Genomic DNA, 72,089 nt, shown 5'->3' with positions numbered 1-72,089 from the left:
AATGTCCTGAGCTAAGACAAAAACCAACCTCTTGACTTTCCCATTAACATCATTTAAACTTTGGCAAATTACCCACCTACATGCATATGAATTACTAACTCTTGTGGTTAATAGAAAAATTGCATTCGAGGGGCGCCTGGGTGGCTCCGTTGGTTGAGAGTCTGACTTTGGCTCTGGTCATGATCTCACGGCTTGTGAGTTCGAGTCTTGCATCGGGCTCTGTGCTGACAGCTCAGAGCCTGGAGCCTGCTTCAGATTGTGTCTCCCTTCCTCTCTGCCCCTCCCCCGCTTGTGCTCTGTCTCTTTCTCTGTTTCTCTCTCAAAAAGAAATAAACATTAAAAAAATTTTTTTAAAAAGAAAAATTGCATTCAGTTTTCTGACAAACAGTTATTGAACATCTAATTCAATGCCAGTGCTTTGCTAGGCCTTGGGGAGACTGCAGAAAAGAATAAATGCTCTGACCTGCTCTAGTAAACCGTTCCCTCAGGTGAAGGAGAGAGACACTTAGCAAGCATTGGTCGTAGAGTGTGGCAGCTGTTATGATGAGGGAAGGGCCACACGTTGCTACTCACTAGGTATTTACAAAGTGTCTACTATGTGCAAGGTGCTGCCACATACACTGAGGATACAGCCATGAGACTACTGATCCCTGCTTTTGTAGGGCTTACGTTCTAGTGAAAAAGAGAGAAAATTAAAAGAAAAAAAATAACAATGTAGGTAAGATGGTGGGAAGTTGTAAAGAAAACATAAAGCAGGAAAAAATGTGGGGGAGCAATTGTCATTAGATAAAGAATAAAGGGAACCTGCCAGAGAAAATAATATTTGACTGAAGACCCAATGGTGGAAGGAATGAGCCATGTGAATATTTAGGGTAGGATCATTTTGGAAGAGGGAAAGGAAGAGGAAGGAGAGTCAAGTAGAAGCTGAGGGTCCCCAGCAAGGGCAAAGGCTCTGAAGAGAGAGCAGGGTGGTGCTTTCTGAGAACTCTAAGTTGTGCGTGTGGTTGGAGGTACTGAGAGAGGAGAGAATATAGTAGACGATGTCAGATAGGTAAGGGTGGTAATCTAGACCCTACATGGCCTTGGAGACAAATGCAGAGGTCCTTACCTTTTCCTGTCAAGTCACTGCAGTGTATTGAGCATAGGAAGGGCCCCACCCCCCATAGGTCATGCCCTGTATGTCGTTAAAAAAAAAATGACATCGACAGAGGATCACTCTGTTGTTTTCTTACGACAGCAAGGATACCAATTATGAGTATTTTGCAATAATTTAAGTAAGGATGGAAGTAGCTTGGAGCAGACTGGAGGCAAGGGATAAGGTGAGAAGTTGCTGGATTCTGGATATATTTTGAAAGCTGAGTCACCAGAATTTGCTGATGGATTGGAAATAGGGTATCACAGGAAGAAGGAAGTTAAAAGTGATTATTATTTTTTTAAAACATGAGCAAGGAAAGAATGGAGTTGCCATTAAATAAAATGAAGAAGATGATAGGAGGAGCAACTTTTGAGGGTGGCAGATAAGGAGTTCAGTGCTTAGCATTGAAGGCTGAGATGCCTGCAAGCCATCTAAATAGAGATGTCAGGGAGGCAGAGGAATAGGAGTTCAGGGAAGAGATTAGGGCTGGGGTACACACGTGAGCATTATCAGCATTTAGATGGTGTTCAAAGTGAATGAGATAGGACAGTGTTCAGAAGACTGGGTGTAGACAGAGATGAGAAGCGGTTCAGACTCTGATGTTAAGAGACTGGGAATATGAGGTGGAGTCACCAAAGGAGGGTAGGAAGGAGCAGCCCTTGGGATAGAAGGAAAACATCCCAGAGGCCAGGAGAAGAAAATGCTTAAAGAGATGGGATAGATCAACTGTCAAATGCTGCTGGGAGGTCAAGTATTGGTAGGACTAAGAAGTGGCCACCGGATTTGGAAACATGGAAGTCATAGGTGACCATAAACTGTAACAAATACAATTTTAGAGAAGAGCTGGGTACAGAAACATCAAGGGGGTGGGCCCACGAAAGGGTAGAAGGTGAGGAGTTAGATGCAACTGTTCCAAGAGTTCTGTGGTTTAAAAAAATAGCAAAAGGGAAAAAAGGGAGGTAAAATGAAGCATATGGAGTAAGAAACGGTGTCCAGATGGCATCCAGATTTTTATTTTTATTAAGAGAGAGAAATAACATTGGTCTGGATCCTAATTTCAGGAATCCAGAATAGAGAGAAAAATCGATGATGCCCGCAGGAGAGGAGAAATTACTGCCTCCCTTGAGGAGGCAAGAGAAAAGCCCTAGTGTCTCAGTGTGGTTCTCTAGAACAACAATGCTTCATACGTTAACATTTCGATTGGGAAGGTAAAATCACAAGGAGGCAGAAATGAAGGTAAAGGGAGAGTGGTGGGGAAGGAAAGTAAGCAAACCTAGGAGAATATTACCGATCTGACCACAGCTTGGTGGCAAACTGATTGCCCAGTCCTGCAGGACATCTTCTGAGACGCCATACCAGAGAAATTAGCGAGGTTCCCAAACAGTGCAGAATTTGTTCAACAGTTCACACCTCCCTTCTGAAAACCCAGCGTACGAGGCAAGAGACTTAGGTTGCTCGTGGCAGAGAAGCGCTGGTCAGTGCACTGATCTGAGGTGATGCAGACACTGGCAATAGAACAGAAGGCTCGGACTTAGGACTGGAGAACTGACAGCTCGTCCAAAATAACAAGAAAGACAGGAAGTTATTTGAGCATAGATGCATATAGGTGGGTGGTGAGGGAGTTTGTGAAAATTCTCTTCCGTTTGCTTCTATTTTCTCAGTAAAATCAGCTGAGTGAGGACAGGGGATTGATGAAGTCGGAGAGGCTCTTGGAGAGGGGAGGCTAAAATGATTATTTAGGAGAGTGGAAGGAGTAAAAAGACGGGGGAGTCTGAAAGCACTCATCTTGTCTAGCAAGTCTGCAAAAGCTTCCTGGAGAAAGGGATCTGGGAGCTGAGACCTTAAGAATGAGCTGGAGTTAGTCAAATGGACAGGGGACTTACCTTCTGGAAAAGGGAATATAGTATGTGATAAGACCTAGGGACTAGAAAAAGCATAACACATGTAAATATTGCCGATCGCAGTGCACAACGAGCAAAGTGTAGGACTTGAATTTGTAAAAAAACAGATGGGTGGAGATTTGCTTTTCAGGTCTTTTATTTCATAGGGGTTTGGTCTTCTTAACAGCGATAATAAAATACTTGATGAATTGGGGTGCCTGGGTGGCTCAGTCGGTTAAGCGTCTGACTTCAGCTCAGGTCATGATCTTGCGGTTCCTGAGTTCGAGATCTGCATTGGGCTCTGTGCTGACAGCTCGGAGCCTGGAGCCTGCTTCAAATTCTGTGTCTCCCTCTCTCTCTGTCCCTCCCCTGCTCTCTCTCTCTCTCTCATACACACACACACACACACACACTCTCTCTCTCACACACACAAATAGACATCAAAAAATTTTTAAAAAGAACTTGGTGAATTAAGATTATTGAAGTGCAAGTCAAGTGTTAAGAAATTTATACATACTTGTGAAATTCAGATACACTGGGAATTCCTGGTGTCTCTAATGAAAGTCACAGTTAGTCCCACGAGCAGAAAAGTAAGCATAGCTGCAATTCTCAAATACGAAAAGTATTAATCATTTTGCAAATAATAGACTACATTATCTTCAACTCCTCTGTAATATCTTTGTAGCTATTACATCAGAGAGGAATTTAATGATATACTTATGATACTTAGTATCCTTAGTAAAAGTGTCCTAAGATCACACTCAGAATTACACAAACACACATCTATGCACATACATAGATATTCATAACTTTGGCAGAGAAGCTAGATAAAATGTGAAATGGAAGAATGTAAAAATAAAACCAATTACCATCTTGGCAATAAGAGTTCTTTCACTCTGCTTGGAATTTCTCTGAAAATAAGAGGATGCATTAGCATCAATTCAGAGAGTAATATGTTCCAATACTTACATCTCTAGGAGGTTTTACCCTTCCCACAAATAATCAAAAGACACTTGGACATGATGACATCTTAAACTATAGAGAATTAAGACCAAATACGACACAGTAATGAGACTCCATTTTTTTAAAAGTCTCACTTGGGGTTTATTCAAAATTTAAGTCTTCAATTAAACATACTAATAGTGTCCTACTTACCTTGTGTGTTCTGAGATCAGGCATCACTGAGGACACCCCTTTGATTTTATTCATTCTTCACTGTCGTGTGGACGTGTCTACAGTGTTCTCAGAGTTATGTTAAAAGCTATGGAGAATACTCAAAGAAGTACCTGCCCTTGGGAAGACTCCCAGAGAAAACTCACGAGAACCACAGTTCTCCTTTCATCCCTCACTCAAATAAGGTAATTGGCTCAAGTCCATGAGGCTTCTCCAAGCAAAAGAAGGGTCTGGTAGAACCACATGAATCATGAATGCTTCCATCATCAGCCATTAAAATACAGTGGAAAATTTAAGTCACCACATGCACGGCATGCTGTGGTCCACAGAGGGGGAGAAGTGGTGTGCCTCCTTTAATTACTCCCACAGAACTGAGCACATGTCTAGCCATGGTCTTTTCTTTTACTATTTTCCAAATAATGAGTACTCTAATTGCTTCAGTTCGAGCAGCCCTTGCTCATTTTAATGGTTGGCTGCCAGTGTTCTTTCTCTTTCTTTCTTCCCTCTATTCTCTACACACACACACACACACACACACACACACACACACACACAGAGTCTCCACTCCCTCCCCCGTTTTTGGTCTGAATTTGATGAAAGTCTGGTTTCTACTCCCTGAAAGTTTAAGTGGTTAAATTAAATCACAACTTGCTTTGGTCAATCATCTAGGGAGCTCTTTAGGAATTGGGGAAACATTTTATTTACGACTCAGCTTTCCACCTGTGCTGACATGGCACGGGATTTACAACTATATTGAAAGCATTATAACCTCAGAAATTCCACATTCTCCTGAGCTGTATTATTATGGAACATTTGTCAGGAAGCCAATTGCTGTGTCAGCCCCTAATTGATTTATATTAGCATCTGTAGGAACGAGGTGCAGTGAGGATGGGGGTGAGCCCGGGCCGACTTCAGACTACCCCATTGCTGGGTCTCCTATGGACACGAGAGATTTGCAAACAGAATTGAACAGAGATACTGTGTTTTCCTTTTGTTTTTAGGCAAGATGTTTAACATTACAGATGTTAACACAGCCAGTATAAACTTTTACTACCTTGGGAAAGGTTCGGGGAGCCTAGCGTCTCCCTGCCAGGCTGTCACTTAACTATAAAGAACACGCAGCCCTAAAAGGTGAGCTGCATGTTTCCCTGGAGGGCAGGGGTTGAGGGTTGTGGGTAAAGAAACCCAGAAACAACTTCAAAATGTTTTCCTCTGTCAGCCTTCATTTACAAAAATAGTAGTTAGCTCTCATAGCTCTTTTTTACACTTAGATTCCCCACCTCCTGGATTAGAAACCTACATCTACCTATATTGTTCATTCAGAAACACCTGGACTGAGGTTGGGTCCAAGCTGAGGGACCCTGGAGAAATCAGCAAAAGGGACCGTGGTGAAAAGGCCCAAGACGCTCGTTCACTACAACATGGGTTCTTGGAGACAAATGGTTTGCACAAGAGCTTTCAAACAATGGTGCTCCCGGAGTGTCTTGGCCAACATGATTTTAGATGTTAGCATCCTTGATGGACGTCACAGTCCCTGCCACTCCCTAACGTATCATGTCTGGTTCACAGCACACATTTAGATCACGGGCCTGGTCTCTGATGTACGTGAATCTGCAATGATTCACACACTGTCATCATGAAGCTTCTGCAGGAGATACAGGGCAGGGATGAAGGATGATGGGAAATGGGCAGGGTGTGAGTGTGGGGAATGCAAAGCTTTCTCACGGAAGAAAGGAATTCCTTAGGTTTGTCTAGGCTTCGGGCTATGGGGCAACCACAGCTGAGAGTAACTTTAGGAAAGGCCTGCCTCTTTCTACTGCCCGCAGAGAACTACTGGCTGGTCAGCAGAGGTCCTGGTGGCAGGTGCTGGACATGGTGTGCCTGGCTGACAGAGCTCCTAGGCCACAGCAGACCTGGGTTACAGTATGCCTTCATCTCCCCGTGCCTGGATTATAGTATACTTTGTTTGTAGCATGCTTGTGTCACGTGCTGGTCGGGCACCATGTGCCTTGATCACAACTTGCTTCAGTTACACTCCCTAGACTTGACACACCTTGGTCAGAATGCACCTTGGTCACACCAGGCTTGTGCCATAGTGCTCCTTGGTTCCCAAATGCCTTGGTCCCAAAATATTGGCCATAGAGACCCTCTAACATGGTATACCTTTGTTGTGGCACTAGTGTGCTTTGGTCATAGTATATCTTGGCCACAAGTATGCTTGCTGTCTTGTGCCTTTGTCTATGTAGATGTGTCACAGTAGCCCTTGGTCATTGTGGGCTTCTGTCTCTATGTTCTTGGCTCACAAAGTGCCTAGCGTGCCCAGGCCACTACACAATGATGGTCACTCACCACTGGGTATCTGGGTGCCTGAGTCATGGCTCTTGTGGGTCACAGCACTGATGCGGTTATAATGTGACTTCTGTTTACAAAGTAACGGTAACTGTAAATAACCCCCTGGCGTGAAGTGTTCTCACTGGAGGTGGAGAGACAAGTGGGATTCCAGAAGCCAAGTAACAGAGGCGTCAGAGAGCCAGTAAGATAGGCAGGTACTCAAAATCAGTATACCTATGGTATACATAGTAACAGACTTTGTGTCGCAGAATGTTGAAGTGAATACTTTAAAAACTATCTCTATGCTAATGAATCCTGAATTTATCAATTCTTCCCAGCCCCATATGTTCATCTACCTGCTCGACATTACCACTTTGAATTGATGCCTGTGTCCCAAACTGAGCTGACATTCTCTTCTAACCTGACCTTCCTGCCTTCTTCCCCAATGGAGATTACACAACTCCAGGGCTCAGGTTGCTCAGACCAAAACTGATGGTCACCCTGACTCTACTTTTTCTCTCCTACCCCACACCCAACCCATCATCAAACCCTGCAGACTCTATAGTCAAAATATATAAACAATATAATCCTCACCACCTCCATTGCTATAGCTCTAGTCCAAATGACATCTTTCCTGGATTATTAAAATCATCACATAATTAATCTCTTCGCTTCCAAACTTGTCCTCTTTACTCTGTTATCAACATAGGCACTAGATGAACCTGTTAACATGTAAGTCTTTTCTCTGGTGAAAACTCTTCGAAGTCTGTGTCCACTCCCCTGGGAAAGACCGAAGTGTCTGCAGTGACTCCGAAGGACCCACAGTCTGACCCTGTGTGTTACCTCTCTGGTGTTATCCCCCCACTCTTTTCTCTCCAGGCCGCCCCCTTCTGGCTGCATGCCCCTGCTTCAGTGCCTTTGCACTTGGAGTTTCTTGACTCCATGTGGAGAGCTCTGTCCCCAGACTTCAACAATGCTGAATCCCTCACTTTTTTTCAGCGCTTCGCTCAAATGATCCTGAATTTTGCCTTACTGCAAAGCACATTTCTTTGCTTTGTTTTTCTTAGCATTTGCCACTCTGTAACATACCCTGTATTTTAACTCATTCATTTTGCGTATTGTCTGTCTTGCACAGTGAGTTCAATGAGGGCAGCAACTTTTATTTAGTCTTTGTATTCCCTACAAGTGGAACAATGCTTGACATGCAAACGGTGCTCAAGACATGTTTGCCAAATGATTGAATATTAGGCAGTTACTACATTTTAAATGTCCCTTTTGCTCTCTGTTTTTTCTTTAACCTTTCTGAAAACTCTTTTGAGGTTTCATTGTCCTGTACACTTTTGACTCTTTTATCTATTCACTGTACAAACTCATCTCATACCTCTCAGGACTTAGACTAACGTGCTAATCACTCACATCTCTTCATCAAGAGCATTTTTCACTCTCCTGACCTTTCTACTCTCTGACAGCCCACTGAAATTTCCTCTTGGTTTTCTAATATGGTCCTCAAATTGTATGAAATAAAATTCATTGCTTTCTTTCTCCAAATTTGTCATGTTCTAGATCTCAGTTAATGGTGCTAGAGTCTAATCACAAAAATTAGAATTTTTGGTATCTTCTTCAGTTTCTCCATGATAGTTACTTCTTTTTTTTTTTTAAAAAAAACCACATTTTTTAAATGTTTATTTATTTTTGAGAGAGAGAGAGTGTGTGTGAGTGGGAGAGGGGCAGAGAGAGAGAAAGACACAGAATCCGAAACAGGCTCCAGGCTCTGAGCTGTCAGCACAGACCCCAACGTGGGGCTCGAACCTGAAAACCAGACCATGACCTGAGCCGAAGTCGGATGCCCATCCGACTGAGCCTCCCAGTCGCCCCTCCATGATAGTTACCTCCAATTTCTATTCAAAGACCTCTTTTTGGTCAGGATGACAAATTTTGATTTCTTATTTCAATCTTTACCTAGTAAATATAACATCCATGTATGCATCTATGGATGTATGTACATAAGACACACACATGCACACAGCATACAGCAATATGAGAAACTAAAGTCACAGTCCTATTAAGTTCTAATTCAAAAACCTGATGGAACCAGAAGTTTGACCAACAGCCAAAAGTTCCTCAGGCATCAAAGGGAATGAAGCCAGGCTTACCGCATGAGATTGGGCACTGCAAGAGGCTCTCTACCTGTGGAATGCAGTGCAAAAAGCAGTGGCTACTGACCAGGGTGAAGGTTTTCAATCTGTCCACCTGCAGCACTTAAGACAGGCTGGACTTGAACCACGCTGTCTGCTACTCCTCTGACTGAATGGGACAAGTGCTGCATATCATCCGTAGTTTCTACTATGAAACCTACTTCTTGGCGAGCGGTCTAGCTATGCCCCCAAGGCTATCATAAAAAACACTATAGAGAAAAACAAAAGTGGTCCTATAGGGAGAAAAGAAAAATGATCAACCTGCAAGCCAAAATTCCAAAGCACACAACTAAAAGAGACAGTCAATAATATTGACAAGTGGGAGATGGTGTCAGTCTTGAAAAAAATACAAATAATGGAACAATCTATACATGATTTTGAAACCTTTTTATTTAAGATTCTCAGAGACACACAAAAGCTATGACCCAGGGAAAAGTTGTGAAATACCAACTAGAAGATATAATTCAGAAATGGTTAAAAACAGATACAGCTAGCAATTGTGTGTATATAGACAGCGTCCTTGACTTTAAAAAAAGGAGGACCTTCTACAATGTAGTCAAAGAATTAGAGAATTCAGACACTACTGGGCATTTGCCTACAACAAACACAGAAGGAGAGTAAATTAAAAATGTAAAAGATAATTTGAGGTTCCAAATTACATCTTAAAAGGGATGTGAGACTTCAAAAACAAATCAACCCTTCTCTAGAAAATAATCTTCCAGACTTCAGGTTATGAGTTTTCATATCAAAAGTGCATCCTTAGTTGCAGGTATGGTCAATAAAAATAAACCCACATTCACACCCATCGCAGTGAAATTGAAAGGCATAAAAGATAGAGTAAAAGTCTCAAAAGTTATGAGAGAAAAGGTGGATTAGCAACAAAAGAATGACGATTATACTTAAAACTGATTTCAACTAATGATTCTGGAAGACAACAGAGTAGTATCTCTGAAATGCCAAGAGAAAACTACCATCGTTTTAACACTTTATATCAAGCTAAACCATGATTCAAGAGTGAGGAACTGATGAAGACTCACAAAGGCCATGAAAATGTACTTTTCCACAAGTTAAAATAACTCTTAAGGGATAGAGTTCATCAATAAGAAAAATGAACCAAATGAAATTAAATAGGAAAACAAAAATGATCAAAGTAATGGTAAAATATGTTGGCAATCTATAAAGCCATCTGCAAGAAAATTCTAGAAACATCATTGGAGAGAGTGGAGGTGGTAGGAAGTGGTAGGAACTCAGGAAGAATGTGTTAAAGTCATTCATTAAGAGAAGGACAGAGAAGATTTCCCTCTTGCTAGAAAAAAAACAAAAACAAAACAGAAAAATGCATGTTAACATTTTAGTAGTAAATTCCTAAAGAATAAAAATGCAAACAACAGGTTCCAAACTAGCAAGGTAAAAGAAGAGTGAACAAGAAAATTTTCAGCAATCTAACAGAAGTCAGGAAAGGGAAAAAAATGGGTACCTGGGTGGTCAGTTGGTTGAGAGTGAGACTTGGGCTCAGGTCATGATCTCACAGTTTGTGGGTTCAAGCCTTGCTCTGTGCTGACAGCTTGGAGCCTGTAGCCGGCTTCAGATCCTCTTTCTCTTCCTGCCCCTCCCCACTCTTGCTCTGTGTGTGTGTGTCTCTCTCTCCCTCAAAAATAAACATTAAAAGAATTAAAAATGAATAAAAAATTAAAAAAGGAAAGGGGAAAATGAAGAAAGCATAGAAAAAGGATGGGAAACAGAAGAAAACAAAATGGTAAAATCCAAATATATTAGCAAAGTCAAATGGTAATAGCTTGAACTCCTCTATTAAAAACTAAAAACCACATTGGGGGAAATTTTCAGGTACATTCTGATTATAAAGGACATTTTTTTTTATTGTGGTAAAAAAGACAACACAATTTAGCATCTTAACCATTTTTAAGGGCACTGCTCAATAGGGTTAAGTGCATTCACATTGTTATGGAACAGATCTCCAGAGCTTTTTCATCTTGTAAATCTGAAACTCTCCATAATAGAGTCCCCCTTTCCCCTAGCCCTGGTAACCATCATTCCACTTTCTGTTTCTATGAATTTGATTACTTTAGATACTTCAGATAAGTGAAATTATACTTTTTATTTTTATTTAACAAATTGTTTTAATGTTTATCTTTGGGAGAGAGAGAGAGAGAGAGAGAGAGAGAGAATATGAATCTAAAGCAGGCTCCAGGCTCTGAGCTGTCAGCACAGAGCCCTATGCAGGGCTCGAACTCACGAAATGTGAGATCATGACCTGAGCTGAAGTCGGACACTGAACCGACTGAGCCACCCCAGGCTCCCTGGACTTATACTTTATAAATCACACAAAAAGATGGAAAATAACAGGATTGGAAAAGAGACATAAAGCAAATAGAAAATTAATTGGTGTAGAATAAACATTAGCCACTCCAATCAGTTTATGCTCAGAGCAACACTGCTTTTTAAGGAGTGGGGCGTAGAAGAAGAATCAATGGAGGAGACCAAGAAAAAAAATGAATGGGAGAATCATGAGCAGAATAAGAAGAATGTAGAGATTCAGATAGTAAAGATTATGCAACAATATATTAGTTCAGTCAAATAAGGACCTAAACACATGAGCAAATGTAGAAGTTCAGAGTACTGATTATCTCTATTGGTGATCTTGGCCAAAGCAATTTCAGTTGAATTTGAGCAAATTCCTGTCTCTCAGATTGAAGAGGAATTGTGCTTTTGAGAAGTTTGAGAAAAAATGTGTGAGAAGATAACGTACAGGTGAGGCTAAGGGAATATAAATATTGCTTTACAGGACACATATAACCATTTTTATATATTGAGAGCAAAGAGATTAAGCCAGAGGGGTGGCAACATCTCTCTCCAGCTACATCTCACATACATTTCCTTTAACACAGGGCCACTCACTGGTCCCTGAACAGCCCTATACCTTCACCTGTACTTTGATATCAGTACTGTTTCCAGGGACTAAAATTTCCTTTCCCTTTTTTGCCACTTCTTACTCATCCCTTTAGATTTAGCTCAAATATGCCCTCCTTTGTTAAATCCTCTCTGACTCTCCCAGGAGAACCAAACCCTCGATCCACTGTATTCATTGGGTTTGTAAATAAGTCTGTTCTTCTGTAACAAGATAAATGTTATTTATACATGGAATTATCTATGCCATTTCTAGGTATGAGTCTAGCCATGGATTTCTCCTCCTTAGTATAAGTCATATTTTCCTGCTTCTTTACAGACCTGGTAATTTTTTTATTATTGTATCAAATATTATGAATTTAAACTTGAGTGCTGTGTGTTTTGGTATTTCTATAAATATTCTTGAGCTTTGTTTTCAAAGACAGATAAGTAACTTTGAAATAGCTTGACTCTTTTGAGTCTTCATAGTTTTTAGGTGGGACCAGAGCAGTCTTTAGGGCTAATTTTGCCCCTAAGGGCAATTTGCCCCCAAGGGCATTACTAAGGCAATGTCCTGGGTAGTCTACCTGATACCCACTGAATTATGAAGTTTTACACTCCAGTTAGTAGGACCAACTACTGCCCCTGTGGGAACTTCGGAAATGTTCCTTCTAATTCTTTTCCTGGCCTTGGGTTGTTGCCTCACACACATGTGCTAATGGGTATCCAACTAAAGACTCAAGGGGAACCTGTGCAGATCTCTGAAATTGTCTGTGTAGTTTTCTCCTATGTAGTACCCTACACTCCCAACTCTCTTTCACTCAGATAGATGGTTGGACTCCAGTTGGTCCCCTCTTCCAATGCCATAGCCTGGTATTAGAGGGCTCACCTTATTAATTTTTATTTCCTTGGGGATCATTGCCTTGTGATTCCCAATGTCTAATGTCTGAAAATGACTGAACAATCATTATGTTTCAATGAGGAAAAGAATGGGAAGCTAGGAGCTGGGAGATTTCAGATTAAAAAAATAAATATCAACAGTGAAGTTTTTAAAGTTATACATGCATAGCCATAAAATTTAGTCATTACTGATTAAATTCTAACTTTTTATCACCATGATATTTTGCATAGATTTAATGGCTTCTCCTTCCCTATATAGCTGTTATTATTCGCATAGAGCTTCTTGGGTATTAGCATCCATGTAATATGATATGTGAATTATAAAGCCATTCAAAAGGAGCTACACTGTGTAGGCAACAGGTTTTTTCTTCTTCTCCTGGTTGTGATAAGCTTATAACTACTTGTGTTCCGAGAAAGGCAAATCACATCCACTATTGATTATATTAATATCTACTTTTATTGAGAATTTTACCATAAGAAAATCATCACTGTTTTATCAGGGTGTGACCTCCTGAAAAGAAGAATCCTTCAGTGATCCAGGCCATGCCTCATTGACTTTTGATATCCCAAGAGTCTATCACATTGCTGGTACTCATGTGTTAAGAGACCTTGAAACACAGTTGCAAAAATCTGTATGACCAAATACACTCAATAAGCCTCCTTTAAAAGTATATCCATGGTTGAGGTGGAAAGAGAGGACATTGTAACAGCGGTGGGATGTACCACTGCAAGAGGATGCTCAGTAAATGCTAGCAGGGTCGAGGACTTAGTGACCTGCCACAACAGAACCTAAGTCCTGGCATCTATGTTAGGGCTGGTCATTGAGGCCAAGCTGTTCATTTTTAAAAGGGAGCTTGATAAATTAATGAAGAACAAAGTCAATGAGCATCTTGGGCTGTTCTTCATATTAAAATATGATTTTAAGCAGGGGCAGGACAAGCTGTTATAAATACACCCCAAATGCCATGTTCAAGTGCAATAAGCACTTTTTTCCTCACTTATGTTGCTAGTCTTCAAAGCAAATATCCCAGGTTGGTGGGGAGACCATATTCCATTCAGCCATTCAGAGACCCAGTCTCTCCTACAGGTGAAGTCAAGGAAGAGCAGCTCTCGGCTATGGCTTTCCAATCAGACAGCTGCAGGAAAAGGACATGGATGGGTGCTTGTTAAGTAAAGGTTGTGTGTCCAGGCTTTCTACTTCTGTTCACATTCCACTGGGGGGAAAAGTCACACAGCGATAGACACACCTAAATGCAAGGTGACTGAGAAATATATAGTAGCTGGGCAGCCATATGTGCAGTTCCTACCCAAATAAAAATCTGTTGACACACCTGGCCACCTGTTTACTTTTAGTAAACTGAACAGGAAATTATTTTCCTGCTGACTGCTGGACCAAATCATCTGGTGATTGTTTGAAAAAGAAACAAAGATCTTTTGACTTCCTTTAGTTCTTTCTAGAAGGCGTCTTACTGACACACAGGTTAACTGTTCTTAGTATTTTTCATACAATGACATCACAGCTGGCTTTGTAACTAACAGCTTCCTGTGTTACTCTCATGACAGTTCATATGAAGTTCTATGGGAAAACATTGCTACGTGTGGGGCAAAAAGAAAAAGCCTGCTTTTCAAGGAGCCTCTGGATTCTAACAGAAGAAAAATAAACATCTCAGGACAATAATTTTTTCGTATGTCTAGGAGTTTCTTTGGGGAAAAATATGAGTATTTAAAATATTTAATATTTAATAGCCCAAGCATCTAAGATAGCACCTACGAGTACTCAAAAAAAAAGTTTGCAAAAAAAATGAGAAAATACACACAAGGACAAGAGTGTTGTTGCCAAATTTCAACTTTAGGCTGTACATGTGTCAATATAAACCACAGAGGTGCATAGGGGCTGGTCAGGGGTACTGTACTGTTCTCTGAAAAGCTGGGAGTAGGGGGTTGCAAAGCGGGTACGGTTTGAAGGGTGGGCTGGATCTATGAGTGAAAGATTTACACCATAAATGGGATTTAAAGCTTAGCCATCAATGGTTTTTAAACAGGAAAGTGACTGATTCAGATCTAGTTTAGAAAACTAATTTTGTGAAACAATGAATCAGGTAGGAGAGAGACAAAGGACAAAAGACAGATGAGGGTCTGAACGTGGCAGTGGCAATGGGCTAAGAGGGAAGGCATAAACCATCTTGAGGACATTCAGGTGCAAAATCAATAGGAGTGGTGATTACTGATGATTAAACATGGAAAGGAGTACCAGAAATGAAATTGTTCTGGGATGCAGGTGGGAAACCTGGATAATCAACTTGTTCTAGGACACGCTGAGTGAAGTGCATTTAACACTTGTAGATAGTTCCATTAAAATTACAAAGTTAGTTAAAAAATAGCTACAGGGGCCAAAGCTATTTAATGCAAGGTATTATAAGTATTTATGAACCTGCTTCCTGTCCCTCTAATTAGGACAAGGATCATTTTACTCATTTCTCTATCACTGATTCAAAATATACATACAACTAAGTATATAAGAAATGTCTGACAGCTGAGAGTGTGTTATCAAATTTCCACTCTGAGCTGTAGATAGATCAAAACAAAACCATACGCAGAAATATCACAGTAACTACCAAAACAATGACAATCTCATGAAGGCATTAGGTGTTATGTTTAAACAGGATTAAAAAAAAAGTTTACTTGTTAAAAGCTAAAATCAACCATAAAACCCAACAGAGATACATGAAAATTATAGAAATCCGAGAGTGAAATTGTAACAATTGTGGATTGCTTTGCCTTATTAAGATGTATTCTTAAAAATTCTTTAAAACATGTAATTCTAATAAAAGGCTACATGCAAATACTGATTATAATTTCTTATGCTCATGGGTATCAATCAACATATGGGAGGACACAGAATTCGGACCCTAGACACTAAAACTGGTAGAAATGATAATTATCTTGAAATTTTTACAATAGAGAGATTTGGGGAAACTGTATACATTTCAATCTATAATATAGATTTTCATGTTTTTTAATCTCAGTAATACATCTCAAGTTAAATCAAACATCTTTATTAAAAGACACCAATTATCAGATTTCTCAAAAAAAACAAAAACAAAAACAAACCAAATGGTCCCAAATATTGGGATCAATATTTCTCTGTTAAAAGACTCTTTTTATACATTAGTTTAAAAAGTGCCTCATGGAAAAGGTAAGTTCTGGTAACTGGATATTTCTCAAATATTGAAATAATTCCAATTCATGAAGAAACCGTACCCCTCTTTGAAGACTCTAATAGTTTTTTTGGCAGGACGCTGAGCTATTCAATGTGTTCATGGAATGCCGTCTTAAAAAATAGTGAGTTCTAAATTATCCTATTACACAAGTCCAACCACTGCAGATTCCGAGAGTGGGAGGCACATAGCAGGCTCTCTGTGGTGACATTTGGTTCTCCTTCTTGAAAAATACCCCTGTAGCACATCTATTGTAATGTTGGTTATAACTTACTTCCTATCACATTAAATCAAAAGGACTAACACCCTTCAGGTGTGTACAAATAGCAATTCACTTTCCTTTTTGACATCAAGTTTTTAAAAATAGTACCACTGGCTTTATTCTGAGAAGTAATTTCTGGCTTCTGTTAAGAGGACTGTGAAAGTGAGTTGTAAACGTTCCACAGACTAGACATTACGAAATATTGCTGGGGCACCTGGGTGGCTGTTGGGTAAGTGTCCGACTTTGGCTCAGGTCATGATCTCACGGTTCCTGGGTTCGAGCCCTGAGTCGGGCTCTGTGGTGACAGCTCAGGGCCTGGAGCCTGCTTCGGATTCTGTGTCTCCCTCTCTCTCTGCTCCTCCCCTGCTCATACTCGGTCTCTCACAAAAATAAACATTAAAAATTTTTTTTTAATGTTGCCTGCCACAGTTATATAACCTTTATCTCCGAATATCTTAAAAAACAGGTTGAGATTACACACAGTAACGATGTTATCATTAGCACTGGTAATGAAGAAAACACTATGAAAGTGGCGTGAACATCTATTAAGACATGTTGTATGTGAATTAGTCTTTATCAGAAAGCACAGAAAAGATTAAATTGAAAAATTTTAGGCATTATTTTTCATAAACTAAATGATTTGGTATTTATCTTTTTCTGAAGTCTGTATTATTCTAGGATATATTAATACTTACTAGATTCATTTTGTGATTATATACGTTCTTTTCCTGCAAATGTCAAAGAGAAATTGAGCTCCTGTTTTTCCACACAGCTAAAATTATCTGTAATCCATATATACACACAGAGTAAAAGGGAAAAATCATATTAAAGTAGAGTGAATATAATTTTTGAATTTCAAGTGTTAATGATTTAAACCTTTGTGGCTAAGTCCGGAAAAATGAAATCCGTTAAAAGAAGTTCTTAATCATTGAATAGGCCCCCATCAATGCTTGCAACACATCTGGCAATAATGAAGACAAGTTAATAAGATTTTGAAAGTCTGGCAATATGATAAAGCCAAAGCATACAAAATCACTTCTCTGCACATAGTCACTGGTGTTCCAAGGAAGGATCAACTTCCTGTCCTAGACTCTGGTGTCTACATTAAAGGAAGAAAATCTTACTACAGTCTGGGGTCGTTTCTGGCTCACAGACAGCAAAACTGGACACTCCCTAAGCAGGAAAACGTCACCCCCCCAACATATCCTCCGAGAAGAATCTGCTTTTCTAACAACTGCTTTCACTTTAGTTCAAAGGACTGACAATGGCATAAATTCACACCTTCATCAGGTTGGATTTTAAAGCTTAATGTGCTATGCATTAACTCTTCCCATATATATTTAACTATTCTTGGGCAAGAGGATTGGTCTTTAAACTATAGACGTAAACAAGAATTGCCTTTAAAAAATCCAATTTCATCACCTGAATTAGTAGACTTAAGTTTACTTCAAGTAATTGAAATAATGTCAATTTTAAAGATGACTATATTCATGTTTTGTGTGTATATACGCACCATGTAATGACATTTTCACTTAAATACTATTTAAAACAAATATTTTAAATAGTTTAAGTAACAGATTTGATACTCAGTTTTTACCAAAAGCAGGATAACCAAATTAGGAAAATATTTTAATTCTTTAGACTAGCTTAAAAGTACCTTTTTTATAAGAACTGCTCATCCAACACAAAATCAGTAAAAAATAGCCAAGATTTCTATCAGCATCCCACTATAACCTGGAACAGTAAATGAAAATCACCTCTGTTATAGCCACTTTAACTACAGAAATGTGCAGTAAACCATGCTCTTGTTATAATTAAAGGGATGGTAAATGTGAAACTATTTGGAAAAGCACAAGGCATCAGGCCACGTAAGGCATTATTATAATTAAAGAAACATGGCTTGAGCAGTGATTTAAGCAATAGTGGTTGCACTACATTATACCAGACTATACCAACAAATGTTTGTTTGTAAAGTTAGAAATAAATTAATACACCTCGAATCTTTGTAGCTCTTTTTCGTTTACAATGTGCTTTTATATACACTAATCTGATTTGAGTTTGCATTACCTCAACTCTGTGTGATAGGCAGAATGGTCAGTTTTTGCTCATATTTTAATGTGCTAAGTAGAATTTCCTTCAATTTGGACGTGATAATATGAAATTATTAAGCCTAAAATGTGTTGAGAACAACAAAAACTGTAATTGTATAGATGGGGCTTAGGATCAAAAGGACACATTTTATTAAATGCAATGTGCAAAATAAAATGAAGTGACCTCTATTCAAAAAAGGTACAAGACAGGTATTAATTAAAATGTTTTAGTACTCATTTTCAATAAAAAGAAATCTGGCATTATAAAAATACATAAAATAGTCATGGATTCATACCATTAATTTACATTAAGATTTTTTTTTTCACATAAAACAAAGTTAAAATAGTTTAAAAAGGTATCCTTATATGAAAGTTACTCCCAGTATAAAATTTTTTATAACTTTTTGTAATTTTGGTCCATCTGTATAAATAAGACATTTTATCCTTTTAAAATTCATAACTCCATTTAAAGACATAGGATTCTCTCTCTTTTAAATAAAAGTCTGCTTGAGGTAGTATGTTAGGGCTCTTTGCTCCTACTCAGTCTAGGTGTCCAAGTCATAAGACTGAAAATTTGGAGTCCTATGGTTTTCTAAGGTCTGTTGATAGGTACACGTGTGATTTTCTTGCTGAAAATCTGTCCTTTCTTTCCCATATTCCTCTGACTCAGAGTCCAAGTCTGGGGAAGAACGAGCTTTTAGGTGAAATGCTCTTGGCTGACAATCTGATGGCTGTCCAAAGCTTGAAAAAGCATCCAGGTGAGCTCTCTTCAGAGGCTTTCCAAATGTTCCTGAAAGAAAACAAAAAACAAACAAAACAAAACAAAAAAGACCCCTTAACATATGGGTCCTTTGGCTAGTATGGATATTAAAACACATTTTAAATGAAGGAGCATCTTACCCCGTGAGCACAAATAAGTGTTTTGTACAAGTCACTTATGGTTTCAGGTATATGTGCATCTGTGTTATGGAGAGAGAACTTACAGAACGGAGCTGAGGAATGAACACATATGTCAAATCATTGCATTTCATAACCTACAGTAATATTAATCACTGTGCAATGAAGTTCCCCAATATAAGTTCTTCCAAATCCTAGCTTTGTTACTGAAGGGTCCACAATTTTCCATGAAGGAGATATGGATTGTTGGTTACAAGTAAATTGTGCCTAGATACAGAAACTTTCTCTCAAAATCATCCTTATGTCTTGCCCTTTCTTCTTCACTAACAAAATATTATTTGACTCAAATTCTTGTCGCAATCATATACAAGATATTTTCATTGTTAAAAGAAGGAATATAAGTAGTTACACTGTGACAAAACAAAATTTCTTAAAAGCTGGTAAACGGTTTTAAAATTCCATTTTTTAAAAACAAGATAATTTGTGGTTCATTTTCCCATATCCTCACTCAGTGAAAAGATGGCCTCAGTTCTATCCGTTGCTTGTCTGAAGCACTAGACCAAAAAACTCACAAATGAGTCTTGGCACTAGCCAGTGTCTACCACCACCAACTTGGGCTTTAAGGCTCTGACGGGCTCCTCCACCAAAGCAGTCCGGCTTGGCAGACGGGCAGATGTTGCCAAGCAGGACGCTGTCCACCCTCCGACCGTGGTCCAAGTGTGAGCACCACCAGACAGCCCAAACCACAATCATGCAGCGCACACAACTCCACCCCAAAAGCTGCCGTAGCCCAAAACCACTTTTTCCACATGGCTGACAAATGGAGCTCCTAAGTCACTCCCCAAATTCTTGTCTTCTAGATGATGCCACACACAGTGTTAACCAGAAAGCTCCTAGGGCTTACTTACGGATTACATATATAATCAAGGAAAATCCCCCGTGGCTGACTCCGCCTTTAGAAACACGTGTACTAACTCACAGGATGTCATGACACCATTTCAACAACAACAACGACAAAACACTCTTCACAAGTTTGGCATCTGAGGCGCTCACTGCTCTCCCACATACAACATGGAATGTGAGTCCTGAGTTAAGGGGTCTACTAAGTTAATAAACTCACCCATGAAAGAATTACTTGAAGCAACTGATGCTGGCTCTGGACTTAGACTGAAATCTAAAGAGGACTTGTTTAGACACAAACTTTTCATTCCGGGTCCTTCATTCTGAGAGTAAGTGGAGTTGATTAATTTCCTCACATGTGAAGGCCATCCTACATCACTGCCATTCTGTTCACAGGATTCTTCTGAAGGATAAGGACATGGGTAGCACTCCTTTTTCTTTATGTGACTGGGCTCACAGTGGTCCATTAAAGCTGTTCTCAGGTCAGGGCCACAGCCTTTCGAATTTGGGGACATTATCAGAAAGAGCCAGAGTTAGTGCTTCTGAAAATCTCTCCAGGAAACAGAACTCAGATAAGAAAACCACATACCTGTATGATAGGCTTCAAAAGGATCGGAGCCACATACATTCCCCTTCAAATACACAGGGCCTGAGGATCCCAAAAAGGGACAAAGGAATGGATCCGTGGAAACTTCCACATCGGCTTCACTGCTATTGTCGATATTGCACGTTCCTTTAAAACAGACATCTCGGTCACCAAATGAATTTGATTCAAGTATCCTTCAACACTGTCTCCACTTTTGGTATTTTTCCATTATTTAGAGATAAAAATTTTGGATAGAATGACATATAAAAGAAATAAATTGCAGAAATTTATAGCAGGAAACTTACTGAGGCCTATGGATTAGTAACTAACTAAATCTGTGCCATCTTACAGAAAGAGTCACTTGATTAACCATCATACGGACGTGTTCACCTGGGTGAGCCTCCCTGCCTGGCTTACGAGAGAAACTGATCCGTGTATCTGCGTACAGCACCTAAAGCAGCCATGGTCTGAAACACATGATGGCATCAGCACTGCCCCCTTCCTCCATAATGTCATAGGTGAGCAGGATGAGGAAGGGGCCTTCAGCAAATGATCTCTGAATACCCAGCTCAAAGATGAGCTCGGCCAAAAAAAAAAAAAAATCCCTACTGTGAGTATCTGAGCCAAAAAACCCAGAAATGATATGCCAGTTAGCAGTGGCCACAGTAGAAGGAGGACAAGAGATGTGGTGCAGGTGAGAGATGCCATGATAGGCCATGTGCCTGAGAAGTAGGAACCGGGCAGTCTTCGAGAGAAGAGACTGTGCAGAATGTGATCAGTGATACTGGTGGCCTCTGGAGCTGCTGACAGCACCAATCTCCAGCCCCAGCGCCCACGTGACACAGCATTATTGCGTTCCAGTTCTGTTGCTTTAAACTTTCATAAATGTCTCCGGTAAACCCTGCTACATTTGAACAAGCTTGGGCTTCTGCCCTTTGCAACCAAATGAGCCCAACCAGAACACCCACTTGGGTGTGCAAATCTTCTATCTCTAGACCGCTGCCTTGCCAAGCACTTTGTGATTATTTGTTGAAATTTTTGTCTCATCACTGACTACACTATGAGACTGAAAACAAGTATCTTCCCTCTTGACTACAGAGCCCACCATAGAGCAGATATTCAATAAATGCTTGTGGGACAAGATGGTAAAATGTTTGAAAAGAATGTCAATAGCTTTCACTTTTTGAGCCCTTTAGTATGTGCCAAGCACTATGCAGTTTTCCAGTATCATTTTAATTTCACAACAACCTAATAAGTACTATAGAAATGCCCAAGGATACACAGGGAGTAAGTGTCAGAAGTGGGTCTTGAACCAAGCCTGCGTGCTTGTCTTATGCTGCCTCCATGGTTATTCTTAAAACCACACAGTTCTTTTTTTAATGCTTATTTTTGAAAGAAAGACAGAATGTGAGTGGGGAAGGGGCAGAGAGAGAGGAGACACAGAATCCAAAGCAGGTTCCAAGCTCTGAGCTGTCACCACAGAACCCAATGCAGGGCTCGAACCCAGGAACTGTGAGATCATGACCTGAGCTGAAGTTGGAAGCCGAAGTTGGAAGCCGATTGAGCCACCCAGGTGCCCCAAAACCATACAGTTCTTAAAGAGTCAGAATTTGATTCCTCTCATTTGACTTTTAAGACCATACATGAAACCAGTTAATGTCATTTAAAAAAGGAGAACGTTCGGGGCCAAAGAGCATTTACGGTGTAAAGAAAATACTGTGTTGCATGGGGAAATTAAACTTTAGTTCTTCCATTGGTCTTCTATTATTATCAGAAACAAAGATTTTTCCAGTATTTAAGAGAACAGCATAAAAGTATTTAGTTTCAAGCTTTGCTAGTGATGCTAGGCCAGTTCCTGAATATATGAGTGTATTGATTTCTTGAACTGTACTTCAGCCTTCCATCAAATTATTTCAAAACAACTACAGCCCGTGTTCATTTTAAACACTTACCGTTACTGTCGTGTTGTGGTAAGAAAAATCCGCCTCCTGAAGAAGTGACGAACTGGTGGTGGCTTCCACTTTCTGAGGAGATGTACCCATCCTGCCTGTCGGCTAAGGTTCCCTGAGATGACAAATAACTAGGGATATCTGCTGGCAAGTTGGTCTCATCTACAATCCAACAACAGCACTCTGTTAACCCAGGATGACCGTACATATCCCACAGGCTTCCTTGATGAACAGTAAATACTGTTTGGGTTTCTGTACAAATCAAGTAAACCTCCTCCTGAAAACCCATCTTGATTGTATAGTATTTAGGTAAGGAAGATTAGGGCTTTCTGTCTGCTGCTTGGCAAGCACAAGCCCATTTTCTACTGATCTTCTACAGAATACCCCTCCCAAATTTCAAAAAATAAAGGCTTAGGAATTTTCATGGGATGTATCTAAGCTCTTGAATTAAGCTTGATTTCTGCCATTTTTCCAACTTAATATGTACCAGCAGAGGAGTCTGCACGTTATTAGTCAAGTGACAGCCCCCTCCCACTAATAACAGGATCCTCCCCAGATGGCTGCACGCACATGACAAGACAAAGAACTATGTCAGTGTGTAAAGCTCACAGCTGAAGGGCTGCTCCTGTTCTCCATCACCACCGTGTGAAAAGAGTGAGTCTGTTTTACTCTGTGATTTGGGCTGTATCTCACAGCCAACAGGATATTCTGATGAGGTTTTAACAAAAAGGATTAATCTTTAAACGTCAGCTTTCTTTGGGGCTGAGGTGTTATTTTTAGCTAACCGTATTTCTGCAGCTTGCAACAAGTGAGTCACCCCTCTGCCATGGCCTCAGGATGTGAGACACACATTCTAGACGAAAATTACCATGGGACCACAAACACACATGACGACGGCCCCCTGTGCCAAGCTTCTGTTTACACACCTGTGTTGGTAATGCTGCAATCTTCGTTCCTCCGCCTTGTGTGGTATATGATGACCACCCACACGAGCGACGTGCCCACCACACAGCAAACCACTGCTATGATCACGACGCCCACGGTGGCCCATCCGTCGTCGTCTAACGACGAAGCGGTCATCTGAGGGGAGTCGCAGGTGGGAGTGGGGATCACACTGAGGCGCACGTTGCCTCTCTCAGTGCCAAGGGTATTTGACATTTCACATGTGTACTTCCCAGCATCGCTGACATCAGAGTCCACAATGATCAGCAGCTGATTGCCTGCTGCAAAAAAGTGCCTTTCGGTGACCACCAAGGGGCTGTCATCCTTGGTCCAGTTCAGTCTGGGAGGAGGGCTACCTCCAGCAATGCACTGCAGGACGGCCGTTTCTCCCTTGGTTACAGTTCGGTCCAACAGGGGCCGCAGAAAGGATGGTGTCTCTGAAATGACAAGTTATGCTTTTAATCTAAATGAAATTAGGTTCTGCATATCATAAGACCCACTAGTTCAATTTACTAAAACTGGCACCTAACAATGTATTCTTCCACGTCTTAATGTGTACACTTCTTTAAGAGCCTAAATGTGTATACAACATTTGGGATTTCATTTCATTATTTGGCTGTCATTTATTGTGACACCTGTTAAGGATAATATTTACTATTTTTCAAATCTCAGCCTCTCTCACTCTTGGCAAGATTGGGAATTGTGGAAGAGGGGCAATGTGAAACATTTTAGACATTTCTTAGAAACAGAAGATATATAAAAATAATTTTAAGCAGGGGGATGTGTTGATGGAAGAAAGATTTCAGAATGTTTAAATGTTTTAAAGGGAAACTTTCTAGTGCTAGATGTCCAAACCTATATTTAAATTATGAAAGTATTTTTATTTTCTGGTATTCATAGGTTACTTTGCTCAACTCTTTCAAAGATATGCAGATGATTAACATATTCAAATGCTTAAAAAGCTCCCGCTTAGGCAAAAGGTAAAAGAGAAACTCCTGATTTCCAGAATGGCAGGGCAGGCATTGGCAGGTCCTTCCCAATCTGCTCACATGTTTTTTTTTTCCTTACATAGTTTTTATAGTGTTAGGATTATTGGTAGAGACTGGGCAATGGGAAGAGGAGGGCAGAGGAAAAGGTGACTCCAAAAAGGGGAAGCTTCAAAGCATTTACTTTTCCCCTGCCCTCGGAACAGAAGAAGCAGATTCATCTCACTGGCCTCAGGCTAGAAGATGTAACGCACTCCCCACATCGAGCTCCCAAGAAGCCATCTGCCCTCTCTAAGGGAAGGCAGTGTCTTATGGATTACCTCTCACCCTCACAACTTGGGACACTTAGGGCCTCTGGGGGAGCTAGTTATCTTTAAGATTAACTTACATCACGGAACCTGACAACAGCCACTTACCTAGGACAGTCAGAGTCGCATTTGCAGAAATGCTTCCTGCACTGTTCTGAGCTGTGCAGCTATAAACCCCGATGTCCTCTATCTTCACATCCACAATAAAGAACACATCGTCCTCAGGCATAACATGCATGCGTCTCTCCCTCGCAGCAGGGAAGTCTGTGCCCCCGTCCTTCTGCCAGGCTATCTGTGGGGCTGGATGCCCCAGGGCGGCACACTCCAGACGCGCCATTGCCCCAGCTCGGATGGTAAGGTCCATGGGGGTCTTGGTGAAGGAAGGAAGCACTGAAATCAGATAAAGAATATGGGCATCAGTGCTATGGAGTTTTAGCGGTTCATTTCCATCCTGGTTTTTTTTTTTTAAGTACATACCTACCAATGCCCCTGACATAGTTAAGGCTGGTGTTATTTCTGATTGCGAGATAAGGAATGTAAAGCTGAGACGAAGAGATGCCCTCAAGGTTACACAGACACAGAAATGATGAAGTCAGGCTGAAACAACACAGGTCACCTGATGTTCAGAATGAAGGTCTTTCTGCTATTTTCAAGATACTTCTCAGTTCCCTCAGTAATCATCTGTGAGATCTTGGGCAAATCAATTAATCTCTTTGTACGCTGACCACTCTCTCCTGGCTCCAACATTCTATGACTTTAGATATGTGTTTTGTCCTACAATTTTAAACTCAAAATTGTTGTATGTGTCAGGCCTCAGCAACCATTTGTAGAATGGATACATTAATGTATCATACAAGAAAATCTCCTACCACGGAAAGTACAAATGATTAAAGATAAAGTGGTAAGACTCCAGTCATAAAAATGTATACCAGCCACACAAAGTAATTACATATTTTTACTAACACTAGCTAATACTTACTGCCTTCAGTGAGCATTCACTGTATTCTAGGTATTCTGCTAAGTTCTCTGTACCAATTATTTTATTTAATGAAGATCACACCTCTCTGTAAGGTAGGTACCATTATTCCTAATTGAAAGATGTGGGGGGGAAAAAGATGTGGAAATGGAGGCACAGAAAGGTTAAGTAACTTGCTAAGGGTTACACAGCTATAAGCACGAGTTGCAGGATTCCAACCCAGACCTCAGAATTAAAGGCGGTGTGCTCTAACAGCATACATCATGGCCTCCCCGCATCAGACTAATACATTGTTGGGGTGTCTGAGTGGCTCAGGTGGTTGAGTGTCTGACTCTTGATTTTGGCTCAGGCCATGATTCCAGGGTCATAGGATTGAGATCCACATCAGGCTCAGCATGGAGCCTGCTTGGGATTCTCTCTCTCCCTCTGCCCCTCCTCTGCTTGCACGCACACTCTCCAAAAATTAAAAATGAAAAAAAATGGGGTGCCTGGGTGGCTCAGTTAAGCATCGAACTTTGGCTCAGGCCATGATCTCATGGTTTGTGAGTTCAGGCCCTGTATTGGGCTCTGTGCTAACAGCTCAGAGCCTGGAGCCTGCTTCGGATTCTGTGTCTCCCTCTCTCCCTGCCCCCCCCCCCCCCCCCACCGCCCGCACTCTGTGTCTCTCTCTCTTTCAAAAATAAATAAACATTGCAAAAAATTAAAAAAAAAAAAAGACTAATACATTGTGAACTCCCAGGAGAGCAAAGAGTGTCTGATTCACTCCTGTGTTACCCACCACGATGGGGTCCTCGACACAATAACTGCTTGTGTAGATGCCAAGACTCTTAATTTTGTAGAGAGGCAGAGAAGGGAAGGGTTAGGTGGGAAACTGAGCAGAAGACAGGGTCAGGAGTAAGAGAAAACCAAATCTAAAAGGCGTCTTTAAATGCAAAAGGAAAAGTCAGATCACATACTATTTACTGTGAGCTTGGCTTTGACAGAGTAGGATGAGCCAAAGTGATTGGAGATGACACACTGATATCTCCCCTCACTGGTGAATTCCACGCTGCGCAGCCGGAGAATGGTGGTGTACTCCATCACCTCACCGCCTTGGGCCCGCAGGTGTGCGTAATTTTCCATTTCAGCATCATGCAGTAGTTCATTGTCTTTTTTCCAAGCAAAAGTCATCGGGGAATCACTGCTGCTGGCAGCCGAGCAGATAAAACTCAAATTGGAACCTTTTATTGCCGACTGTGTTTCTGGCTGAACCGTGATCTGGGGTTTAGGAAAATCATCTGTTCAAAATGGAGAGGAGAAAACAAAACAATTTTAAGGCTTGAGAGTCCAAAAGCTACTCACTTTTTAATACCAAGAAACCCAAAACAAATGAGGGCTTAGGTTTTACCCTTTGTGTATGTTTCACAGATGGACTAACAGTCCTAGTGTTGAAATGATGGCCTGGGAGAGTGTTTATCAACTAATTTGTTCACTTCAAAGAGAGACAAACTTATTTATCAGTCACTAACTGAGAGGAGACTGCTATTTTGGAAGATAGGTTATCCTAGGCCCCTTATGCTTTTTTCATACAGATACAAGAAGAAATCAGTTATGGAACTTCCAGGCTCAGAGATCATACTTAAATGGTACTTGTTTTGGGGAAGTGCAATTTTTTTCCATGTTACCCATGAGTAAGCAGCAGGGAAATTAAGAAATCACTATCACTAAAGAGCAATTAACACCCCATTTACCAAAGACAGAACCCATATTAAAAAGCAGTAATTTTTAGATACAGCAGAAAAAGATAATCCTGCAGTGAAAGAAAAAGCATCTTTCAAACTTCCTGTGAGACCCTGGCTTCAGCCTGGGGTTTCGGGTGGACAATCAATCAGGCTACACTGCTGGAGCTACATTATAATTAGAGCTGAGCAACTCTTTCATTCCAAACAGCTATTTTTAGTTCTCTGTTACTTTTTGGAAAAGTTACCTTCTTGAACTGCAGTTTCTTGGAGATGGTCTAAACCCAGAAGGAAAACAGCTTAGAAATACTGAAATGTATTATTTGGGTGCTCTAGAAAAACAACTCGTGTGAGTGTGTGTGAGTGTGTGTGAAAGTGTGTGTGTGTGTGTGTGTGTGAGTGAGTGAGAGAGAGAGAGAGAGAGAGAGAATGATTATGTGTGCCTCTGTGTCTGCACGTGAGTGAATGGGGCGTGAGAATGTTCTGATAACTCCAATGCTGCACACTTTCAATACCATGCTGTAATCAGGATGGTTTCTTCTTCTGTGGAATTATTCTAAAATTCTCATCTGGTATATCAATGTTTAGATCCACAATGGAAGGAGTGACAGAAAAATCTAAGGACACCATATGTACGTCTCAAAGTAATCGTGTTCCTATCTTGAGACTAGAGAACTGTGAAATAAGCACCATGGGAAAGGCATGGCTCAGGCCCTTCTAGATGAGTGCCAAAAGCTTATTTAGACCCAAAAGCTACATCAGACATTTTATTTCCAGAAACCGTTGGCACTGTTTAATGCTGCAACCTAAAAAAATATATTTTTCTTGTACTTGACTAAACAATCATAGGCAAAGCAGTTTCAAATAAATTTTTAAAGGCCAATGTAAAATTAGGTTCTGTAATATCTTAACACACACGCTAAAATTTAAGCACAAGTCGATTTCGTGTTCTATGTGCACATTTATTTTTACAAAGGTCTCCATGGTGGTGAATAGTAAACAGCAGTGTGGTGTGGTAGACAGAAGCCTGCACCAGGGAGATGAGAACCTGGGTTTTGATCCGATCTGCTGACTAGCAATGTGAAGTGTGAGATTTCTGACACTGAGATTCTTAGATGCTATGACAATGGACCTTACATTTATTTATAATCAATTCAAACTTTCTACTCCTTATAGTGCTTTACCCACCGGGAGCAAAATTGTTAACGGCCCATCAATCATAAGCAGATAATTTTTCTCTTTCTACTCTTAATACACAGCATTTACACAGGGGTTAGTTCAGCCTCTCAACAACCCCACGGTTGGGAAGGGAAGTCCACAGAGTTCCCATTTCACGGACACAGAGATTGAGATTTAGGGAAGCAGGAGGACTGCCCCTGTCCTTCAATTCTCCCAAGATCCAATGTCCTACTCTTTCCATCAAACCACCCTGATGTCAAAACAATGACATTTTGGAAAACTCTCATCTGTAACATTAAAATCATCACTATAGATCCATTTACATCTACCTCAGCAGACACGGAAGCTTCATTAAGAGAACAGAAGCTTAGGGGGCGCCATTAGGGATGGCCCAGTCTGTTAAGCATCTGACTTCAGCTCAGGTCATGATCTCACAGTTCATGAGTTTGAGCCCTGCGTTGGGCTCTGTGCTGACAGCTCAGAGCCTAGAGTCTGCTTCAGATTCAGTGTCTCCCTCTTTCTCTCTGCCCCTCCCCCACTTGCACTCTTTCTCAAAATAAATAAACATTAAAAAAAAGAGACAGGGAACATAACCTTATTCAAAACCATTAGCTGGAGGGAAAAAGAAGGAATGCAGAGGCAACAGGTACACTCACCACACACAAAGCCATCTGGGCTAACAGCGAAAATACTTCTTCCTTTGAGCAGCTGAGGATGGGCACAACTGGCATTTACAAAGCTCTGAAAGTTGTTTTCTGCCACCCACTGTGGAAGCCATTTTAGCTGGCAATCGCACAAAAGGCTTGATGTATTTAAATGCCTGAGGAGAGTAATTATGTTCAATTTGTTTTATATGAAATGCAGATTCTACAAGTAAACTAACTCAAGTAAATATTAACAAAGCAATGAATGTGGAAACCAAATACACCCTATGAAATAAATATTCTCTAGTCCACCTTAAAATGTAAGAAATGTATTAGCACCATATTGTTTGTTCTTACCGACCTGCTGAGGGAGAGGAGCTGATGATATATCAAAAATCTCTCACTACTGAAGACCTGTTACTGGGATATTCATTGCCCTGCATTAGGTCCCAAAAATGTAAATTGTAAATTCCTAACAGAAACAAAAAGATACTCCTCTTTTTGACCAAAGGAACAAATAACCAATTCCTTTTGCTTTCTGGTATAAAAATTAAGTAATGCTGAGAATGTGCTAGACACTTTTCATAGACACGTGATCTAGGATGACATACCTCATGAGAGCTCCCCCTACCATGTTTTATTTGAAACCCTTGGAAGAAAAAAGAAAAGCTTACAATTGCTGAAGTTTCTTCATCTGTGAAAATGCATTGCCTTGTAACGACATGATTGCGTTGTCACTCAAATCTCTGAAAACAAATCAAATACATTACAGCGAATTATGGTCACTGCATGCCTCAGGGAAAGGCTGGGCCCACACTCCTCACCCCATTCACCGAACTACTCCATGCGCTAAAATATATAAACCATGCAACTCCAGAAGAACACAAGAAACTTAGATCAAAGAACAAGAATATCTATTTGTATCAGAGGTAGGTTCTGTTATAGTAAAAGAGATTTGCTTTATATCATTATGTACAGGTTATTTGACTCCTAAGGGCCTAAGCTGTTCTGCTGTATTTTTTTAAATAGTTATATGGCTTGTTCTGCTGTGATACTTTATTGTTTCTCATTATTCAAGTTAGTAACTTGAGAAGTTAGAACTTCAGAAGTTACTGAGAGTAACTTTTAAATACAGAACTAAAATTCTTCATAGTTATCCTTTTTAAAAAACCCATCATGCATCAAATCCTTTCTATGACATGCACTGGGTTAAATGATTTAACATTTACTCCTCACAGCAACCCAAAAGAAGATGGTTTTACTACCTTGTTCAGCATGACAGGCACAGCTAAGATGCAAACTCCATTAGTTTCAATTTCAAAACCTATGCTCTTAGTAGCCCATTCTGCAACACACATGTATGTCACTGCTAAAGACAGTACGGTGTTCAGACGAGATGTACTTGCCGTAACACACTCTGGGAAACGCATTAGTAAAACCAGAGAATATTCGAGGCTGACTTTATTTGTAACTAGTACCTACAAGCAGTCTGAATTAAAGCACTCTCCACAATGATTACTACTCTGGTTTTCTTTACAGGTCAGAGTGTACAAAAAGGATTTTGAATGAGATGAGGGGCAAGAGAGGACAGAGTGAAGGTACCAAACGGGCAGAGAAAGAGGCTGGGAGAGTCAAGAAGGTTTAGAAAGCTAAAGCCGAGGTCAATACTCCACTGATCCACTAATTCCACTTTCCCAGAAATGGAATGGGTCAGATGACAAACCCTTTTGGCTAGTTTCCCTCTGAAAGTAATTTGTTTCAAGAAGTCCAGCAACACTGGCCCGCCCTTCCAAATTCTGCAATGCAGAATCACACTCCTCCAGCCCGAACTGTTTCTGTTGGTGTGGCTAGCCATCCAAACCTCCCTCAAACTAACAAGTGAGTCAGAAGACAACAAGGTGGTAGTGGATAATGGTGAAATCTTCCCTCTTGATACGCAGTGCAAACACAGGTACAACCAAATGTGTATTGTAAATCAGACCATCTTTTGTCAAAGTTTAATAGTTATTAAAACTTTTGGTTACAAACATTCCCTAACAGAGTGGAGACATTTAGTATCACTTTGTACTTTTGCTGGACAAGTATAAAACACAGATCCAGTTGTAAGAAGCTGGTCGGTTCAAGCTCATGCAGGTTTTGACTCCTACCAAGGTTGGCTAGCTTGCCCTCCTAGTGGCTGGAAATATCCGAGTCCCTGAATGTCATTTCAAAACTGTGTGCCAGGAGTTGCTAAGAGGGGGTGGTGCAGAGCTCGTGGAGGTGAGAGCTACTCGGCACAGGGACGCCTACGGCAGAGGCAGCCCCGGTTTGAGTCCTACTTCTGTCAATTGCTAGCCGATGGACTGGTAGCAAAATGGAAAAAGAGAAAGAACAAAGGTGGAAAATGGACTGTCTGCTTTACAATTAACCACAACAACAAACTACTAAAAGCCTCCCAGTAGTGCTACTACTCTCCTAATGTTATGCCTGACGACCGCGGGGAGTGGTCTTTGTATCTTTAAAATTCAAGTCACCATCTTAACTGTTCGATGGAATCAATGGACACTCTGGACTTCCATTTCTTCACTTCAAAATAAAGGTAGTAATAGCTATTGAATAGTTTTTCCTTTTTTAGAGATGGAGTGCAAGCAAGGGAGAGGGGCACAGGCAGAGACAGAATGTTAAAGCAGGCTCCACGCTCAGCACTGAGCCCCATGTGGGGCTCGATCCCATGACCCAGGGATCACCTAAGCCAAAATCAAGAGTCAGACACTCAACCAACTGGGCCACCCAGGTGCCCCTGAATAGTTTTCTCATGAGGATTAAATGAGACTGTATATAAATACCTGGCATAATGCCTGACATGTATATACAATAAATGGTAGGTTTTTGAAAACTAAATATGTCACTGCTTGAGAAAAATAACTAAAAGAAAACCCAATAATGTGCAGCAATGTCCTCAAATGCAAAGGAAAATACATACCTATATACTGCCATGAAGATATAGATAGGTAGACAAATAGGTACAGGATAAGCAGATGTGTAAATATACTTTATGGTACAGAAAGGATGCCAACAAAATTACATTCTACTTTATCTTTCATGACACATAAGTAGATAACCATCTCAGATTCCTTTAGGGTAACTAAATTCCAGTCACTCACAGATGTTCTAATGCGTCCAAACCAGTAAAGGCTTTTTTGGTAATAGATCGAATCCGGTTCCCCTGGAGTATTCTGGGAAAAAAAAAATTACATTGGAACAGTTAAAGCCAATTGGGGATGGAATTCTCATGAAAAGAATTGCTTTTAAAATCATTTGTGAATAATTCTATTCTCTTCAATTAAATAATGTATCCTGTAAAAATGTTATCCATGCCATCTATATCAGTAATACAGTTCAGCAGGGTCTCAAAGCATTCAGCAGAGAACTCAGCAAAAGTAGGTATTCAGGAAGTTACTCTGGCAGCTAAATTAAAGCAGTGATTTTGAAAGTCTTTTTAGGAAGAGGCAGAAACTTTCTTCCAAGTAAATGGTCTCAAAAACTATAATCAGTAAAGAAGATATAGTGGAGATCTTCTCTTTACCCTTCCTCCCCATGGACACTTTCATCATCCACAGAAGCTTAGGGCTATATGAAACTCAACCTGAAAACTTAAAACCCAGAATCTGGCCACCTTACAAGGCCACTTTAAGGCTAAATAGAAGCAGGTTTTCCTCCTCTACTGCTTGGAACCTCCTGCAGTACTGTCAGTGGACACTGGGTCACTCCACTTAAAAACTGTGAGCAGAATACAACTCTGAAAGGTTCAAAATGGCGGACTTAGTAAGCATGTTAATTTTTATACGATGATAATCCCAAGAGCCTAAGCACTCAAAACAATTTAACACTCTTATCTAGATATTAAAATAAGTTACAACTCACCAAAGTGTTGAACAAAACCACCATCCCAAGGAAGAAAAGCTAATTAATACCCATCTTGTGTAACAATACTCATTTGGGAAAATGTCCAAGGGAAACAACCAGATATAAAGCCTCTAGTTCTAAACTCTTCCGAATGTGAACCTGTAGACTGGACCTCCAGTGAACGTGTAGGTCAGAGAGTGAGACAAACATGAAACAAATCCCACTCACAGCCGCCTCAGTTTGTCAAGCCCAGAGAAAGCACCGTTCATGTCTTCAATAGTCCAGGAAATTTCATTGTTCTTCAGATCCCTAATTATTAAAAGAAACGTTACTGAAACAGGTACCAGATATTTAACACAAGATACAAACACTCCCCTTAGAGATATGCTCAAAAAGCTAAGATCACTGCCCAGGTGGCATATAATTTGTAACGAATTCTTCATGATCCCTCACATCATCTCTACCCCTTTCAAAACAATACAAAATTTTCTCTCTCCCTGCCCTCAACAACATTTTAAGTATTGCTGCCCAAAAATCAAGACAGTTGAACCTGTCCTATTAATTCCTCTATCAAGATGACTCAATTCTGAAAGACCTGAACAGTCTGAAAAATACATTAAACTTTAAAACCACGGCTCCAACCACATTAGCAGGAGTTGGCCAAAGCACACAGCATGTCTTTCAATTATGTCATGCTTCAAATAGTGAATGGAGCAAAAATTTCTGACAGTGCAAAAACCAAAAACCCACTGTACAACATTAAAATGAACATTTCAGAGATATTTCAAAGGTCAATTAATCCAAAATTTTCTCTTCTCTTAGGAGATGGATTAAATCTGGATATAACTTGTATGATAAACAGGCATCTTCCTTTGCTGCCCTTTGTAGATCTTTTCGCTCTGGGTAATTTCTAATCTGCATTTTTATAAAGAAAAATCAGTGGATTTACAATTGTTTCCCCTTTGAGCAGTTACCAACTTCCTGGAGATCCTGAGAAGGCTAAGTGTAATCACCAAACCAATCTGATCATTGTCCTTTTTAATCCCTCTAAGAAACACATATGGATGAAATGGACCTATTTTAATCAAACTGATCTGGGAAAGATTAAGACACAACTTCTGAGGCTGTAGATATTTCCTTCACAACAAAGGAAATCTGCTTGGAGAAAAGTGGGCACATTTAGGAACCAATTAGGTTCATGTACGGAGAGCAAAATGTGTAACTTACAAAGTCTTTAAACTGGAAAGCCCCCGGAAGGCACAATCAGCAATGTAGCTGACTTTGTTATTCCCAATGTGCAGTGTATTTAGTAAGCTTAGGCCCAGGAAGCTTGAATCATCCAACCTCGATAAGTGATTGAAAGTTAGGTCCCTGTAAAAACAAAAAACAAACAACAGCTTTTATTTTCCAATTCAACACAACGATTTCTTTTCTCAACAACAGGTGATATATGTAACCACAATAATTCTTATTTTGACACTCTGCCTTCTTAATAATACTCAGGTAAACATTATTTCTAATCCTAGTAATTAAAAAAATTCTCTTTATTTGAAAATAACCATCACTGATTTAGCCCATGTGCCCCAGAAGTCAAATAGCAGAGTTGGCTTCAACTTATCACAACAAAAATATGACTAGGTTGCATGTGAAAAAAGCTGTCACCTTGGAAACTTTGTTATGAAAATTTCACAGATCAGTGGTAAGAAGCTCATGCTCTGGCATGATCCTTGCTCTCAAACCTGGGGAGAATAAAAGGCAACTCACAGCTCACTGAGTTTCTGGCAGAACTCCCAGGCATCAGGGCTGATCCTGTTGATGGCATTTTGGCTGAGATGAAGTTCCTGCAGCATCAGCAAGCCGTAAAGCCAGCCTTTGGTAATCTCTGTTAGGTTGTTATGGTCCAGCTGCCTACATTTACAATAAGAATCAAAAGCAGGATCAAAAGTTCATTATCTAGTCTTTTCAAAGGAGACATATGATTACAACCTATTACATATTCCTATTGTTACAAGATGTTTAGCTTTTGTGATATAAAGGCATCAGCCCAAAGTACCATGTGCTTCTAAATTTCAGTCACATTACCTGAAACAAAACTGGGTATTAAATGAGGAGACTGTAACATAGGATTTCAAATAAAGCTACTGCATGTTCACTGCGTGGTCCACGGTCGTACTACCTAAGCAGGAACTGTAGAATAAGCCATACTTACAAGATTTCCATGTTGCTCAGCCCCCAAAAAGCTCCATCCATAAGTTTTGTTACTCCATTTCTTTGCATTTTCAGAGACTTCAGAGCACCAAGCCCTTGGAATGTGAGCCCATCTACGTTTCTAATCTTGTTTCGGTTCAGTTCACTGCATTGGATGTAACAGTTAAACAGTTAGCTTATATGACAAATTCTGGAGTTAGTAATAAAATGCAACGTTACTATAATATAGTTAAACCAGCCGGTGTTAAATTACATGGAATGTTTTAAATTACTAAACATTTTTAGTGAGAAGAAGTTTGATTTATTAGCAGTGAGGGCATTTCCTTCTGAAACGTGTGATGTATTTTTAGAATGAAATACTGAAACTAGACTACACTTTAATTTCTAAATGGTCATCTACTCAGTATATTTGTCTGTAAATTATCCAGTAAATTATCCAGAGTGAGAATACCGAATATAATGTTAAAACATGAGGTCTATTTCGGGGGCAGGGCCATCAAGCTTAGCCTGCTTACAAAAGTTGGTTGGTTACTCTCTTTGACGATTCTTTTTATGTATGTATAATGCTTTCTCTTTAAGGCAGTCCTTTTCAACCTTGGTTGCACACTGGAATCACCCGGGGAGTTTTAAAAATTGCCGAAGCCTGGATCTTACCCCCAGAGGTTCTAATATAATTGGTCTAGGGTGTGGCCTGGACATTGGGATTTTTAAAAGCTCCCCAGTGTCTATAATGTGCAGCCAAGGTTGAAAACCACTGTGTTGCAGGAGCCTGTTCACAGATCATTCCACTGCTATTAACGAGACAGTTCTCTGCAGCCACTTAAGCTATCAGAGCCTCCTGGAGTTGTCGGTATTATTCTCATAAACCACAGCTGTTGAGAGTCACCCACGATGTATTCTGTGCCACAATGACGCCTTTGTGTGGAGATTGTTCAATGATTACACTGTGCATTCCTTCAGTAACAATCTAACCTGCCCTGTCAGGCAGGAGTCTGCACTAGGTGACTGTGAAGGCTCTTTCCAATTCAGAAATTCTACCACTCCAGCTCTCGATGGAAAGACAGCCACATCCTTGCTTCTAAACTCCTTTGGCCATGTTGTGGATTTTGGGCAACAGATGCCAAGGGTTAGGAGGAGCTGAGGAAACAATATCTAAGAGAACATTTTACTTACAGGTGTTGTAGTTGGGACAGTTTAAACATCTTGGGTGGGATAGCTGGGATTCGGTTCCTGTTCAGCTTCAACACCAGGAGCGTGTTGGCCAAGCTGTCAAAATACCCAGGTTCCATCGAAGTGACCCGGTTGCTGTTGATATACCTGTTAAAAGTTTGAAGATGAGCTGCTCTTTCCGGTTCTTTGGAAAGTTAAAGCAGAAACATTCTCTGTGTTATAATGTCCAGAGAACCTAACTATCATCTGTAACAATGGACACTTTAAAAATTAAGTATTCAGGTCCTTGTGGACCAACGCTAAACTAGGGTTCACACGTACTGCTCAGGAAAGAGTGACTGGAATATCTGAAGGTTATACAAGTTTGTTAGAGATGCTTACCCAATTTTTATAAAATTCACTTATTAATGAAACAAGCAGTGGTTTAATTTTTTCAAAGGAGCACTTTTAACTCCACCTACTTTTTCTAACACTCAAAGGATGTCTAATTTTTTTTGTTTACATTTTTTTAAAATGTTTATTTCTATGAGAGCAAGCGAGCATGGGGGCACACGAGTGGGGGAGGGGCAGAGAGAGCGGGAGACAGAATCCAAAGTAGACTCCAGGCTCCGAGCTGTCAGCACAGACCCTGCCGTGGGGCTCGAACTTACGAGCTGTGAGAGCATGACCTGAGCTGAAGTCAGACACCCAACCGACTGAGCCACCCAGGTGCCCGGATGTCTAATTTTTTGTAATCCAAAAGTACAACAACAAAATAAAGATTGTGGTTATTTGGGCTTACAGCAAATTACACATCAATAAAAGTTAAATGGCTGATACACCAGCAATTAAAAAAAAAGGCAGATTTTATTATATCCTAAAGTTGATTTTTTGTTATTATTACAATGATATTTTCATCATAGGTGAATATTTTTGTTAAAGAAGAACTGACTTACAGGTATTTGAGTTGTAGGGGTGGAAGGGGAATTTTAAGCTCTGAAATATTATTGCTGCTCAGGTCCAAAGTTTCGAGGGATTGAAACTGTTTCAGATGTTCAGGTAATACTTCAACAATCCTGTTTCCAGCTCTGGAATTTAAGGATAACACAGATGACAAGGTTAATAGTACAACAATCTGAAAGGCCATCCCTAATTTGTTCTTCAGAATTATGGAAAATTGATTGCTCTAAACTATACTTTTAAAAGTTAAACAGCAACTCTTAAGTCACTTCAATTTTGCCTTAAACAGTAAATCATAATATTAGAATGTATGAAAAACATTCCTATGTAAATCTGAATGTGTTTACCAGTTGTGGTTACCTAGGTGCTATGCACTTAAACTGATTTTTATGTTATTTTATTACCAGTCCTTCTTCCTTACCATTTTATTATATGTTATGTAAAATGACTAGCACCGAGTTGGCATTCTAGGTACCGGTGTGTTAGTTCCCTTTCTTTTTCTTGATTCCTAATCTATTTCTAATTCTTCTCCTGGAGAGTACCCACACTATAGGTACCAATAACCTCAAAATAATCATCAGATTGGGGTTATTTTTTAAAGCCACGCTAGAGAGCCCTCTTTTTCTTTAAGAGACAGCAAGTTTCAATGTATTGCTATACAAGTCTTCAAAAGCAGTGGATGTGCTCCAGGGCTTTGAATATTATAGAAGTATTCCATAAAAAGCACACCAGTCTAAAGAATTCCTAGAGAACCAGATTAATAAAGTTTGACCTTAACAGCCTTAAACACCTGACCATGATGACCAATATGGTAGGTAGCCATATGTAGCACTTTAAATTAAATTTAAATGTTAAAACTCAGTTCCTTAGTCACAGTAGCCACATTTCAGGTCCTCGACAGCCACATGTGCTTGGTGGCTGTCAAATGGGTCAGTGCACATACAGAATATTTCATCACTGAAAGTTCCACTGGTGAGCCCTACACTAGATCACAAATGAAAAACAAAACAAAAAAAGAGGCCAAGTCAATCTCTTAAAAGGTCATTAACACAACAGCTTTCAAGGGGAAAGTCAGCATTAAATGACAATCTTGCTAGAGAACAGGAATCAAACTGATGTGCGAGCCATCTTATTTGTCATATTAGATCAGGAAGTGTGGACTTCTTAAACCATCATTTGGCGGGGGAAAACAACATGTCAAGGTAGGAAGCGTAGGAAGGCCAGGATGAAAACAGAGTCCACCTGCAAAAAAAGTCTCTTTACAATCCAAGGAACAGTGAAACAGCCTGAAGGCTGTGGGCAGAACTCAGAAACAGGATGAAAACAGAGTCCACCTGTAAAAAAAAAGTCTCTTTACAATCCAAGGAACAGGGAAACAATCTGAAGGCTCTGGGCAGAACTCTGTGAATGTCACATGCTGACGTTTTTATACATAGTCTACGGTTAAGCCTCATTTAATGAGAAAACTTAGGAAATACAGCTCATATGTGTATCTTTCTCCAATAACTTATTTCTATAGTGCTTTCAGTTTATTAAGCTCTTTTGCATTATTATAACTCACAGGCCTCTCACCATCTCAGAAGGTCCCTGAGTTAGGAGCACCTCGTATGTATTTTCACAAGATCCTACACTGTGTTCTGACATTGCACTTTTACACTGCTGATCTTCTCTGCCAAACTGTAGCAAAAGTAGGGATAGGTGTCTACCCCAGTCTTGGATTGTATATGAAATCTAATAATGTTGAGAACATCTCACATGTCAAGCCAAGGCTAAACATTTTTCATATGTCGTGCCATTTAATCCTAATAGCATTTCTCTAGTGTAGATATTATAGATAATTGCAAAATTAAGAAACTAGAGCTTTTAACCTAACAAAGCCATACTGGTCCCAAAGCAAGGCTTATTTCATAAAACACAGTGTCAGATTTATTCTGGCAATTCAATTCTTACATGGAGATGCACGTCCAGAAAGGGCCACTACTTCCCACTCTTGCAGACATGTTTAACTTCTGGTTTCAAACTAATGTGGGAATCAACACCGGCTCACAGAGCCATCACCATGCCAACAGTAAGGATGCCCTGGAAACAGGGTCTCCCCAGTCTTGCTTGTACCCCAGGAAGATAACCCAGGGGTTTGCATGTATTTGCCATACACCAGAGCTTCTAGAAGACCGACTTCCTGAATAGGCGCCAATGTCGGGTGCTGATTTCCCTGCCAGAAAGGACAATAAGGGGAGAAAACAGGTTGGATGCTTTCTATTTAAACGACAAACTAGGGGCACCTGGGTGGCTCAGTTGGCTGGGAGTCCGACTTCGGCTCAGGTCATGATCTCACGGTTAGTGAGTTCGAGCCTGCACTGGGCTCTGTGCTGACAGCTCGGAGCCTGGAGCCAGCTTGGGATTCTGTGTCTCCCTCTCTCTCTGCCCCTCCCCCACTCACGTTCTGTCTCTCTCTTTCTCTCTCTCTCAAGAATAAACAGTAAGAAAATTTAAAAATAAAAATAAACAAACTAACAAAACTTGTCAAAATACTGTTAAAACCCTCCATATGTTACTTTTAAGGGCTGCAGGGATTCATGTCTTGATCCAAGTCATCTGGGAATCTATGTTTTGAAATAATCCTATACAAGGTAACAGGCATAGGTGATGTGTATCTTAAGAACTGAGTTTGTCGGAGATAATAGTAAGGTTAAAAAAAATAAAGGATTAACAGTCCTATTTACAAGTAACAAATATCAAGCCCCTTAGACTCCCATAAAGTCTTACAGACTTTGTTTAGAGTCAAGTCAGCCATGACCTCTGATTTTGACCATTTCCCACATCTGGATTTGCCAGTGTTTAAACTCCTTGATCTAGTTGTGAGGTATAGGGTAATGCAACAGAGACAATTAGTCAATTTCTAGGTCCCGGAGATGGATTTAGTCCAAGAGAAAAGCCACAGGGCCTTAGGGTCAGGGTGTGTGGGTTAAACAAAACCACACTTTAGGGGACAAAAATGTTCTCTTAAACACATAACCCAAATGTTTGCATTACCAGGATGTCCTCCCACAAACAGTAGAGTAACCCTGAAATGCCCCTCTGTCTCCACCCCCCTCCCTGTCCCTAGTCGCTACCTCCCATCAAACTCTGCATCTGGTTTTGGCCCCCAGGCTGTCTGACACTGGTACAGCTACACTTAACGTTTAACAACACAAAGAAAACGCTCAGCTATAGATTTTTGCAATAAACGGAACCTGGTTTTTTTTGTGGGAAGGAGAGGGAGGCCTACAGGTGTCTATCACGTTGGTCAAATAAGGCTACAGGTTAGATAACAGGCCATACAATCTTTGGTTTATATGTTCGTTTGTTTATTAAGTAATTATGAACAAGGTATTAAAACTGCCAATTACTTGAGTGACGAATAAAATTTTCCTTGCAGTTAAAGTATGCTCCAGCCAAAGCCAGCAATTTCCTGAACTGCACACTTCCTAAATTGCAGTGTGAAAGTGCTCAGTTACAGACGGAGTGCGCACAGTGCCCTCTTTGTCAGCCCTGCTTCCTCGCACAAAAATCCCTTACAACTGCCAGGATAATAGTCCCTGTATCACAGAATTTTAACTCTGTTCTAATGGAACTGAATTAAATCCAAATACCAGTTTCATATTAGCTCTCAGACTAACTGACAAATAACCACCTGATATGTACCAGTTTAAACAAAACAAACTTGCTTTATATCATGCAAGAGTTTTTAAAAAAGGAGACAGCTCCATTAAAAACTAGATTGAAAAACCTTTCTAATCACCTAAAACCCTCAAAATAAACATAATTCTAATAGAGTTGGTCACAAATAGCCGCTTCTAAAAGACAAAGATTCAATTCAACTCCAGCTTTAATTTTTCTCCAAATATGGATAAATGCCAAAATTGATGAACACACTGAAAGCACTGCAGTTAATATTTTTGGCAGGATATGTGCAATGGTTTAACGAAAACAAAACAGTGTGAATGCCTTTTTCCACGACTTGATGTGGAAATGCCATCACTGCATTGTTCAAAATTGACAACATGTATGTCGTGTAAGTACTAGAAGGCATTTTAACCTTGTGCAAATCCACCTAAAAAGGACCGTGAACATTTTGGTCATCTGTGTCTGTTGACAGTACAAGGTGTTCCATGGTCAAATCACTGCTGAGGTCAAGTATAATTAGTCCCTTGTGGACACACACAGATCTGGGGGCTTGGGCTGTCGGAATGCAGATGGTTCCCTGAGGCTTCCAAGAAGCCACAGGAAAAACAGGAGTCCCAGGTATAGCCTTGGCTTCTCAGGACCAACCATGCTGGTTTCACTTTGTTGCTAGTTTCCCACTTCCGGCCCACTTTGCCCAATACCTTTAGAATGCCGAGGCAAATAAAGCTTACCATTTGCTTATGGGATATTTGCTCTGTGAGTGCTGAAGATCTAACAAGGAACAAGATGGATATGGTCCCTGACCTCACGGAGCTTACGTTCTGGTGGGGCAAAGACGCAGGCAGATGAAACCAGTCACCAGAGTGATAACTGCTGTGATAAGACTGCAGTGGGAGAAGAACGACCAGCTTTTTACTTTTTAGGAGTAAAAGGGGGGGGCAATGGTCAGCAGAACTTCCCAGAGCAAGGAGACGGGGCTAGTGCTCCAAGCAGAACCGAGTACGAGTAAGGCAGGGCTTCCCTTGGAAGAAATGAAAGAAAGAAAGCCTTGATGGCTGGAGTAGGGAGTTCCTGGGTCAAGACTGGGGAGAGATGAATCCAAGAGTGAGGTAGCTGGGAGAAGAGGAGTGCAGGTCAAGTGGGACCCTGTAAACCACTGTAGGCACTGGAACTTTGTCTCAATCAGCTGGGGGAGGAGGGCAGAGGACTTTGAATGTGGGGTGGCAATATCAGGTGTGCATTCTAGAAAGGCTGCTCTGGCAATGGTGGGTAGAAACACTGGTGAGGGCAGGTAAGACCAGGTGCAGGAGCACCAGGGGGTGCAGAGGACCAATGGCGGTGTGTCGGGATAACAATGACTTCTGCCTAGCGATCAACTTTGGGGGTGAAGCACCATTCTTCATCTGGTTCCCCAGGACACAGGCTGTGCTTTTCTCTTCCCCTGACTCAGGTTTCCAGTTCTGCAGCCTTTGGACACTGGAACCCAATTCAGCACCACTCGCCACTACCACTCGTATATTGTGCCACTGACATGGAAGGCCCTGTAAAGCACGGGACACAGACTAGGATTGCATCTCGCTCAGGTCTGAGATGCTACTGAGCAGAACAGTCCTGTACTGGCATTTTAATGTCTGTAACCGCTCGGAAAATGGACAAATGTGTTATTCCCATCTATAAGAATGTCCCAATTTGTTCCGATACTCTCAACACCTGCACTGAATGTAAACCCAGACTAAATTATTAACAGTAAAATATAACTTTCGAGGCTAGTGACATGATCACTTGGTATGATGATTTACCTTCTGACTCACTACTATCTCCACAAAGTGTAAGAGTCTCAGAAGAATTTCATGGACTCTTAAGTGGATATAAATGGTATCTGTTTATTTCCAGAGTCTGAGAGTGGAATATTCTTTGTGAGGAACCAGAGTATCAGTTTTTTTTTCACACTGAAATTCCTGAACTAATTAAACTGTAGCGTCTTGATGAATAAGAAATATCTGTCAATAGTTTCAACTGTCTCCTACATACTGCAAAAGGTAACAGGCAGCTTAAAGTTTCTCAACTGTGATGTGTAAAGACGTGCAATCTTGGCTATTCAGAGAACGTTATATGCATGTGGCATTTACCTTTTAGAAAAGGTGTGAGCAGTAAAGTTTACTCTGAACCATATATGTTGCAATGCCCCCTTTTCTTAGAATGCATTACTCTAACCACATCACTTATGTCCAATTCAGTGACAGCAGCTAACAAATTGCCGAATCTGTGGTCTTTCTATACAACCACAGGACAAGCGTATTAACTGTACTGATGGGGACCAATACAGTGGGGGTCGGCCTGGCCCAAGGAAATACTGATTTCTATATATAATTTGCAAACAACCAGTTTAGCACCCATTTATGAAAGAATTACAAGTTGTTAAAGAAAACGTTACATTTTGCAAATGCATTAAAGGTCACTTACACTTCCAATGATGACCTTCTCTCCCCAAGAAAATGCTTCCTTGAAAACTACCTTGGCTGAAATAACTAACACTCCATAATATTAGGCTTCTTTTAACAGAGAGACTTGGCAAACAGAGAGCCTCTCCCAAGCAGATAAAAATAAACTGTCTCTGCTCATCTTTTTTTCTAAAAAGATAATTAAGAAGTTTCATTAAAAGAACACATGTTCAGACTGGTCCGCTGGTACTGTGGCATCAAAGAATAAAGCCAATTGAAGAAACTTTTGCAAGGAGAAAGATTCTTGATTAAGAACTAATGATACTAAGCAGCAAATGAACTACTATAAGGAGCAAAGTGTTCTTTCAGCTCAAAGCCAGGTCAACATAAAATATAATTGTCTTTTGGATCAAAACATGAATGAAGATGGCCATATTTTAATATAGAGGTTCTACAATAATCAGGGCCTTCTTCATGTGCCAATATAATACATGTTATTTGCCAATATAAATACATGTATTTATAATACATGTTAAAAATGAAAAAAAGAAATAGGGGTCAAAAACCCATTTTCACTACATATGAAACCACCTGTTTTGATCCCCAAGTGTGAATTCAACTTAATAATCTTTTTTATTTTGAGAGAGACAGAGACAGTGTGAGTGGGGGAGGGGCAGAGGGGGGTGGGGAGAGAGAGAATCCCAAGCAGGCTCCACACTGCAAGAACAGAGCCCGATGCAGGGCTGGAACTCAAAAACCATGAGACCATGACCTGACCTGAAACCAAGAGACAGACGCTTAACCAATTGAGTGACCTGGGTGACCGATGTGTGAATTCCATTTAGTCCTTTATGTAAACAGAGATTTCAGGGTGAACCCGCTAATGTTAAATGTCAAAGATACTTACTGAACAATTATCTGAATCTCAAACAATTTAATTACATATAAAAAAATTTAATTTCTAAAATTTAACAATTTTCTCTACCTCTCTTGTGAGGCAGAGTTTTCATAAGAGAGTTTCATATGCCAGACCACTGTTAGAGTTCAGCTGTGAGTTTGAGTTTCCCCTTACCTTGGGACTTACTTGTGAGTAGAGAGGCTAACTCATCTTTGGTTCCCCAGAACTTAGGATTAAATGAATGGGTTTGAGACCTAGAGTGACCAGTGCTTCACCTAGAAATTCTAGATCAAGCTTCAGATTGGCTGGTAAGGATTTATCTCAACTATGGTTCAAGACACATAAGTACATCAGAAAATACTATGACCATTACAGCTACCAGCCAAAAAAAGTAAAACTGCCATTCCATATGCTAACCAACCTGTTAAAAGTAGGATCTCCTTGACACAGTAATTGAAATCACAGTTCCCTAGCAAGATTTTGATTCTCTTCCTGGCTCTCTTTTGATTTACTACACTTTGTGGACCTTGATTTTCTCACCTGTTAATCAAGAGGACATTGAATGGAACGATTTCATCCATGTCTAAGAGGCTGTGATTCTGGATTTGGATGATGAACTCTGCAGAAGATCAGATTTGCCACGAAGGCTTCACAGAACCATTATTAGAAAATGAAGCCTTACAGAATCCGGCCTCGCTCTGGAGGGATTTCACCTCCTTCCTCTGCGGGGGAGTCTCACTGCCTGGCTGCCCAGTCTTCATCCTTGGTTTACTTGTTCATTTTCCTGGGGCATATCCTCCACCAGCTTTACAAGAAACCATGCACAGAGGTGCTTCCCTCAGCCCCCATGTTTGGAGATGACTTAACAGGATTGATAGTTTAGGTGTACACAGAATTTAGAAGTCATTCTCCCTTGGGATTTTGAAGACATTGTTTTACTCTATATCCACAGCACTCATGCAAGTACTCAGAGGAGCTGGAGGCCATTCTGATTCTCTGTCCCAGGGTTTCTCAAACTTTGGCAGGCATCAGAACTGGGGGGTGGGGGTGGGGGTGGGGGCATGGCTTCTCTTCCAGCAGGTCTAGGTGGGACCTGAGAATCTGCATTTCTACCAAGTTGATGCTGATGCTGCTGGCAGCACACTAGAAGAGCCACTGTCAACCCTTACAGGTGACCTGTTCTGTGTTTTCTCCCCTCCTCTCAGAGTTTCTTTACTCCTGGCATACTGAAACTGCACAGTAATGTCTCTAGCATAGGTCTTTTTTCAATTGCTGGCGCTCAGTAGGGCCTTTCAACCTAGAAATGTGTGTTTCTCAGTTCTGGGAAATGTTTTTGTATCTCTGATAATTTCATCCCTTCTATGTCCACAGATGTCTCTGTGGAATTCCGATTAGACAGGTTTTAGATTTCGGTCTGATATTCCTATTTTCTCATTTTTTCCTCTCCCATTTTCCATCCTTTGTCTTTTGGTTCTTCCTTTTGAGAGAGTTTTCAGCTTTCTTCCAATACTTCTATTGCCTTTTTAAAGTGTCTGTTTTATTTTTAATTTCTAAGACCTCCTCCTTATTGTCCCAATATTCTTTATTGTCATGTACTAATTATTTACCATTCTTTACTTATTTTGTGGATGTTAACACCTCTTTTCTTTCCACACATATTAGGTTGTTTTGAGATTCCCTTTTCCTTCCACTGTCTCTGGCTCTCTTTTTCCATTTATTTCAAACACTGATTTTATTATTAGAAACTTCTACAAAAGTCTGGCAACCACCGGGCTATCCATTTATATTTAACAAAAAAACACTCAAAAGCTTACTGAGGGTGGGGCACCCGAGTGGCTCAATCGGTTAAGCAAAGGACTCTTGATTTCAGTTCGGGTCATGATCTCATGATTTGTGAGATTAAGCCCCACACTGGGCTACATGCTGACAGTGTGCACAGCCTGGTTCTGATCTTCTTTCTCCTTCCCTCTCTCTCTCTGCTTGGTCTCCCTCAAAACAAACAAAAAACCAAACCAAAACAAAACAACAAAAACAACTTACTGAGGGCTGTGTGTGGAACAGACTTGTTGCCTGGTGAGTCCCAGCCACAGGTGGCAGGCAGAGTGGCGACCTATTTCATGATGGGATCTCTTACATGTCTTACTGCTCCGATCCTCCAACCTCCAGTCTGGTAAGTCTAAGCATGATTGCTAGCCTCTGGAAGGGCTAACAGGTACATAAGCTGAGGTGAGGCAGTGTCCTCCTCAGTGTTCAGATTAGATTTAATTGCCCTGATGCTGCCCTGAATCCCCACTTCTTCTCTGCCCAGTAGGTCTTGCCTCTTAAATTCTAGAGACTCACTGTTTCAACTCTCCAGAGGGTAACTTCCGGTTCTGTCCATGTCAATCACCGGGCTTTGAGTTTGGAGGAGGAAGCTGGAGGTCTCACTCCTTCTTATAAGAGTTTTAGCCTTTCCCCCATTTTCAGTCCTCCTCTGCACCCAAACCCTTATAGTCTTTGAATTTCTGAATTCAGAATGGTTCTTCAGAAAAGAAGTCTGCTGCTTTTGGACTCCACTCCATTTTCTCAAAGTCAGTTACAATTTGTCCATTTGCGTGCAAAATTTTTATGACATCTCTCATGTGGACGGTCTCCTTTCCTGTTTTATCTTTGTTCCTATCTGTGTGCATTTTCTTTTTAGACCTTTACTTCCCTTTTAAGGGAGTTTTAAGGTGCAGGGTGAAATGAATTCATTTAGTCCACCATGCTTGATAGGAAGTCTTCAACAGAACTCTTAATGAAGAAAAATGGATTTTCTCTAAAAACCCCAAAATAAATCACAAAACCTTCCGTCAAAAAAGCTACTGTAATTTTTTGCTGGAAAAAAATCATCCAACTTAGATTTGTATATTTTAATGAAAAGTTAGCCTATATAAAGGATTTTCATTTAAGATGATGCTACAAAGCAGAAAACACATTATTTTGAACCTCAAATTAACAAACAGTTCTCATACAGAAAATTAATTCTGTACAAAAACATCAGGCTAAATTAATGTTATTTTATTTACTGATATGGTTCACAGACGAATGGACTAAGAACATCTCAGGCACCAAATATCTTGATTTAACCAAGTATTTAAACTGTCCTTGTGGGGCACGGCACCTGATTGGCTCCTTCGGCAGAGCATGTGACTCTTGATCTTGGGGTCATGAGTTTGAGCCCCATGTTCAGTCTAGAGTTTACTTAAATAATTTAAAAATAAACAAACTGTCCTTGTGAATAAGACACAGAAAATGTGGTGATGATGATCATACAGGCAATTGAGCTCACATCCCTTAACTTTTGTTCACTGACATGAACCTTTAAAGGAAGCTGCTAGATACAAAATCAATGTACCTAAATCTGGTGGATTTCTATACACTAATAATGAAGGAGCAGAAAGAGAAATTCAGAGAACAATCCCATTTACAAATGCACCAAAAATAATAAAATAGAGGGGCGCCTGGGTGGCGCAGTCGGTTAAGCGTCCGACTTCAGCCAGGTCACGATCTCGCGGTCCGTGAGTTCGAGCCCCGCGTCAGGCTCTGGGCTGATGGCTCAGAGCCTGGAGCCTGTTTCCGATTCTGTGTCTCCCTCTCTCTGGCCCTCCCCCATTCATGCTATGTCTCTCTCTGTCCCAAAAAAAAAAAAAAAAAAAAAAAAAAAAAAAAAAAATAGTTAGGAATAAACTTAACCAAAGAGGTGAAAGAGCTATACTCTGAAAACAATAGAACACTGATGAAAGCAACTGGAGACAACTCAAAGAAATGTAAAAACATTCCATGCTCATGGACTGGAAAAACAAATATTGTTAAAATATCTATACTACTGAAAGCAATCCATAGGTTTAATACAAACCCTATCAAAACACCAACAGCATGTTTCATAGAACTAGAACAAAGAATCCTAAAATTTGTATGGAACCCCAAACTGCCAAAGCAATCTTAAAAAAGAAAAACAAAACTGGGGGATCACAAGCCCAGAATTCAAAATATACTACAAAGCTATAGTAATAAAAACAATATAGTACTGGCCGCAAAAAAACACACAAAGATCAGTCAAAGAAAAGAAAGCCCAGAAATAGGGGTGCCTGGGTGGCGCAGTCGGTTGGGCGTCCGACTTCAGCCAGGTCACGATCTTGCAGTCCGTGAGTTCGAGCCCCGCATCAGGCTCTGGGCTGATGGCTCAGAGCCTGGAGCCTGTTTCCGATTCTGTGTCTCCCTCTCTCTCTGCCCCTCCCCCGTTCATGCTCTGTCTCTCTCTGTCCCAAAAATAAATAAATGTTGAAAAAAAAAAAAAATTTAAAAAAAAAAAAAAGAAAGCCCAGAAATAAAATCCCAATTATATGGTCAACTGATCTTTAACAAGTATATGCAATGGGGAAAAGACAGTCTCTTCAACAAATGGTGTTGGGAAAACTGGACAGCTACATGCAAAACAAGGAAACTGGACCACATTCTTACACCATACAAAAAATAAGTTCAAAATGTAATAAAGACCTAAATGTGACGTCTGAAACCATAAAAATTCTAGAAGAGAGCACAGGAAGTTATTTCTCTGACACTGCCTGTAACAACACCTTCTAGATATGCCTTCTGAGGCATGGGAAGCAATAGCAAAAATAAACTTATTGGATCTACATCAAAGTAAAAACCTTCTACACAGGGAAGGAAACAATCAACAAAACTAAAAGACAACCTACCAAATGGGAGAAGATATTTGCGAATGACATATCTTGTAAAGGGTTAGTATCTAAAATACATTAACAACTTCTACAGTTCAACGCCTAAAACCTAAATAATCCAATTAAAAATGGGCAGAAGGCATGAACAGACATTTCTTGAAGGAGACATCCAGATGGCCAGCACACATGAAAAGATGCCCAACATCACTCATTATCAGGGAAATGCAAATCAAAACCACAAGGGAGATATCACCTCACACCTGGCTAAAAGCAAAAACATGAGAAACGAAAAGAAAAGTGTTGGCGAGGATGTGGAGAAAAAGAAACCCTCTTATACTGTTGGTGGGAATGCAAACCGGTGCAGTTACTCTGGAAAACTGTATGGAGGTTCTTAAAAAGTTAAAAATAGAACTACCCTACGATCCAATAATTAATTGTGCTACTGAACGTTTACCCAAAGAATATGAAAACACCCCTATGTTTATTGCAGTAGTATTTACAATAGCCAAATTAAGGAAGCAGTTCAGGGTCCACTGATAGAGGAATGGATAAAAAGAGCTGACACACATATACACACAATGGAATATTACCCCACTATACATAAGAATGAAATACTGCCATTCGCAATGAATGACATGGATGGAGCTAGAGAGTGTAATGCTAAGCAATATAAGCCAATCAGAGAAAGAAAAATACCTCATGATTTCACTCATATGTAGTATTTAAGAAGTAAAACAAATAGGGGAAAAAAGAGAGACAAACCAAAAACACTCTTTAGAGTACAAATTGATGGTCACCAGAGGGGAGATGGGTGAGGGGTTGGGTGAAATAGGTCATGGGAATTATGAGTACAGTTAACTTGATGAGAACTGCGGAATACATGGAACTGCTGAATCACTGTATTATACACCTGAAGCTAATATAACACTGTACTTAACTACAATGGAATCAAAATTAACAACGAAAAAGGGAAGCTGCCAGTGGCTGCAATTGGGTCTGTGGCCCTTGTGCTCTCAACATTCGTATGAGCATGGACAGAGGTAGGAATGATCAAATGTGAATGTCCTAGAATTAAACGTATACCTCATCTATTAGATGAATCATGATCCCACAACTCTCAATGTACTAAAATGATGGTCTAGAAGCAATTAGAGAAATTAAGTTGGGATAAGTGTTTTGAATTTTTAATTAATCATTTTTAAAAGGCCTATGTGAAAGAAATTCTCATGAAAATGACAATAGACCTGGGGAGCTTGGATGACCACAACTCAATATGAGCCAAAAATACAACACAGTCCTTAAAAAGTCAACACAATTTTAAGCTTCATTAATGTCCAGTAATCTGGTCAATGGGCATGATCCCACCGTATTTTGTGTTGGACTTACCTCAAATATCTTGTCTGGGCACATTTTACACTGTCACGGTTAATGACGTATGAATAGGGCAACTTTAAGAATCTAGACCTGTACTGTCCTGGACAACAGCCACCGGCCATGTGTAGCTATTTAATTTTAAATTAAATAAAATTAAAAATGGAACTTTTCAGTATACTAGCCACATTTCAAGTGTTCAATATGCATGTGTCTAGTAGCTACCACAGGGGACAGCACAGATACAGAGCATTTCCATCAATGCAGAAAGGGCCACTGAATACCACTGGTCTAGACTCCATGTCATATAGGAAAGGATAATTGGAATTTGAGCCAGTAAAAGAGAAGGCTTTAAGAAAACCTTATGTTTTATGACCTGTAGGTATTATTATGCAGAAAATAGAACAAAGTTGTTTTTCCCACTACAGAGAACTAAGGCTATAGGTAAAGGTAGGGGAAGAGCTCAGCTTAACAAATCAAACATCCTAGTAACTACGACTATTCACAGGGAATGACTTGTCACCAAGAAGTGAGGCTTTGTCCCTGGAAGTGCTCAAAGGGAGGCTGGATAACCTCTTTTTCCAGAGATCTCTCCATAGAGAGAAATGTGTCTTCCCATTCTAAGTTACTAGGATTGCACGCAGATAGTCAAAACCAAGAAAAAATGGGTTGTAACCAGTTATACAATCTACTGAACTGTTTTTAATTCCCCTCATCCTTTAGTGGACACTTAAATGGGGATGATGGTGAGGAACTGAAAGCAAAAAAGACAGGAGGAGGAGAAAAAAAGAAGGATTTATACAACTGACTACTTTCCTGATTCTGCAAACATCTATTCATCTTTAAAGAGTACTGCCTCTATTCCTAGGCCAGTACCTTGTTCAGGATTACATGGCAATTAGTGACTAACTTCAAAAAGCGTCTTTTTTTTTTTTTTTTTCTAAAAAAAAAATGTTCGTTTTGATTCTATTCCAATGTTTGTTTTGGAATAAAAACATTTAAAATCGCTCATGCACAGTAAAACTGACCGTCCAAGAATACATACCATGTTTATCCTGTGTTGTAGGGTACCTGCAGCATGAACGTTACCTTAATATTTCATTTTGCCTTCAATCTCATTCTAGAGACTGGTCTATCTACTGGCTAAAGCTTCACAGGGAGGAAGGGAGACTCTCAGGCAGGTGATTTTACATTTATAATTGCCTCTCCTTTCATGTTTCGAATTTAGTACTTATGCAACTTTCAGCCAAGGGAAGAAGCAGTGGTACAGGTTAGAGCCCTGTTTCACTGTTTTGGTCTCTCTATCCAACTAGAGCCTTGAGCCTCTCATCTGTGGAAGATGGCAGCGATACTAAAATGAGGATGAGAAGGAGGAAAAGCAACTAGGCCAGGAGAGAGACATGTTCACTCTTGCCACCCCATCATGAAAAGCAACTGGCTGTGACTTTATTGTCTTGTCTGTCTTGGCAGCACAAGCCTCATTCAGCACAGAAACGTCTCTGGCAGAAGTCGCACTTGATACTTCAAAGCAGCAATCGAAATGGCTAGCATGAAGTTGAGGGGAGATGAGAAAATGCTGCAGGTTCAGGTAAACATCGGTAACACAGGAGTTTTGGGGGCAAGCTATGCTGGAAGGACAAGTTCAAGGGAGCGGCGAGTCATTTCTATGGGCTCCGAGTACCACCACTGAAGAAAGATGTCCACTGGGTCACTATATCAAATCTGAGACTGTTGTTACCTTGGAAAAAGCAAGTGTTAATAGTGAAAACAGTTCTAAGTGTATATGGAGAGGCGTGAACAGAAAGGTTAACTGAACAGTGTCTTCTACCATTAACTGTATACGATATTAATTAGGGCTATCCATTTGGTCATTCATTCAACAACCATGCACTGTCTACCAGGGGTCAGGCACTCACGCTAGAGTTATAATTGGGATGAAAACACACACGCTCTCAGCTTTTATGAAGTTCCTTTCCGGTGGGGAAAATGGACATTAAAAAAATCACACATACAGGGTGCCTGAGTGACTCAGTGGGTTGAGTGTCTGACTTCGGCTCAGGTCATGATCTCACGGTCTGTGAGTTCAAGCCCCGCGTCGGGCTCTGTGCTGACGGCTCAGAGCCCGGAGCCTGCTTTGGATTCTGTGTCTCCCTCTCTCTCTGCCCCTCCCCTGCTCATGCTCTGTCTCTGTCTCTCAAAAATAAATAAATGTAAAAAAAAAAAATCACAAATACACAACTGACAAATGTGACTGCAGGTATGACAGCATCATAGACACTGTAAATAAAGGTGATAGGAAAATGTGTCATGTGAAACCTAAGTCTGACTTAGCAAGAGTTAGGAAAAGGGTGAGTACTGTGGGCAGAGTGGAAAGTATCCAAAGGGAAGTGACGCAGAACAAGCTGGTACACTCCTAAAAGCAAGAGCTGAGTCTGGAGAGGGCTCAGCAGGAGAAGATTCAGATCGGGCAAGCGACTTGTAGGTCTTGTGAAAGATTCTGCTCTTGACCTAAGAGGAGTGGGGAATTCCTGAAGGGTTTAAAGAGCCACGGCATGATCACAAATGTTTCATATCTAAATTGAGAATTCAAACACCTAGCAAACCTGTATTGTGGGGACTGGTTTATGATTAATTGTAAAGATAAACGTAGAGTGTAACAAACACATCTTTGTGTACAATAAACTCTTTTATGTGCAAATCACATATAAACATTTAAAAATCCAATAAAAGAATACAACTTATCATATTAAGATGTTTATGTGTTTATTTTGTAAGACTTCAGCTTTATGAGCTTATTTCCATTAAACACAGTAACGTCTGGGTTATTTACACTGGTAAAGGCTATAGCCTTCAGATGCAATGTCCTTTAAATACAAAGACACTAGTCCATTCATCCACATCACTAGAGCAGACATTTAGGGATGAGTTCTTCAGTTAAGGTGGTCAAATTCTATGGGCTCATCTACACCCACAAACGGGTAAAGATGATATGGTTTATGTCCACTTAATCAGAACAAAGCTCCCAGATTCCCCAGAAACTTAAGATTCTAATTTTGGCTAAAGCTTCTCCCCATTTCCCTAATTAACATGACACATTGGTAACCTTCTTTCGATGCTGACTTACATAGGTTTGGTTTAAAAACAAACTATTTGAGCTTTACCACAGTTACACAGTTGCTTAGTTACATCATCACTTGAAATTACATCAATCATCGTATGTGAAAACGTATGTAATGCTTGCCTTCCTTTTATGCAGCTTTATCTGAGTTATAAACTATTCAAATATCAACACGCTTTAAAATCACAAATTGAGTTTGAGGAATTATTTAAATCAACTCTGTGCCATATAACCAAGCAATGGTCTCTTGAGTCACCATCTCCCAAGATGATTTTATTAGTCTGATTTTTGAAATGTAACAAAAAATGCATGCTTATGGATGAAATTCCCACTCAGTATGGTGTTGGCTTCTAGATATATATATATATATATATATATATATATATATATACACACACACACATACATATTCTGATATATATGTATTCTGATATATGTACATACATATCGTGATATATGTATTCTGATATGTATGTATATATATTGGTACATATATTCTGATGTGTATATATATATGTGTATACACATTCTGATATGTATATATATATATTTTGATATGTATATACATATATACATATCAGAATACTGCAAATCTGATTTTTAATTTTTTTTATTTTTGAGAAAGAGAGAGAGAGAGAGCGTACACAGGGGAAGGGCAGAAAGAGAAGGTGACACAATCCAAAGTAGACTCCAGACTCTGAGCTGTCAGCACAGAGGCCGATGTGGGACTCGAACTCACGGACCATGAGATCATGACCTGAGCTGAAGTCAATGCTTAACTGACTGAGCCACCCAGGTGCCCCTGCAGACCTGATTTCTAATCACTAGTTCAACTCCACCCTTTTCATCATACAGAAGTCAATGTTTATATGATGCCCACCCTGTGGTCAATTTCCTTTTGTGGGAAAGAGAGATGTGGCCCTAACAGACAGCAAGGGCCAGAGCACAGGATAGTTCTAAGGATGGATGGATAGCAGGTATTTGGCAAATCATAACTGTTAATGATCAACAGCACATTATTTATCTTCATGGCATTTGATTTTGAAAATGACCATGGTTTAGTGACTTGAAAAAAAGGAAAGAAGATTCTGCGCTTCAATGAAATGTAGTCACCTCATTCTCCTGATTAACAAAAACGTCATTTCCTCCTCCAAACCTGTAAAACACTTAGGTGCATCACTACCAACTTACCCATGTCTCCTTTCCTTCTGTGGACCTCACTCACCCTCACGTTCCACACACACTGAAACTACAGCTCTCTTCCGCACTGGGACAGCCCTAGGCATCTCTCCATCATTCAGGGCATCACCCTACTCGCAGCATGCCCTTATTGTCTGTCTTCCCCCGTTATTCCTTATTTAAAGTCCCTTGAGGGCAGAGGCCAAATCCCATTTTTCTTTGTTCCCTAGCACTGAGCACATAGGTGGTGTTGCTGGGCACCCCGAGCAGCTCAAAATCCACCTACAGACACACAAGCCCTCAGGGTAGAAATGCTGTTCAGTCATTACAACTGAGTTTTCACCAATTCTTTGAACTACTGGAAGAGAGCAAAAGTTTTCCACATAAACCACTCCAAATGCAAACGCAGAATTCTACCTCCCTCCCTCCCTCAACTATGTGGCCAGGATGTTTCTCAATCCTGCCTTCCCCCTGTGACCCTCTGGCTCCAGAATCCACTCTGGCCCTGCTGCAAGTGCTGCTGCTCGCACCTTTCAGAGCCGTCTCCTTCTGTTCACTCTGCCATTTGATCCTGCACCGGAACCACAGGAGATGGAGGGGCAGACATCTCACACCGTGTTTACAGATAAAGAAGAGGTGACGAAGTCGGCCTGAGGTCGGGCAAGTCACTGGTGTGAGACAAGACAACAACGTGTGCGCCCCATTCCCAGTTCAGGTCTCTCCACTGTTGTACAACGGCCCCATGGTCTCTCTCCGGACTCAGATATTTAACGAGCACCTCCTGCGTGCCAGATTCTGGGCTGGGCTGCTGAGGGACTAACAGCTCAGTAGGATATGAGTCCTACCCTGGAATGAGACATGTGACAAATGCCATTGGAGAATCTGAGGGAGTTTCAAAACTGAAGGGAAAAAGCCACCATTCTTCTCAGAATTCCATAATATCATGCAGGCCACACAAGCTGCCAGCATCCCCAGATGCCCAGGACTGTTCCTTGCAGCGGGTAAATCACATTAGACCTCAGGAAAGGGCGTAACCCCTGTACTTCCCCGCATCCCAGAGCATCCCCGGTACAGGAGGGCACGTGATGCGATGGGCCCCACGTCACACCACGTCAGGCTCTAATGTCAGCACACGAGGGGAAAACATCTATCAATAACACACCCTTGAAGATCCCTTTAAGAAAACAGCGAAGTGTTCTTATGCAGGCATATTCTCCCTCCCTGAGTACTATATGACCAGTTTTGCCTTAAGTGTTGGAACAGATCGATTATGTATTTTGTTATTGTTTCTTATTTTGAATTTTCAGTTCAGGACCTGATGAAGTAGTTCACATGTATGCTGGGCCCAAAACCTGAAGACCAAAGTCATCCCGGGTGGGCTGAGATATTCAAACTGAGAAAGGCAAATAATGAAGGGGGGCTTTTATTTCCCACACAGTTCCATCTCAAACACACTGCAGGGCATGCACTCACTGGCTAGGGCGGGGAGCTGAATCCTTTCACTACTTAAATTACTTCTCTTGTTCTTTCTTTTACTTATTACTATTGCTGTTGTTATAATTTATTATTATTTACCAAGCACGCAGAGTTGAAGACACATTAAGTAAAACATACATATGCTTGGTCTTCACTGTAAGTTTTTAGGCACTGGTATAGACTAAGTAACAGGAAATCCCCCTGAATAATGCTAAGTGCATGTGGCTTTCCATATATACTCCTTAATTTTTATACCTAATTAAGCACCGACTACATGCTACTCACCTGCCAAGTGCTGGGGAAACTAAGAGCAGGCCCACAGGCCCCAAAGTATACTACGGGAGAAAAGTATGAAAAAAATCATTTCATTACCATGTAGGAGTTGGACATACAAGGCGGGAGGGCCTGGATAGATTAGGGGAGGCTTAAGGAGATGACCCTGACCCCCAGGATGCTGCACATGACCCTTCCCTCACCTTCAGGCCATGATTCAAGCGTCATCTTCTCAGCAGACCTCTCCCTTCATCCCCATTTAAAGTGTCTGGGGTGGCTTTGGGCTCCTGGGTGGCTCAGTTGGTTGAGCATTCGACTTTGGCTCAGGTTCTCTGAGTTCTCATGTTCCCTGAGTTCAAGCCCCATGTCAGGCTCTATGCTGACAGCTCGGAGCCTGGAGCCTGCTTCGGATTCTCTCTCTCTCTCTCTCTCTCTCTCTCTCTCTCTCTCTCCCCCTCCCCCACTTGCACTCTCTCAAAAATAATAAACATTAAAGTAAAAAAATAAAATAAAATAAAACTGTAAACCCCCTCTTGCCACAAACCCCTATTACCTCAGCTCTTTTTTCTTCCTAGCCCTCACTACCTTCTGAGCACATTTTTTATTTTACTTTTTTGTCTTCTTCCGTGAGAAGGTCAGCTCTGTGAGGGCAGGAATTTTGTCTGTTTGGTCAAAACAGTAATCTCAACCTGAGACGGTACCCAGCACATAGCAGGATTTGGCAAATACTCAGTAGCCTTCCTTGAACATATTAAAGGGCATCCGCCAGGGCTCTTCTCTGTTCTTGCTTTCCCAGGAGATAAATGCCAGAACAGCATTTATCAAGAAACTGAAGTAATCTTTAAACAAAAAAAATTGTTACTTACTGTCCTCTTACTCCTCACTAGAAATGGAAACTTCACAGCAGTGACTTGTCTGTTTTGTTCACTGCTGTGTCCCCAGCACTTAAAACAGAGTCTGGCACTGTGTATTTATTCCATGAATTTCACTTGAGTGAATGATCATCATCATCACGATCACAGCTCATATTCACTGAGCACTCAGCATATGCCAGATGGTTCTGTCTGTATTCTCTTTTCAGATCCTCACAACCCTAGGAGGTGGGCACTGTTATGATTCTCATTTTGTAGATGAGGAAACATAGAGACTTGCCCAAGATCTCAAACCTAGTAGATGGAAGAACCAGCAAATAATTCCAACTTAAGCTTTGCTTTAATCACTGTTCTGCTGCTGTGACACAGTACTGGCATCACTCTTGGGCTAGTTCCCCCATCATCTGTCCCCTCTACACCACCCTCCGGCCACCTTCAGGACATCCTCCACACTAAAGACAAAATGACACCTTCAGATAGCGAAACTCATCACCTCATTCTGCCTTAAATCTCTCCACTGGATGTCCATTGGTAGAGTACACATTTTGAGGTCCCACCAGCAATGTTTATAATAACCACCCTTGAAGGATGACATTATCATTTCTAGAAAAATTATAGGCTATAAAGAACATGATGGGCTTGGGAGAAATGCTCTACCCTTGAGATAAGAAATAACAAGAAAAGGCTTATTTGATTATAACTGGATTCCATCAGCGGTTCCAGAAATACTTACTGAATATCTAATCAGAACCAACTAGGTAGATGTGTTAAAATGGATATTCCTGGGCCCCACCCAATCCCATTAATTCAGAATCTCTAGGGAGAGGGTCAGGAAATCGACATTTTTTAACAAGTACTCTGGGTATTCCTTTGACATTCAGGGACCTAAGTCTTTTCAACTCTAACACATAGGCAAGTACTTACATGTTGAGCAATGCTATATAAAACCACCAGTGTCAAGGCCAAGATCTAACCAACTTTATTTAATGACCAGTGAGAACTCTTTTGTTCAATAATGTTATGTATCAATAATGTTATATAATTCAACAAAAATGCTCTAACTCAAAACTGCCCGAACTCAAGCCATAATTTTTACAGATGTCCAATGTTTGAGTGGCTCATGCTGCCTCACAGGAGGTCAGAACTACCATGTCTGGTGAAATTAACTTATTTATGCCAGGTCAACAGTTTTATTTTTTTAAGTTTGTTTATTTTGAAAGGGAGAGGGAGAGGAGAGGAGGGGAGAGGAGAGGAGGGGAGAGGAGAGGAGGGGAGAGGAGAGGAGAGGAGAGGAGAGGAGAGGAGAGGAGAGGAGAGGAGAGAAGGAGGGAGAGAGAGAGAGAGCATAAGCAGAGGAGGGGCAGAGAGAGAAAGAGGGAGAGAATCCCAAGCAGGCTTCACGCTATCAGCACAAAGCTGACATGGGACTCCATCTCATGAACTATGAGATCATGACCTGAGCTGAAACCAAGAGTCGGGCACTTAACTGAGCCACCAAGGTGCCTTATCAGGGCAACAGTTTTAATGTATGTTCATTCCAAACATTATTGCATTTCTTCCCTTAACGTATAGCATCCTGCCATGGCTACAAAATAGAAAAAAAGAAAAAAAAATCACACAAACCATGTGCTGCCTCTAGCATGTCAAATGACTTCTGTGCTCTGGGTGGGATTCAAAGAAAAGCAAGTCTATTAAGGTCTTTTACATTCTGACAGACCCCTAAAAAGGTTAGAGATGAACTTTGTTAAGGAAAAGTTCAATGCTCATCCAACCACCATCCCAAAGACCCTGGTATTTTACCAGGCTTCCCTGACATTATCAGAAGTGGTCCCTAAACGAATTCATCTCTGGACCTGGGATGCCGTTTGCTCCTGGCTCCTGAAGATGAGAGAAGGTGAAGGTCTCACCAGATGCTCTTCTCTGCCTCCAGCTAGGAAGGGTCCCCACTGCACAGAGCAGCAAAGATATGGAGAACCAACCTTAAATCTTTTTGTTCAAGACTCCCAACTGATTTTTCCTTTCCTTTAATATGTTTCCAAATGATTTAACTTGCACAAATGACCCCCAAAAACCTATTTTCCTCCACAAATGTTATGAAAAAACAAAAACCAAACACCTTGATCAAAAAGAAGTCAAACAGTCCTGAGACCTACTTTGATAGACATGGTGCTTAACTGTGGTGCCATGGCAAGCTTCTAATCTAAGCCATGGGATGTGGTTGAACAATCTCTTTTGAAATTTCAGAAATTTAAGTACTGACCTAATGTTCAAGTACTTCTATATAAAAGAAAATGCTCTGTCCTATACAACACAAGACAGAAATTAACAGTGCTTCAGAAACAATGACCGTGTACTGCAATATCGAAAGAGGACTACAGGAGAAAACAACACATTTGTAAAAGAAAACAGCCAGAGAAATACATTTTTCAACATATTTTATAGGCATGAAAACAATTTTTCACTACCTATATTGAATTAGCAGCCCCATCACATAAATAATCCTTTGCGGATGCTATGTAATCTAGGTAATAAATAGGATCTCTCATTACATAAAAATGAACAAAATAATCCCCGGTAAGACATGCTGCAACACATTAACGGGAAAGAAAGTGAGAGTCTTCAAGTTCAGTAAAAGATTATTCAGCGCTCACTAAAGTAAAACACAAATGAAAACAGGGAGGACGGTTCAAATTTCGAAGGCTTCTGTCTTTCCAGAGTTCTTTTTCAGTTTTCAAATTATAAAGGAAAGCTTGAAGTGTAATTAAAATCACCTAGGTTGTTTATTTCCAATAGAAGTTTCTAATTTCCTTACAAGTTCTTACGATTTCAACTCTATACCAAGTCAAAGAGAAGACTGTTTTCCCCACCCCACCCAGATTCTAAAACTCCACGGTGGACCCTCTCAACCATGAAGCACCCAATGACCCTCAACTCAAGACTCTCTTGAACATGCTGACAGAACCTGCCAATACACAGGACAAGAACAGCAGGGGGAAGAGGCATTCCCTGGGATTTAGAAAGGCTCCACTGGTCCAATGCAAATAGCTAAAGCTGTTTAAGATACCAAAACCAGTACTCCATTTTGACACCAAATTCTTAAGCAATTATGAAAGACAAAGAAAACAGGTATTAATGCTAGCATAAAAATGTTTCTTAAATTCAGTGTTTATTTGTCAAATACCAACTCCTTTTTCTTTCATTCCTTTCTGTTTCTGATCTTTGGCAAAACCACATCAGTATCAAATGTCACTTAGTTCTTATTCAAACAGAGGAAAGCAGACACAGCGGCTGCACTCGTGACTTAGGTGACCTGGGCCCTCAGTAAAACCCAACCTCTATAAATCACCAGATGTAAGCAATTGGGTAGTGATCACTTTAATTAATTGAACAGCTTTCCTGAAATTTACTGTATAATTTCAACCCTCACAACACCTTTCCTAGAAGCAAGCAACGTTTTTTCTTAAGTTGTATTAGGAAGGAAAACATTTTAAGCTCAATGGCTTAAATATATTTTTAAATTATTCAAGATCATGGTGGCAAGCTACTTAAATTTTAGAAATTTAATGTTGCACATCCTACATGCTACCCTTAGGTGCCGAAAGTCAAAATTATGCCAGAACCTCTCCAAAGCATGAGTATAAACATGTTATTTGTCCTAAAAATACAGGAAATTTAGCACAATTTTAATTTTATTTGAAAACTCATCTTCGCAAAGTAACATGCAGTGGTGTTTATAACTTCAATCACGTACTTAATTTTAACTGTATAAAGCTGATATTTTGATTTATTGTCTCTGAACCTCGATTTCTACTACAGGTACCACACTTAAAAGAGAATACTTCAGTGTCTTATTACCAACTCCCACTTCTCACAAAACAACTCCAATCACCCTCCACTAGGAACTATGTAATACCTAACCCACGGATCCCATGCCGACCACTGAGCAATAACCAGAATTAGTCCTAGTCTACAGGACATCATCCAACACCTGTCTCTATGAGGTGAAAGCAGCTCCTCTGAATCTTGGAGACCAGTTCAGCAATGACAGCAACACATAAAGTGTGTTGTTACAATGGTATTTCAAATTTGGGAGAGAACGGCTGGAAAACAAGTCAACCAATTTAAAAAATGCTTCTACGTTATCTATAGAAACATTCGTATTTTGCTTGTAAGACCTTTACTCTAGCCCATGCGGAACTGCTACTACCCATGGTCCTTGCAAACATACACACAAAATCCTAACGTTCACTTACAAGGAGAGAAGTGTAATATTTGCTGAGACTGGTCCTAGATTTGGAATGGTCTCCAATTCATTGTTGTTCAGTTTCCTTTAGGTGCCAAAAAAAAAAAAGGGGGGGGGGGAAGAAAAAAAGACAAAAAGAATGCTGATTAGATAATCTGTAATTCACAGAGGTAAAAACTTTATAAAATTAAAGATACCTCCCAAATTAAAGTTTTTAATAATTTACTGTTATCTAAATGTTCTTTACAGTTAAGTGGTATATTTTATTCAACCTCAAATAGAAAGTAAAATAAGACTCACACTTCTCGAAGGCTCTGAAGGTGGCTCATGGAATTTGCCTTGATTAAAGACAATCTGTTGTGACTCAAGTCCCTGTGAGAAAACAAAAATAAAGTTATAGGTAGTTTCAAAAACAAATCACTAACGGTCTTTAACAAAGTGCAAGACAGTTATGAAATATCTCTATCAACACTAGTGACAACATAAGAAATAACTGGTTCATCCTTTCCCCAAACTAGATGGTAACCAAACTGCCAAAATCAAAAATACAAATTCTGAGGACAAAATTAGTTTAGGAGGCTGGCAGATTCAAGTGCTTTGAGCCTACAAATTTTTAGGAGATGTTTTTTGGCACAAGGTGAACAGATCTTTTGTGAACTGGTTGTTTTGCTTCACCCTCCCCATCCCCTACCATCTCCTCGCTTCCAACCTGATATGATGAAGTCATGGCCTATGAAAAGTGGCTAATTAGGCAGGCTGCTGAAACTCAAATCTCTAAAGAAACCTTTTTATTATTATCATAAAATTAAGCATCAGTGTCTTTATTACAGTCAAACAAAATAGAAATTGCTTTTTATACATATTTGTTTCTCTGGGTTTAGGCACCAAATTATTTCAAGTACCATTTTGTGTGTGTGTGTGTGTGTGTGTCTGTGTGTGAGAGAGTAGGAAGCCACCTGAATTCTACTTCCCTGAATTTCCCAAATCTCAGTATCTGATAATGTAATGTGTAATTTAAACCACATAAACCACCTACAAAGTAGGCTGTATAGAAACCTATGATCAGATTTTTTTCAATCATTAAATACATCTGCTTCTTACTCAAAGACTTAACCTGAGTAACAATTTCCATAAGACAGCATTATTTTTAAGAAAGCAAAACAAAACTTCTACTTATACAATATTCTAGGCCAGGACATCATCTGAGCATTTAAGATTCAAGAATTTTAAAGAAACCCAGTAAATATTTGATGACATTCCCTTTATGTGTTAATAAACTGAATGTGCGCCTTCCACGTGGTATAATGAAAACGAAATAGTTGGAACAGCCATTGAAAATCAGGCTTACAAGCAGTATGGCTTAAAGCTCTCCCACTGAAGGAAGCTTACCAACCCTTACCAAATTAATTCTTTCAGTGTTTAAAAATGAAGACTTGTAACTAACCCAAGTTTTAGGTAACCAAACTTGACTGGAGAAAAGCATGAACCAAAAATAAAGGGCCGAAGAATCACATCCAGAAAAACACAGTGTAACTTGGTGCACATCTATTAAGCTAACAATTAGAAACCAGCAATCCTTTCAAGTCTTTGAATTTTTATTTTGAGAATAAACCTGGATTTCTCTATTTCACCTAAATAGAAAAAAAAAAAATCTGCAAAGGTTTTATTTGAAACATGTTTGCTTAAAGACCTACCAGACAGTAACAGACATGAGTAGATTTGTTCTGGTAGAGTTATAACATGAAAAAAAAATCTGGCACAGTCTTTAAACTATAAAAATCCTGCAATTACAACCACTGCTGTGCATGCTCACCACGCTGGAGCCAGACACTTTCCCTCACGGCCCAGCTCACGTCCGTCTGGAGTTCATCAAGGAACCCGTGGGCCCAACAACTCACGTTAGGATTCAAACAAAACCTGTGTGCTTTTAGCACCACAGACAGTCATGGATTTCCCACAGGGTTTCAAAAACAACCAGCGAAAAGAGTCCTTCACCTGGGAGGTAGCCTGAATCAACAGAGAGTCTCATTTGGATCCACTTAACTAAAGAACATTGAACCAGCATAAAACTGCATCCCTGATTGTTTCAATTTTTAAAAGGAAAAGGGGAGCCAATCTGGCATTGCCATTTAATACAGGTGGTTTTCTTTTTAATTAGAAAAAACTAAAACCACACTCTTCGCTTCGTTTTAAACATTATTTCATAGGGCAATCCTGTGAGAAAAGAGAGCGAGTGTTGAGCTTTTTTTCAACCAGTAATGGGATGAGATCTCCAACAAAAGACCTTTAAAATGAGAAACTGCCTTCCAAGAACTATGCACATGCTGGGGACCACTCATTTCTGATCCAGAAGCGGGAACTGGCAACCTTAAATATTTCAGTTATTGCAACACACTTCCATTCCTGAGTTTTGTGTACTATTAAAACCACATTATATGTGGGAGGAAAAAAAAAATCACCTCTTAAGTGACTTTTACTACTAAATACTTAAAGCCATGAATCTTTGAATGCATCTAAATTTAGATTTAATACAGTTTATGTTTCAGAAATGATTACTTTCCAGTTAAAGGATGTCACATTTTCCTCAGTCTTCCCTATATTGTTTTTATGGCTAAACCACATTAAAAACAAACACAAGTCATACAATGTCGATATTTTCTTAAACCCGCAAGAACATTCAGGGAGAAAAGCAGATTCTTCATTTTTAGGGTTCCATTAATGAACACCTTCCCCAGGAAACCTTACTAAAAAACTCTGTAGAGTGAGGTTAATAAATGTGAAAAGTGGTGAGGCAAGGAGGTGTGAACTATTTACCTAGAACTCAGCCGGCCAAATGCTTGAAAATTAAACGCTACATGGTAGAGAAAAGTCTTCCTGCACGTTAGCAAGCAAATAAATATACATGAAAATAATTCATTTACAACATTTGGTTCCGGCCATCATTTTGTTGCTTTTAGCATTTGGAAATCTGACTTCCAAGTCAAATTTTAAAATGCAAATCCAGCTCAGCTTCTTAATCAATCCCACTGGGGCCTGCAGAGCTGCAAATTCAGCAGAAATCTGGAAAGCTGAAAAACAAAAAGCCAGGCTGTAGCTGTTTTAAGACACTGATCCAAAGTGACTCATAAATCAGCCTGCTATGTTCAAGTTTTAGTCTGGAAAATACAGAAAAACAGCTGTGAAAACCATAAGGCCCATCACCCCCACTCCAGCCCCAATTCTGGTACCGAGCAGACGATTTCTAACAGGAGAACACTAAAGCCACACCAGCAGAAAGTACCTTTTGGACTTTCGCCTCAGCCCAGCTAACTCAAACATCTCTGTGTGATAAGATAATTCTGAAACTCCATTGAGATTTTAATACGTTTAGCTCTCACTGGCAATTGAGCAACTTCTCTCTCTTTTGGCTAAAGTAACATATTCCAACAAGCACTCCTCTTTGGGTTCAGAACTCTGTAAGTGCAAACTCAAAAGATGTAAACTCAAGTCTGCCTTTAAAGGCAGTTTGTAAGCAAAGACTTCCAGTAGTTACTGTTTTAAAAGCCACTTTCAGTAAAGTACAAGTTACTTTTGGAAAAGAGAACTACAGTATTATTATTTTACAGCTCAAACTATTCAATTTTTCACACACGAGATTCTTAAGGCAATACATTAACCGAATAAAGTGAACAAAGTACATACGCACGTACATTGGATTTTAACTCGCAAATTCAACAAAAGACACAAAACACAAAGTTTTCCTGAATGGTGCTCTCATCAATTAGTCCTAAGGCAAATGTTTACTCTCTTAATTACCCGAGAAAAAGTTAAGATACGGGAAAGAATGATACGTACTCTTCTGTTTAGTTCTCAACTCTGAAACAGTCTACTTAAACGCTTTTATAATTGTGTAAAATTTAAGAAACGGTGATCTTATGCCTCCTGTTCCAAACACCAAGTAACAGGGAAGTAAAGCCCAATTCCACGTGTTTTTCTGCTCCTTTCAAAGGTGGAGTTAGGAGACCTCTAGAGCTTTAGGAACAAAAGAAACATTTATAATAAAGAATTTAGACCGCATGGCTTGGTGACAACTACAAAGCTGGTTAAAAGTCACACAAGTACAAGGATGACAGAACTGTCCAATGAGTGATCACAGTGGGGCTTCTGACAACAGACCTAGTGCTTATTTATACAAGTGGAACTTATTTTCACATATATTTAAGGAATGTGTACTTGTACTGAGACAATTTACTGCTGGCGGAAATGTAATTAAAGATTGTGCTAACCAAATAAACTGTAATTTGTTTTTAGTGTGCCACCAAATTATCTGCAAAACAAAATCCTAATTAGGTCAGCTACTTTTAAGACAACGTTTCAATAGATATCAAACCCCTTTTGGTTTAACTCAACTTCTAATCAAGACCAGTACAGTTATTTATTTTTTTTTAAGACATCCAAATTCACACCAAAAATATATATTGCACACTGGCATGACCCAAAAGACTACTTGGCAATGAGAAACTACTAATATAAGTTTGGCGAATGATTCAAGCATTTCTAAACACACTCCTGGAAGGACTATTCATTTTCTTTTTCTCATCTCTCTATTATTCATACATGTTCATCTCCAGTCATTCAAATGTTCAGTTCCATATGTTGTCAATAGAGCCATTCACATTTCATGAATAAGGCAGCATGACCTCCACAAGAAGCAATTGAACAGAATTAGCCACAACTAATTGAAAGTCTTCCTGCTTCGGGTTAAAGCCCTTATCTCCTTTCAATTGTAAAAAAAAAAAAAAAAAGACACTATTAAAACATCATAAGAGATTAAATCATCTAAACCTTTAATTCTACTTTTCTGTTAAAGTAAGGTTTATTAACACAAATAATGTGCTTTTGGGGCCAACAGTCTCACAATTCACAAATAAAGATTTTGATTAGCGCAATGATTTAAAAACACAATTTCTTAAACTACCAGACTAAACTTTCTACTACTATAACCAGGATGAAGGCAGAATTTGCGTTGCAATTCTGCTAGGCCCAAACCTAAGGATTAAGGATGGACTGTATTTCAACTTTTTTAGACAAGATAACTTTTTAATTTTTTTTGAGAAACACAAGTTTTGATTATTTACATTTTACACAAGTCCGCCAATTTTAACAAAAGACTGGGCCCTGGAGAGCCTAAGGAGAGGACATTTGGAAAGAATCAGCCTTTCCAACTAAACTACATTTTCTTCCTTGTTCTTCCACGCAGTTGGCAGTGATTTCAAGTTTTCAGACTTCACAGCTAGCTTCCAAAAACTTGCATAACAGCGTCCAGTCCTCTGTCCTAAACTGTTTGCTGAGAAGCTACAGAAATCACGCCCTTCGTTCTGAAAACGAGTTCCTTCCTTTCCGTATCTACTCATCAGTCTCGCCGACTTCTTACTGGAACCAGGATGCGTTACAATTTGGTGGAGGCTTTACGGAATTTCTTAATAAGCGAAATTAAGCACAGGGGAAGAACAAAAGGATGTCTACTACAGCTTGCATGGAACTCTGGCGAGGGGGACTTCTCAAATAAAGGCTCACTCAGTTACTGGTTAGGAACAGTATAGGAGGCCAGAACGAGTTAGAACTGTAGTTGAGCCACAGGATCACACACTCAGGGAGAACTGAGAACGCCGGTAACACGTAGGTTGCCACCTCTCCTGTCCCGCCCTCGCAGGGGAGCGCAGTGGAATCCCCTTGGCAGGCTCAAGGCTCAGGACCCAGGCTCTACCCTTTGGAGTTGTCAGCAGCTCCCTTCCCCCGCCCACCTGCAGCCAGGCACCGGGGTAGAGAGACTGAGGCCTCGACGGCTCCTTTTCCATCCCCACAGAGCGCCGCTCGAAGCCTGGGCCAAGAGCAACTGCCCCAGAAGGGCCAACTGAGCGCCGAGCCCCAGGCCCCTTGCGAATCTCGAGCGGCTCCCCCCAGTGCCCTCGAAAATACTTACAGCCGAGCGACCCACGGCGGGAGCGACTCGGGAAGGCGCGCCAGCCGCTGGCGACTGCAGTCCAGGAGGTCTCCGAGGCAGCGGCAGGGAGCGGGACACAGGCGCTCGGCGGCGACCCCAGAAGGCTGCCCGAGTGTCCCCGAACCGCCGCGACCGCTGCCCTCGGCCGGGCCCAGCCGCCCCAGCACCGCGCACAGCAGCAGTCCCAGCGCCACCGCCGGCGCACAGAGCCTCGGCGCGCCCATCGCACTCTTGCGGCCTCTAGCTCGGGCCGGCGCTCCGCAGCCGGCGCGCGCTCGGGGCCCGGCACAAACTTGCAGCTGAGAGTGGCCGCCCGCGCTCGGGGCCGCGTGTGCGCGCCCTGTCCGGCGCTCCACGGCAAACTCCTTTATTTTACGCCCCGCAGCGAATCCCTTTCATGCCCCGGAGCAGCGAGAGGAAAACCGGAGAGGACGGCCAGCTGCGACGGCGTTGCAGCCCCAGCAGCGTCGGCGCCCCGAAGACCCTCTCGCCCGCAAAGAAACTTTTTGCCTCCTCCCCGCCGCGGTGCGTGAAGTCCCGGCGCGGTGGAGTCGGGAGGCGGGGCGTGCGGAGCCGTCGAGCGCCCATTGGCCGGCCAGGCCCGGTCGCCCCGAGTCCACGTGACAACAACAGGGCTCCAGCCCCGGGCGGGAGCGCGGGAGAAAGTGGAGCTGAGATTGTAGGAAATTTGGAGTTAGAGTTTCCACCCTCTCCGGCCAGCAGTCTCCACTACGTCCTGGGAAACATATATCAAATGGAGTTGAAGAGAAAAAGGGAGTGTGCAAACAACTGAACACATCATTAGGCCAGCTCTCGGAGTTGGAGGTATTTTGGCAAACTTGAGAGGAGTAAAGTTAGTCCTGTTATCAGGAAAGTTTTCAATTCCAAATTAAAAAAAAAAAAATTAGAAATTATCCACAGATGAAACGATGGTTTCAGTAAAAATACGGTTCCTTTAACATTAATAATGGTTGATTTTTTCACACATGTCAGCTCTAAAGATAAAAATAATAAAATGTAAAAGTCATGGCATTGGAAATGGTATATGGCGTGGAAATAGCCAGCCTTAGTGCATTGGGTCGAGCTGGGGGGAAATTCTAGGAAATGACCTTCCAGTAAACTGTGATGGCAATCGTAGAGCGTATGCAATAGCTAGGAATAATAAAAATAGTCAACAGTCATTTCAAGGCAAAATGAAAACTAGGACCTTGGAGGAAGAGGTTAATATAGGCCCCATAGTCTACCTGGGCTTTGAGTGATGACAAATTCTGATTGAGAATGCTATCAGGCTAAAAGTACTGGTGTACCTGCTTAGCTAGGGTGTGTGGGGACGGGGGTTGGGGAGTGGGGTGGATTCAGGCATGTAGGACTTCCCCAGTGAAGTCTGTGTCCTGACTTACTCCTGCAGGTGGTTGGGGCCACAGGATGTTGGAAACCCCGGAGATAATCTGTGAACATCCTCCTCCTCTAGGTGAGGATATATACCCAGAGAAGGTAACTAATCTGTTTGTGGTGAAAAAAGGAAGCTTATTTGAAACTTCAACTTCTGCAGTCGTTGTTTCTTGCAGGTCATCTGCCAAAGCATTCCTTAGGGACCGCTTAAACTGTTCATTATTGAGGAGTGGACGTAGTTTGTCCAGTGGGGACTTTAACTCCAATTCCAGTGCTCTTTGATTTCTACTGCGGCAAACCACCTGTTAATAAGCACTCCCATTCTTGGGGGAGAGTAAAGACTCACTTTGAAGTTGAAGAACACTTTAGATATAATATCCCATCCTCTTCCTTTCACTACTGTTAGTGTCAACTCCACCACTTTTTTGGATGATGTACAATTAAGAAATATTTATAACGATGTCATCTCGGTTTTGAATGATCACTCTGCCTGCTTGGAGTGGTCACGAAACACCCCAGTCGTGCTGTGTTCAGCTCAGTCTCCCCCATCTATTTCATGTAAGGAAAATCAAGCTTAGTGCTTTGGAGTTTTTAGAAAGAAGTATGCCATTATACATGTGCCTTTATGTATAAGTATGGTGGCTTGCTGATTGACCTATCACCCATGTGATGGAAGCAGTCAGAAATTGGCTACCATTTGGGGGAAGTTTGGCTCATTTTCTTTCTCCGTTTTCTACTCTCCTTATTTCATTTTCTGTTCATTTCACTTACACCTATGTGCTGACATTTACCATATCCATATTTCCAGCCCACATCTTTCTCTTAAACTCAAGACTTACATATTCAACCATTCTTAGGTATTCTCAAACTGGACGTTCAAATGTAACATGTTTAAGATTAAATTTCATCACCCCTGAACCTTACTCCTTTTCTTCATGAGTTGGACATCTCAGGGAATGATTAAACCTCCCTCTTTCCAGATGACTACAACTCCAGAAACCTCATTCACCCTTAATAGTCCTCATTCTCACCACCACCTCTGCATTTGATCAATTAGCAAGTCCTGATGAAGCTAGAAACTAAATGTATATCTCCGCTCCATCTCAAGAGGTGTTATGCAAACTCAGACCACCATCAGCTCTTGCTTGGATTACCGCTATAGCCTCCTTCCTATCTGGCATTCCAGTCCTTTCTCCACAGTGCACTCAAGTGATAAGCCGAAAGATCATATCTGAGCCTGTGATTCCAATGCCTAATTCCTACTGTCCTCAGAGTAAAGTTTAAATTCTCTAGCATAATATAGTCTCTTTTTGTATTTGGCCTCTACTCACCTCTTTAACTCATTTCATTTAATCATGTTCATTTTACTCCAGGAACTACTGGCAATTCTCTTCCCATGCTGTGCTCTTTCTCTTGTCCCTCCTTCGTACCCTGGGGCCTCTGTCGCTCTTCTGTCTGGTTGGTTTGCACTTCAACTTATGCACCCTTCTTTTGGAGAAGGCTTCCTTGAGTCCTATCCCTCCACTTCCAGCATATCCTTCCAGCATATCCACTCTTCACTGGAATGTAATTGGCCATTTTTACTCTGCTATTTCCTAGGTAGTGCTTAGAATTTTCCATATAATCATTTTTCCTGTACATTCTTCAAGGGTTTTACCAGATATATATTAATTAAATTACTTAAAATTTCAGTATTTCGGTTTCTCCATCTGTGAGTTGGGAATACAATATATATATATTTTTAAATTTGACTTCCAGTATAAGTTCACTGTGTTAGCTGTCACCCTCTATTCCCTCTATATTATTTAAGGACTAATAGCCATGACTAGCTGAAATCTAGAGGCTACCAGCCCCTCCCTAGTACACCCTTTGCATGTTTGCTCCTACCAGTAGGATCCATAGTAGTTCCAGACTTGTTTATATCTATAATTACACAAGCGAATTAAATATTATGTTAACCAAATAAATTTGAGTGCAATCAAAAAGTAGCTTTATTCCTTATAATGAATACTGATTTGGATATCTAATGAAGAATTTGAAACTGGAGAAGATTCTTAAAAGGTAATCGCTAAAACACAATGCCATCAGATTAGATATGGGCAAGACAATTGAATAACTGGGGAGAAATTATAGATTAGAAGATTTCTTCACACAGATTGCTTTGTAAGCATCTTTAAGTTCTTATTTCACTTCAAAGTAATTGTAATTGGGAATCAATCAGCAGAGGATGTTTTATGGATGTGGCTTATGCTTGCTCAGAACTTCACATGGTCTTTGAGCAAACTGTGAAGACATGGAAAGGTTTTAGCATACATTAAATATGGCTATTCTCCGTGTCAATATGACCTCAACTATTCAGTCGATAGAAAGAGGAACTAGTTCTACACGGGAACTTTAAATCACCGTCATATTTTCAGAGACTTCTCAAACCCTTTATGAACCACAGGACGAAACTTCCATGGGGTTTCTGCTGAATGAGAATGTTCCTCACAGCCCTGTGCAGCTTCTTTTTTTTTTTTAATTTTTTTTTTTTTTTTTTTTTTCAACGTTTTTTTATTTATTTTTGGGACAGAGAGAGACAGAGCATGAACGGGGGAGGGGCAGAGAGAGAGGGAGACACAGAATCGGAAACAGGCTCCAGGCTCCGAGCCATCGGCCCAGAGCCCGACGCGGGGCTCGAACTCACGGGCCGCGAGATCGTGACCTGGCTGAAGTCGGACGCTTAACCGACTGCGCCACCCAGGCGCCCCTGTGCAGCTTCTTTTGTAAGTATGCAGACAGTAGGAATGGAGGCAGAGTGCCAGGAAACATGGTCTGTAATAGAGGAGGAAAAGGAACATAAAACTTTGTTTAATCTTCCCAAATTTATCAGCGAATAGCAGTGATTCAGAAACGATCTTAATGTGTCATTGAATTCTCTGATCGTCTCATGACGTAGTTTATCTGTACACACACACATACAAATACAGTAGCATCACATGTTGATTCTCCATTCTTGTGGCTAATCTCTCATAAAAACAGATTTAGTATGAAGTAGCCAGATTCATTTTGAATGGAGGTCTTTTAACATTTGAATTAAGATGAGATCAAGTGTTGGAT

General features: G+C 40.6%; 1 protein-coding gene across 3 annotated transcripts; it reads right to left on the bottom strand.

The window, feature by feature from the left end:
* Nucleotides 1-15,167: 15,167 nt before the first annotated feature.
* LRIG3 (leucine rich repeats and immunoglobulin like domains 3) lies at nt 15,168-68,079 on the bottom strand. 3 transcript variants are annotated; one of them, XM_058742183.1, is made up of 19 exons: nt 67,578-68,079; nt 61,916-61,987; nt 61,626-61,700; nt 37,372-37,503; nt 36,440-36,583; nt 35,268-35,411; nt 34,823-34,966; nt 34,286-34,429; nt 33,287-33,367; nt 32,317-32,388; nt 29,848-29,919; nt 29,186-29,349; nt 26,589-26,909; nt 24,765-25,046; nt 23,347-23,799; nt 22,424-22,582; nt 20,475-20,618; nt 20,106-20,381; nt 15,168-18,878 (listed from the first exon to the last, which is right to left on the bottom strand). In XM_058742183.1, exons 1-19 carry the CDS (start codon nt 67,820-67,822, stop codon nt 18,634-18,636), a joined length of 3,369 nt encoding a protein of 1,122 aa, XP_058598166.1. In that variant the 5' UTR covers nt 67,823-68,079; the 3' UTR covers nt 15,168-18,633. The 3 variants fall into 3 exon arrangements, with proteins under 3 accessions (XP_058598166.1, XP_058598167.1, XP_058598168.1); XM_058742184.1 differs by lacking the exon at nt 20,106-20,381; XM_058742185.1 differs by lacking the exons at nt 61,626-61,700; nt 61,916-61,987; nt 67,578-68,079 and adding an exon at nt 44,921-45,048.
* Between the last annotated feature and the right edge of the window lie 4,010 nt (nt 68,080-72,089).

Source organism: Neofelis nebulosa, chromosome 8, assembly GCF_028018385.1.
Source record: "Neofelis nebulosa isolate mNeoNeb1 chromosome 8, mNeoNeb1.pri, whole genome shotgun sequence".
NCBI classification, from domain to species: domain Eukaryota; kingdom Metazoa; phylum Chordata; class Mammalia; order Carnivora; family Felidae; genus Neofelis; species Neofelis nebulosa.
The sequence above is the reverse complement of the archived record's forward strand: the minus strand, read 5'-3'. Positions and strand labels throughout refer to the sequence as shown.

What these genes read in the sequence shown, in the direction of transcription:
- LRIG3 (XM_058742183.1), bottom strand. Translation starts at nt 67,822, where the DNA reads ATGGGCGCGCCGAGGCTCTGTGCGCCGGCGGTGGCGCTGGGACTGCTG. An exon ending in AATATTACACTTCTCTCCTT is followed by an intron (nt 37,504 to 61,625) that starts GTAAGTGAACGT and finishes CTTAAATTCCAG; the next exon opens with AGCTGGAAACAGGATTGTTG. An exon ending in TTCAAGTAATTCTTTCATGG is followed by an intron (nt 18,879 to 20,105) that starts GTGAGTTTATTA and finishes GTTTTCTTTCAG; the next exon opens with GAACATTTGGAAAGCCTCTG.